At 39.7% G+C, this 69,305-nt stretch overlaps 5 protein-coding genes and 2 pseudogenes across 5 annotated transcripts; all 7 read right to left on the bottom strand.

Annotated features, from left to right (window-relative positions):
- Nucleotides 1-6,803: 6,803 nt before the first annotated feature.
- LOC122440986 lies at nucleotides 6,804-7,741 on the bottom strand (annotated as a pseudogene).
- A 6,318-nt stretch (nucleotides 7,742-14,059) lies between these two features.
- Nucleotides 14,060-15,002, bottom strand: LOC122439423 (annotated as a pseudogene).
- Nucleotides 15,003-22,057: 7,055 nt separating this feature from the next.
- Nucleotides 22,058-22,942, bottom strand: LOC122439340 (olfactory receptor 7A10-like). The gene has a single exon (XM_043464413.1). The coding sequence runs from the start codon at nucleotides 22,940-22,942 to the stop codon at nucleotides 22,058-22,060; it is 885 nt and encodes a 294-aa protein (XP_043320348.1).
- An 8,673-nt stretch (nucleotides 22,943-31,615) lies between these two features.
- On the bottom strand, nucleotides 31,616-32,605 carry LOC122440987 (olfactory receptor 7A17-like). Its single transcript, XM_043467627.1, has one exon. The coding sequence runs from the start codon at nucleotides 32,588-32,590 to the stop codon at nucleotides 31,616-31,618; it is 975 nt and encodes a 324-aa protein (XP_043323562.1). The 5' UTR covers nucleotides 32,591-32,605.
- An 8,042-nt stretch (nucleotides 32,606-40,647) lies between these two features.
- LOC122440630 (olfactory receptor-like protein OLF4) lies at nucleotides 40,648-41,595 on the bottom strand. Its single transcript, XM_043467110.1, has one exon. The coding sequence runs from the start codon at nucleotides 41,593-41,595 to the stop codon at nucleotides 40,648-40,650; it is 948 nt and encodes a 315-aa protein (XP_043323045.1).
- Nucleotides 41,596-48,147: 6,552 nt separating this feature from the next.
- Nucleotides 48,148-49,095, bottom strand: LOC122440629 (olfactory receptor 7A5-like). The gene has a single exon (XM_043467109.1). It carries the CDS (start codon nucleotides 49,093-49,095, stop codon nucleotides 48,148-48,150), a length of 948 nt encoding a protein of 315 aa, XP_043323044.1.
- Nucleotides 49,096-53,273: 4,178 nt separating this feature from the next.
- LOC122440988 (olfactory receptor 7A17-like) lies at nucleotides 53,274-59,417 on the bottom strand. Its single transcript, XM_043467628.1, has 3 exons — nucleotides 59,063-59,417; nucleotides 58,592-58,777; nucleotides 53,274-53,353 (listed from the first exon to the last, which is right to left on the bottom strand). The coding sequence occupies exons 1-3, from the start codon at nucleotides 59,415-59,417 to the stop codon at nucleotides 53,274-53,276; spliced, it is 621 nt and encodes a 206-aa protein (XP_043323563.1).
- Nucleotides 59,418-69,305: the final 9,888 nt, after the last annotated feature.

Consider the following 69,305-nt stretch of genomic DNA (forward strand, 5'->3'; position numbering starts at 1 on the left):
AAAGGGAGAAGAATCAAATTAACATAATTAGAAATGAAAATGGAGAAATCACAACAGACAACACAGAAATACAAAGGATCACAAGAGACTAGTATCAGAAACTATAAGCCAATAGAATGGAAAACTTGGATGAAATGGATAAATACCTAGAAAAGTATAACTTTCCAAAACTGAACCCGGAAGAAATGGAAAATCTTAAGAGACCCATCACAAGCACAGAAATTGAAACTGTAACCAGAAATCTTCCAGCAAACAAAAGCTCAGGACCAGACAGCTTCACAGCTGAATTCTGACAAAAAATTTAGAGAAGAGCTAACACCTATCCTACTCAAACTCTTCCAGAAAATTGCAGAGGAAGGTAAACTTCCAAACTCATTCTATGAGGCCACTATCACCCTAATACCAAAACCAGACAAAGATGCCACAAAAAAGAAAACTACAGGCCAATATCACTGATGAACATAGATGTAAAAATTCTTAACAAAATCCTAGCAAACAGAATCCAACAACATATGAAAAGGATCATACATCATGACCAACTGGGTTTTATCCCAAGGATGCAATGATTCTTTAATATCCACAAATCAATCAATATGACACACCACATTAACAAAATTAAAGATAAAAACCATATGATTATTTCAATAGATGCAGAGAAAACCTTTGAAAAAAATTCAACATCCGTTTATGATATACACCCTCCAGAAAGCAGAAATTGAAGGAATATACCACAACATAATAAAAGCTATATATGACAAATCCACAGCAAACATTATCCTCAATGGTGAAAATTTGAAAGCATTTCCCCTAAAGTCAGGAACAAGACAATGGTGCCCACTCACCACTGCTATTCAACATAGTTTTGGAAGTTTGGGCCACAGCAATCAGAGCAGGAAAATAAATAAAAGGAATCCAGATTGGAAAAGATGAAGTAAAACTCTCACCGTTTGCAGATGACATGATCCTCTACGTAGAAAACCCTTAAGACTCCACCAGAAAATTACTAGAGCTAATTGATGAATATAGTAAAGTTACAGGATATAAAATTAGCACACAGAAATTCCTTGCATTCCTATACACTAATGATGAGAAAACAGAAAGAGAAATTAAGGAAACAATTCCATTCATCATTGCAATGAAAAGAATAAAATATATATTAATAAATCTACCTAAAGAAACAAAAGACCTATATATATATATATATATATAAAACTATAAAACACTGATGAAAGAAATCAGAGAGGACACAAATAGATGAAGAAATATACCATGTTCATGGATTGGGAGAATCAATACAATGAAAATGAGTATACGACCCAAAGCAATCTATAGATTCAATGCATTCCCTATCAAGCTACCAACAGTATTTTTCAGAAAAATAGAACAAATAACTTCACAATTTGTATGGAAACACACACACAATAAAAATCAACCTAGAATACTCAAAGCAATCTTGAGAAAGAAGACTGGAACAGGAGGAATCAACCTGCCTGATTCAGGCTATACTACAAAGCTACAGTCATCAAGAGAGTATGGTACTAGCACAAAGACAGAAATATAGATCAATGGAACAAAATAGAAAGCCCAGAGATAGATCCATGCACCTATGGACACCTTATCTTTGACAAAGGAGGCAAGAATATACAATGGAAAAAAGATAACCTCTTTAACAAGTGGTGCTGGGAAAACTGGTCAAACACTTGTAAAAGAATGAAGCTAGAACACTTTGTAACACCATACACAAAAATAAACTCAAAATGGATTAAAGATCTCAACGTATGACCAGAAACTATAAAACTCCTAGAGGAAAACATAAATCACAGCAGGATCCTCTATGACCCACCTCCCAGAGTAATGGAAATAAATAAAAAATAAACAAATGGGACCTAATTAAACTTAAAAACTTTTATACAACTAAGGAAACTGTAAGCAAGGTGAAAGATAGCCTTCAGGATGGGAGAAAATAATAGCAAACAAAGCAACAGACAAAGAATTAATCTTAAAAATATACAAGCAACTCCTGCAGCTCAATTCCAGAAAAATAAATGACCCAATCAAAAAATGGGCCAAAGAACTAAACAGATATTTGTCCAAAGAAGACATACAGATGGCTAACAAGCACATGAAAAGATGCTCAACATCACTCATTATCAGAGAAATGCAAATCAAAACCACAATGAGGTACCATCTCAAGTTGGTCAGAATGGCTGCTATCCAAAATTCTACAAGCAATAAATGCTGGAAAGGGTGTGGAGAAAAGGGAACCCGCTTACACTGTTGATGGGAATGCAAACTAGTACAGCTGCTATGGAGAACAGTGTGGAGATTCCTTAAAAAACTGGAAATAGAACTGCCATATAACCCAGCAATCCTGCTGCTTGGCATACACACCAAGGAATCCAGAATTGAAAGAGACACGTGTACCCCAATGTTCATCACAGCACTGTTTATAATAGCCAGGACATGGAAGCAACCTAGATGCCCATCAGCAGATGAATGGATAAGAAAGCTATGGTCATATACACAATGGAATATTACTCAGCCATTAAAATGAATTCATTTGAATCAGTTCAATGAGGTGAATGAAACTGGAGCCTATTATGCAGAGTGAAGTAAGCCAGAAATAAAAATACCAATACAGTATACTAATGCATATATATGGAATTTGAAAGATGGTAATGATAACCCTATATGCAAGAGAGCAAAAGAGACACAGATGTTTACAATAGTCTACTGGACTCTGTGGGAGAAGGTGAGGGTGGGATGATCTGAGAGAATAACATTGAAACATGTATATTGCCCTATATGAAACAGATCACCAGTCCGGATTTGATGCATGAGACAGGGTGCTTAGGGATGGTGCACTGGGATGGCCCTGAGGGATGGGATGGGGAGAGAGGGGGGTTCAGGATGGGGAACACAAGTACATCCATGGCTGATTCATGTCAATGTATGGTAAAAACCACTACAGTATTGTAAAGTAATTAGCCTCCAATTAAAATAAAAAGAAAAAAATAAAGAAAGCAATAGGAATCTAATATAGATATTTGTCCAGTCATATGCTGTTCCTGCTAACATATTATATCTCAGATGGTAAAGGATCTGCCTGTAATGCGGGAGACCCGGGTCCATTCCTAGGTGGGGGTAACCCCCTGAAGAAAGGAATGGCAACCCTCTCCTATATACTTGCCTGGCGAATTCCAAGGAAAGAATGTGCATGGAGTTCCAAAGATTGGACATGACTGAGTGATTCACACACATTAATTTTAACACATACTCTTCCTAGGAGCTGAGTTTAAGCTTTTGATTCAATCACTGAGCTTCCTTATAAAGTTGTTATATGTTAAACTCATATCTTAAACAGGAGAAAATTTCAGTCACTCTGGAGAGATTTACCCCATTAGCTGGTACAGAGAATTTCACTTTGTCTAAATGTAAATATGATTCTGACTATGAGCAATTTGGAATTTAAGATAGGACAAGTAAATCATTATCAAAATTAAGATCACACATTCTACTTTAAATCTTTGTGTTAACATTTCTATATTTTTTCTAAATCATGTTTATTCCAGCATCGATTTTCTTTTACTTCTAACCTTCCAACTTTCTCTCATGTTTTCATTCAGCACAATGGGTGCGATTACAAGTGAAATGGTGCATGCACATCTATGTGCATGTATGTGCTTATTTCAGAGAGGTATATACAGACATATATACACATATACATATTCCTAAACTTGAACAATGCTTGTTGATTCAGCAAAGTATTTCTACACATTTCTTTAATTCCTCACAACATCCAAGTGAAGTTAAAATTGATCATCTTGCATTCCCTTCTGAAAGATAAAACTGAGGCTCAGGGCATTTCCATTATTAACAATAACATTACAAAGAAATTAGAATTTATTGTGGACCTTTTAAAATTATACGCAAATGGAACCATATAATATACTTATGTTTTTTGAAATTTAGAAAATTGCATATTTAAAAAAATGTGTAGTTTATTATATGTGATTACACTCTAATGAATTAGTTAAGAATTAAAATTTTCTGGCTGTGCATTGTTATGGGTAGTATGTCAAGCACAGGTAGGTGAATCACACTAAAATTAATGAGAGAGAGCTCCTTGAACTTGGAAGAAAGCAAAGTGACATATATGGAGTTAGGAATAGTGAAATTTAAATATAGCAATTAACATTTGAGAAATCCAGGGTTTTTTTTTTTTAACTTATAAACTAAAGATTGTTGTTCAGTAGCTAAGTGATGTTCGACCCTTTGTGACCCTACGGACTGCAGCACGCCAGGATTCCCTGTCCACCATCTCCCAGATCTTGCTCAAGTTCATGTCCAATGAGTCAGTGATGAAATCCAACCATCTCATCCTCTTCCACCTCCTTCTCCTTTTACCTTTAATCTTTCCCAACATCAGGGTCTTTTCCAATGAGTTGGCTCTTTGTGTCAGGTGGCCAAAGTATTAGCACTTCAGCCTCAGCATCAGTCCTTCCAGTGAATATTTGGGGTTGATTTCCTGTAGGACAGACTGGTTTGATCTTTCAGACCAAGGGACTCTCAAGAGTCTTCTCCAGAACCACAGTTGGATAGCCTCAATTCTTTGGCGCTCAGCCTTCTTTATGGTCCAACTCTCATCCAGTCACTGTACATGATAAACTAAAGACTAACCTACTTACATGGGACTCCCCTCATAGCTCAGTCAGTAAAGAATCTGCCTGCAGTGCAGGAGACCCAGGTTCAATCCTGCAGGAAGATCTCCTGCAGAAGGAAATGGTGACCCATTCCAGTATCCTTGCCTGGGAAATCTCATGAACAGAGGAGCCTGGTGGGCTGAAGTCCATGGCATCACAAAGAGTCAGGCACGACTGAGCGACTAACACTTACTTACTTAACCTACTTACATAAAATGAAGGAATTGACATAAAGTTGTTCAAGACAGAAGACCACTACAACTGCACACACCATCTTGGAGAAGCCTTTAAAACACAAAATAGAGTCTGACAGCTGACAGTAGACCCATGAAGAAACAATCATAACTCAGATCAACTCCCTGTAATAGAAACTCATTAGGTAAAAAATACATTATACTAAATCATTGCTTTTAGAATGACTTGTTATGTAGCAACAGCTGGCTGATAGAATAATCCAAGTGAACAGAACTGAGGGGAATTATAATAATGTGTTGCTTTTTTTCTAGGCAATTGTGGTGTTGCTATTTTCTACACAATAGCATTTATGATTTCTCTATTATTCAAGTTTATGTCATACAATTTTATTAAAAAGGGATTCCAATTAGATTTCCTTGTAGGTAAACAAGAAAGTTTAAACCTATTTGTGAGAAATTTGTACCTTTATTACAGGAAAGTGAAAAAGTGAAAGTCGCTCAGTCATATCTGAATCTTTGTGACCCCTAGGACTGTATAGTCCATGGAATTCTCCAGGCCAGAGTACTGGAGTTAGTAGCCTTCCCCTTCTCCTGGAGATCTTCCCAAGCCAGGGATTGAACTCAGGTCTCCTGCATTGCAGGAGGATTTTTTACCAGCTGAGCCACCAGGGAAGCCCAAGAACACTGCAGTGGGTAGCTTATCTCTTCTCCAGAGGATCTTCCTGACCCAGGAATCAAACAAGAGTCTCCTGCACTGCAGGCAGATTCTTTACCAACTGAGCTAATCAGGGAAGCCCATTTATCACAGGACTAAATGGGAATTTAAGATCTAGTGAGTCATAATTTGGAGATATATATATATGTATATGCATATGCATATACATATATATATATAATATTAGCTATATATATACCATGCATATCATATAAATATGATATTCATGTTATTCATTCACTATTCTGTTATTGGTTATAGCAGAAATGTAAGGGGTAAATATTTCATCTATAGCAATGGAAGGAGTCATTTATTTGTAAGCAACAATGGAAGTTTTCAAGCAGAAAGATATAATTACACCAAAAAATCCTTCACCCCAATGATGAACCCCTTTACACAGAGATACTAAATCATGTACATCAATAAATAAGCGGACACCATGAAAAAATCAATTGCAAATATATAATCTGACAAAACTTTTTGCTGCATCATACTTAAGGTCTTCTCTGACTCTAGGTCTTATTATGGCAAAGTCTTTATTGAAATTTCTGTTTCACATAGATGTCAATTAGAGACATGCATCTGATGCTCAGCTTTACCAGTAACTCCTATAGAGAATGTAGACACTAGGCTAAATAGAGAATAATAAGCTGTGAGGGAGTAAAACCAGATGATGGTTTATGAAATACACTATCTGTTAACATCCACAGTTTCTGAAAGAGCAATTATGGTAGTGATGCTCCAAGATATGAAGAACTAAACAGTGATAAACTGTAGCTTCATATTTTACTCTTCTATGAATTTATGTGATTGGCTTGCTTACCTAGTGTTTTTCCATAGAATTAACACAATTCATGGTTATTCTTTTAGCAAAAAGAATGAAAAATTATTCAGTATAAATTATATCATTTCAGAAGAATTTATTCTTAAGAAATGTGTGAAGCCTCATAAGATAAATGGGAATTTACATATGTTTCACACACGGTTTTGAATCAGTTTGACAGAGTAGAAAAATAACAAGAGAAAAAACTTAGAGAAGAGCAAAGTTAATCAAGGATGTTTTTAAAATTGTATAGAGGATTTGAAATCAAATAAATGGAAATACTAGGCTATAAATTGAAGAAGCAATGTCTATTATCACAATCTGATCAAAGAATCACATATCCAGCTATGAGGCTTTGAGCCTTCCTATCATGGGCAGTTCTTCAGCCCAAGGGAAAATGGCCCTTTTATAAACATTTCCACTACAAAGAATCTTTTCAGAGCCCCTTTTATGTCTTTATTTCTCAGACTGTAAATGAAGGGGTTCAGCAAGGGTGTGACCACAGTGTACATCACTGAGGTGATTGTACTTGAATGTGAGCTGTGGGTAGCAGCAGAGCTAAGGTAAATTCCTAAGGCTGTAAAATAAAATAAGGAGACAACCAAAAGGTGGGACACACAGGTAGAAAATGCTTTATATTTCCCTTGAGCTGATGAGATCTTACATGTGCAGGAAACTATTTTCGAGTAGGAGGAAAGGATGCCAGCAAAAGGACAGACACCCATCAGGAAAGCTGCAAAATACATCACTATGTTATTAAGAAAGTTGTCAGAACTGGCAAGTTGTACACCTGGCTGAGTTCACAGAAAAAGTTGGGGATTTGCATTTCTGGACAGAAGGACAATCGCAGCACCATTAAGCTGTGTAGCAAGGAATGCAAGGCAATCAGCACCCAGGATATGAGAACCAGCAGTCCACAGAGGTGGGGGCTCATGATGACCATGTAGTGCAGAGGATGGCAGATGGCCACATACTGATCATAGGCCATCACACTCGGAGAATGTCATCTAATTCTGCAAAGAGAAGGTGAAAATACACCTGGGTGATGCAGCCTTCATAGGTGATGCCTTTGCTCTGTCTGGATGTTCCACAGTATCTTTGGGATGGTGGTGGAAGTGATGTCTACAAAGGACAGGTTGGAGAGGAAGAAGTGCATGGTGACAGCCAAGATGATGAGCAGGTTTCCAAATACAATGATCAGGTACATGGTGAGGAAAAGTCCAAATATGAGGGGCTGTGGTTCTACTTCCTTTGAAAGTACCAGAAGAGGGAATCATGAAATTTGTGTATTGTTACTTGGTTCCATGGGGTGGAGATGACTACCAGGAAAAAGGAAAATAGTGACAATTTTCACTCATACTAATTCACATAACAAAAATACTGCAATTTCTATTTAGCCCTCAAGTTGGTGTTAATATTTTATTTACAGATAAGTTCTCTTTTAGCATATGTTTGTATATTTATCTGCTTCAGTTGTGTCCGACTCTGTGCAACACCAATGACCATAGCAAGCCAGCCTCCATTGTCTTTGGGATTTCCCAAGAAAGAATTCTAGTGTGGGTTTCCATGCCCTCCTCCAGGGGTTCTTTCCAACCCAGGGATTGACCCCACATCTTTTGAATGGCTACTGCCATTGCAGGTGGATTCTAAACTGATGAGTCACCGTGGAAGCCCCTGGAAGGTATACTTCATTTCATTTCTGACAAGGAATTTTTGTCTCATTCTCATCACATTTGCTAAGAGTTCATATATTCTGGAGTTTTAATGTGATATTCCTTCATTCATTTCAGGAATACATATTTAGTGCTAACCACATTCCAAGCACATGGAGGCAGAGTGTTCAGGAAAGTATAGGAAACTAGATGCCAATCAAACAGATTCCTAAAGAAAGAGAGACAAGGAGCTAGTGTGATGTCAGAATTGTGTGCCTAGAAGAGGGAGCTGCCACTGCTAAGGACCTGAGGAAGATGCTTGTCCCACATGTTCAAGTGCAAACAAGGAAACCAGTGGGGCAGAGGGAAAAGCAGCAGGGGGAGTGATTAGAGATGGTGTCAGGGATGCTGAGGAACAAGGTGGCCTTCCTGCCATAGCTGAACCTTCAGTCCACAGAGAATCCCTCCTTCCATGAGGTTCCTTACACTTTATCAATTTAGCTATAAAACCATCCTGTGAATTATATCAGATTCGCTTATTGATTCAATCTGTTGCTGTGATCTGTGTATATAAGTCATTTAGCATATGGGTCCAGGTGCCTCTGCTGTGAGAACTGTCCTCCCTTTCAAAACAAAAGCACACACACACACACAACACACACATCACACACATACACACACACACAGAGACACACATACAACACACACACACAGAGCGCACACATACACAGCACACACACACACACAGAGCACACACACACAGCACACACACACACACACGGAGCACACACACACACACGGAGCACATACACACACACAGCACACACACACACAGAACACACACACACAGCACACACACACACACACAGCACACACACACACACAGCACACACACACACAGAACACACACAGCAGACACACACAGCACACACACACAGCAGACACACACAGCACACACACACACACAGAACACACACACAGCACACACAAATAGCACACATACACACACAGAACACACATACAGCACACACAGCACACAGAACACACACACACACACACACAGCACACACACAGCCACTTGTTCTTTGTTGTGTCACTACCATACATTGGTCACCCAGATTCACCCTCTTTAGGCTGTGAGTGGTTACAGCTCAGCTGGTCAGGTCAAATAATTATTTTCCAAAAGAATATATAAATTTTACTGTGAAATTCCAGTTTATAAACTTCTCATGGAATAATTAATGTGGGGTTCATTTTTGGTATAGTCAATTTCTGCTTGGTATTTAGTGAAGAATAAAATGTATGAGAGTGAAAGAAACAGAGAGAAATGAAATGGATATATGGACATTAAGGGAAAATAATATGCAATATACTCAATGACCCCTGAGACAATGCAATAAAAAGGGTTTCCTTGCTTCATCAACATTCCAACTCCAGTGACATCTCCTTGATGTCTGGAAAAATAATAAAGAAAAATATCTTTTGTCCAAGAATATAAAAAAATGATATGTCATGGAACATCTGACAGTTTGAATATCCCAAGAGGAAAAGAAAAAATTGGAATATAAGCTACCAATTCAATATCAGAAATAGACAAAATACAACAGAAGTTGGATGTGTTTTACATGAAGCATATAAAGCACTAGAATATTTCTTTTTCTTAAGGACTTCACTTATTTGTTTCCTCTTGCTCATAAATAAGATCCTTATACTTATTTTTTTTAATTTTACTGGAAGTATTTTATGCCTCCTATTCCTTCTAAAGGGATTTTCTTGGTGGCTCAGAAAGTAAAGAATCTGCTTGTCACTGCAGGACACATAGGTTCTATCTCTGGGTAGACAAGATCCCCTGGAGAAGGAAATGGCAACTCACTCCAGCATTCTTGCCTGGGAAATCCCATGGACAGAGGAGCCAGGTGGGTTACACTCCATGGGGACACAGAAGTTGGAGCAACTCAGTGACTAAACCACTAACATCATTCCTTCTGGGCTTCCACTATTACCATTTAATTGTCAAGATTGACACTTGCAATTTCAAGTGCAATGTTCATTTTATTTTTAGACCATAAATAAGTACATTGCTGCTGCTACTGCTGCTAAGTTGCTTCAGTCATGTCTGACTCTGTGTGACCCCATAGATGGCAGCCCACCAGGCTCCCCCATCCCTGGGATTCTCCAGGCAAGAATACTGGAGTGGGTTGACATTTCCTTCTCCAAAATAAGTACATTAATATTAGGAAAACCAGAAAACAACCACAATGACCTCTGGTCTCTGGCCTATGCAAGATTGGTCCTCAGGTGACCTCAGGTACACATTCCGGGCTTCCATCATTACTGACACTCTCCTGCAGGGTCTGTGGAGGTCTCAGACTCACGTGCCTGCAGATTGAGAGAGAAGGCTTTCCCTGTAGAAGTCAAAATTCCTCCCTAAATGACTACTGATGCAGAGAGAATTTTTGTCCCCAAATAAGAAAACAGGAACTGATAAAAAGCAAGCATTGTTTCCCAGACAGACGTAGAACTTCAAAAGCAAGAACCAGGTCCTCCCCAATCAAAGTGGCAGAGACTGAGGGACTGCAGCAGGGGAGATATTAGAGCCTCCTGTGTCAGCTCATTCGGCATGTTTCCTCCGGTTACTCCAACCTCTAAATACATGATTTCCCCTGGGGACACTTTTCTGGACAGAATGGATTTTTTCCCCTGTTAATTCTCTGTTCCTAAGACACTGCATTAGAAGTTAGATGAATTTATTTTTTTTATTACTCCTTCCTCTTAGTTCTCTTGATTCTAAATCCCTAAGGTTCTCATCCCTGAGTACAAAATTTTCTTTAAATTGTAACATTCAGGATTTGTCTTGACTAGGTCCCTCGGGGCTTTAACCCTTTGATTTGGGACAGGGACAAAACCACTGAAATCTCTAAACATTATTATTCTTCTCTTCAAAAAGGGGGGTGGCTTTGTTACTTTAAAATAAAACCTCGGTCAATATACTCCTTGGATGCATGATAGTTTCTCCCAGTCAATTAGAAATTTCCCAGTTATCTCAGAAGTTAAGAGCTATCCTTTATCCCCTCACTACTAAATGTTTGCACTGACAAGAGAGACACTTATATGTTGATATGTACCATGAACTATCTTAGCGTATTATATGTGTGTGTGCTGTGCTCAGTCACATCTGAGTCTTTGTGACCCCAGGGGCTGTAGCCTGCCAAGTTTCCTCTGTCTGTATGATTTGCTGATTAAGAATACTGGAGTGGGTTGCCTTTCCATTCCCCTGGGATCTTCCCAATGCAGAGGTCAAACCCACATGTTCTGCATTGAAGGCAGATCCACTATGTAGATCAGACAGTAAAGAATCTGCCTGCATACAGGAGATGCAGTATATATAGATATAGATATACAGATATATAGACACAGATATAGATATTGTGTGTGTGTGTCTGTGTGTGTGTGGGTGTGTGCCACAACCTGAGATGAGTGGATGCTTGGGAACCTGGCTGTGAATCACAACAGAGGCTCAGACATGAAGCAATGTCTAAGCAGAGCCATGACCTCTATTACTGGAGCTTACATGGGCTTCACATCAGAAGCAACCCCAATCAGTGACTCCAGCTGTGTTCCCCACACTCATATCCATACCAGAAGTCCATGCAAGTCCCTGCTCCCTGGATGTGAAGCCCATACCATAATGAGAACAGCAGCTCTACTGTAGTGACAAAAGAGCTTCAGACCCAAAGATGCTTCTGAGCAGGGGAGGGCCAACTCTTGGTGGTGCTTATAGAGACAGTGCCTCAGATGCAGTCTGCATCTCAAGCTCTGCCCAGGCCAACAAGTCCAAGCCCACCACACATTGAGTGCCTCACACTAGCACTTCTTGCTCCAGCACTGCTCCCCTCTGGGTCAACCAAGCTGGTGCAGGAGTTGGGGAGCACACACTTGGGGGGACAAGGTCAGCTCAGACCTGACCCTCAGGGCTTCTGCTGTAGCTTCTTGGTACCTGTCTCCCTCCCTTTAGGCCAGTATTGGCCACACATCAAAGAGGAAGCCATATCTCATACCTGATTCAAGCCCTAAAAACATGCCTAAAAAACAGCTAATGAAAGAGAAACAAACAGTTTACCAGATTTGGAATCAATGCATTAGTAAAGAGGATATAAAACTCCATTTTCTCAAACTAAAATGATTCAAGGAATCGTCCAAAAGAAGTTTTATTTCCAGCATTCACCCTGTGCATTTTGTTAATAAAGGGAAGGCCATAAAATATTTAATTCTCTGAAAAAAAGGACTGATGAAGCCGTGATCATGTTAACAGGGAACTATAAAATAAAAACTAGTTAGAACTGAACACTACAATAAAGGAAATGACAAACAGCTAGAAGTAGTTAATAGTATACCAGGTAATACAGAAGAATGCATATGTTAACTGAAACATAGAATCATGGAAATGACTCTGTCAGAAAAGAAAGAAGCAAATTAAAAATGAGAATATTTTGAAGGATGTTTGACTACATTAAGAACACCAACACTGGCATAACTGGAGTGTCCAGGAAGTAAAAGACAGAAGGAGAGATAGTCAAAAGGTATTTGAGAAAATTATGGCTGAAAACCTTCTCGAACATGAATAAAAAACCAGAATCAGGTACCAGAAGATAAAAGTGTCCCCCAAAAATGACAGCAACAAGAACCACACCAAAATCCATCCATGAAAACTGCAATATTAAAGATATGGATTTCTAAAGGAAGCAAAAGAAAAGCAGCATTGTATAGAAAGGTGCCCTATAAGTCTATCAAATGATTTCCCCTGCCCCTTTGTTTTGTAGAAACATTACCTGTCAGATGGGAGAAATCTGATATATATAAAGGGATGAGTGGGAAAAATCTGCAAACTAGGGCATATTACCCAGCAAGACTATCATTTAGAATCAAAGGAGAGATAAGGAACTTTTCAGACAACCAAAGACTGTAACCATTTATCAATTCTAAGCCTACTCAACAAGGAATGATGTAGAATCTTCTCTAAGAAGGAAAGAAAAAGGCATGCCAAGTGGGAAGAAACTACACAAAAGGCAAACCCCCACGAGTAAAGGCAAACATGTAGAAAGGCTGAGGATCACATCACTTAAGCTAGAATGAAAATTTCATAGACAAAAAGAATTTCTAAAGTCAAGTACAGCTACAATAAGAATTAAAGGGATAAATAGTGAGGTGTTAATTAAACATGACAACAAACACAAATGTAGCTCAGGAAGTGAAAATGTAGTGAATGTTTGAAAGTGCAGGAACTTAAAAGACAGCCTGTTTTAAAAATAAAATACAGCTGTAGGTCATCATATAAAAACCCATTCTTTAACATACATCAAAAACACTACACTGGATACACAAAAACTAGAGAGAAAGAAACACAGCCATTATTACTTTTCTGTCTAGTCACTCGGTCATGTCTGACTTGCTCCTTCACATGGACTACAGCATGCTAGACTTCCCTGTCCTTCAACATCTCCCAGAGCTTGCTCAAAGCATACCACTAAATAAAACATCAAACCTAAAGAAACACATAGAAGGAAAAAAATAAGAACTACAACAGCAAGAAACAGAGAACTCACTGGCAATAAGAAATACCTGTGGATAATCTCTATCAGTGTCACAAACTAAATGTTCTAATTAAAAAGACATAATGCTTACCAATTTTTCATAAATCTGTGATAGTCCACCAAAGAAATGAAATTTCCAAACATTTTTCTTCAAAGGTACATAAATTGTGGAGTAGGAAAAAATAAAAATTGCTGTGTATAACACAGAGAATAAAGCTTAATAAAGAAAGTGCCAAAATTGTATAAAGATGCTGAATCCAAAGAAGGAAAGAAAAACAGAAATTCCAGATTATACGTACAAGGAGAAAATGTCATTCCACAGTCATGAAAGAATCACAATTTCTGGTTCTGAGGCTTTGACTTATGCAATCCAGGGAAATACTATAATTTGTCTTTTATACTTGGTGTCAAACATAAACTCTTCACAGCCCCCTTTATATCTAGATTTCTCAGACTGTCGATGAAAGGGTTCAGTATGGGTGTGACCACAGAGTACATCACCGAGGCAATTGTACTTGAATGTGAGGTGTGGGTAGCAGCAGAGCTAAGGAACACTCCAAAGGCTATAAAATAAAACAGGGAGACAACCAAGAGGTGGGACACACAGGTGGAAAATGCTTTATACTTCCCCTGAGCTGATGAGATTTTACACACGCAGGAAACTATTTTAGAGTAAGAGTAAAGGATGCCGGCAAAAGGACCGACACCCATCAGGACAGCTGCAAAATACATCACTATGTTATTAAGAAAGTTGTCAGAACTGGCAAGTTGTACCACCTGACTGAGTTCACAGAAAAAGTGGGGGATTTGCATTTCTGGACAGAAGGACAATCGCAGCATCATTAAACTGTGTAGCAAGGAATGCAAGGCAATCAACACCCAGGATATCAGAACCAGCAGTCCACAGAGGCGGGGGCTGCAGATGACCATGTAGTGCAGGGGGTGGCAGATGGCCACATACAGATCATAAGACATCTCACTCAGGAAAATGTCATCTATTCCTGCACACAGTATGCAAAAGTACATCTGAGTGATGCAGCCTTCATAGGTGATACCTTTGCTCTGTGTCTGGATGTTCCAGAGCATCTTTGGGATGCTGTTGGAAATGAAACAGATGTCTACAAAGGACAGGTTGGGGAGGAAGAAGTCATGGGGGTGTGTATGTGGAAGTTTGAGCTGACAGTCAAGATGATGAGTAGGTTCCCAAGCACAGTGACCTGGTACTTGGAGAGGGAAAGCCCAAATATGAGGGGCTGTAGTTGGCTTCTTTTGAAATTCCCAAAAGAAGAAATCCTGAAATCTGTATATTGTTACTTGGTTCCATGGGGTGTAGTTGACTACCAGGAAAAAGGAAATAATGACAATTTTCACTCCTACTGGTATAATTCACAAAGCTGAAATACTGAAATTTCTATTTAGCCCTCAAGAAGTCGGTGTACTATTTTATTTTCAGATAAATTCTCTTTGAGCGTATGTGTGTATGTTTAGCAGCTTCAGTCTTGTCCAACTCTGTGCGACCCCAAGAAACACAGCACGCCAGCCTCCACTGTCCATAGGATTTCCCAAGAAAGAGTTCTAGAGTGGGTTGCTTTGCTCTCCTCCAGGGGTTCTTCCCAAACCTGGGATTGAACCTATGTCTATTAATGGCTGCTGCATTGAAGGCAGATTCTAAACTGCTGAGTCAAGAAGCCCCTTTGAGGGTATACGTCATTTCATTTCCAACTAGGGATTTTTGTCCCATTCTCATCACATTTGCTAAGAGGTCATATATTCTAGAGTTTTAATGTGCTATTCCTCATTCCTTTGAGAAATATTTAGTGGCAAGCATGATCAAAGCACATGAAGGGAAGAAATATAAAGAGCTGTAAAGCAAATCTCTCTCAATCCAAGGATAGTGAATGTGGATATTCAAATGAAATATCATAGAATATGTCAGAAAGTAACAATTGCTAAGAAGAAAACAAAAGCAGATATAAAGGAGAGTGGTAGGAGGTGTTATTTTGTCCTGAGTGTTTAGGAAAGTCCAGCAAACTAGGTGATATTTGAACAGATTCCTAATGAAAGAGAGACAAGGAGCTAGTGTGGTGTCAGAATTGTGTGCCTGGAAAAGGGAACTACCACTGCTAAGGACCTGAGGAAGATGCTTGTTCCACATGTTCGATAGTAAACACGGAAGCCAGTGGGGCAGAGGGAAAAGCAGGACAGGGAGTGATTAGAGATGGTGTCAGGGATGCTGAGGAACAAGGTGGCCTCCTTTCTACAGCTGAACCTTCGGTCCAAGAGAATCCCTCCTTCCATGTGCTTCCTGGCACATTATCAAATTAGCTATAAATCAGTATTGTGAATTATATCAGATTCCGTTCTTAGTTCCATCTGTTGACTGAATTCTGACCTGTGTGTATATGTCATTTAGCATATGAGTCCAGATGCCTCTGCGCTAAGAACTGTTCTCACTTTCAAGGCACAAGCACACGCATGCACACACACACACACAAGCACACACACACACACATGCACACACACACAGACACACCATGTTCTTTTGGGTTGTGTCACTGCCGTGTTTGGTCACACAGATGCACACTCTTTACACTGTGAGTGGTTACAGCTCAGCTGCTCAGGTCAAATTATTATTCTCCCAAAGAATATATCATTTTTACCATGAAATTCCAGGTTATAAACTTCTCATGGAACAATAAATGTGGGGTTCATTTTTGGTATAGCCAAATTCTGCTTGGTATTTAGAGAATAAAGGAAGAGAGTGAAAGAAACAGAGAGAAATGAAATGACCCCATGGACATTAAGGGAAAATAATATCCAATATGCTAAAATGACCCCTGTTCAGTTCAGTTCAGTTGTTCAGTCATGTCTAACTCTTTATGACCCCATGAATCTCAGCAAGCCAGGCCTCCCCGTCCATCACCAACTCCCAGAGTCCACCCAAACCCATGTCCATTGAGTCGGTGATGCCATCCAACCATCTCATCCTCTGTTGTCCCCTTCTCCTCCTGCCCTCAATCTTTCCCAGCTTCAGGGTCTTTTCCAAAGAATCAGCTCTTCGCTTCAGGTGGCCAAATACTGGAGTTTCAGCTTCAACATCAGTCCTTCCAATTAACACCCAGGACTGATCTCCTTTAGGATGGACTGGTTGGATCTCCTTGCAGTCCAAGGGACTCTCAAGAATCTTCTCCAACACCATAGTTCAAAAGAATCAATTCTTCAGTGCTCAGCTTCCTTTATAGTCCAACTCTCACATCCATACATGGCTACTGGAAAAACCACAGCCTTGACTAGACGGACCTTTGTTGACAAAGTAATGTCTATGCTTTTTAATATGCTGTCTAGGTTGGTCATAACTTTCCTTCCAAGGAGTAAGTGTCTTTTAATTTCATGGCTGCAATCACCATCTACAGTGATTTTGGAGCCGAGAATAACAAAGTCAGCCACTGTTTCCACTGTTTCCCCATCTATTTGCCATGAAGTGATGGGACTGGATGCCATGACCTTAGCTTTCTGAATTTTGAGCTTTAAGCCAACTATTCCACTCTCCTTTTTCACTCTCATCAAGAGGCTTTTCAGATCTTTTTCACTTTCTGTCATAAGGGTAGTGTCATCCACATATATGAGGTTATTGATATTTCTCCCAGCAATCGTGATTCCAGCTTGTGCTTCCACCAGCCCAGCGTTTCTCATGATGTACTCGGCATATAAGTTAAATAAGCAGGGTGACAACATACAGCCTTGACGTACTCCTTTTCCTATTTGGAACCAGTCTGTTGTTCCATGTCCAGTTCTAACTGTTACTTCCTGACCTGCATATAGGTTTCTCTGGAGGCAGGCCAGGTGGTCTGGTATTCCCATCTCTTGAAGAATTTTCCACACTTTGTTGTTATCCACATAGTCAAAGGCTTTGACATAGTCAATAAAGCAGAAATAGATGTTTTTCTGGAACTCTCTTGCTTTTTCGATGCTCCAGCAGATGTTGGCAATTTGATCTCTGGTTCCTCTGCCTTTTCTAAAACCAGCTTGAACACCTGAAGTTCACAGTTCACGTATGGCTGAAGCCTGGCTTGGATAATTTTAAGCATTACTTTATTAGCATGTGAGATGAGTGCAATTGTGTGGTAGTTTGAGCATTCTTTGGGATTGCTTTTCTTTGGGAATGGAATGAAAACTGACCTTTTCCAGCCCTGTGGCCACTGCTGAGTTTTCCAAATTTGCTGGCATATTGTGTGCAGCACTTTCACAGCATCATCTATCAGGATTTGAAACAGCTCAACTGGAGTTCCATCACCTCCACTGGTTTTGTTCGTAGTCATGCTTTCTAAGGGCCACTTGACTTCACTTTCCAGGATGTCTGGCTCTAGCTGATTGATCATGCCATCATGATTATCTGGGTCTTGAAGATCTTTTTTGTACAGTTCTTCTGTGTATTCTTGCCATCTCTTCTAATATATTCTGCTTCTGTTAGGTCCCTACCATTTATGTCCTGTATTGAGCCCATCTTTGCATAAAATGTTCCTTGGTATCTCTAATTTTCTTGAAGAGATCTCTAGTCTTGTCCATGCTATTGTTTTCCTCTATTTCTTTGCATTGATCGCTAAGGAAGTCTTTCTTATCTCTCCTTGCTATTCTTTGGAATTCTACATTCAAATGGGTATATCTTTCCTTTTCTCCTTTGCTTTTTGTTTCTTTTCTTTTCACAGCTATTTGCAAGGCTTCCTCAGACAGCCATTTTGCTTTTTTGCATTTCTTTTTCTTGAGGATGGTCTTGATTCCTGTCTCCTGTACAATATCAGGAATCTCCATCTATAGTTGATCAGGCACTCTGTCTATAAGATCTAGTCCCTTAAATCTATTTCTTACTTCCACTCTATAGTCATAAGGAATTTGATTTAGGTCACACCTGAATGGTCTAGTGGTTTTCCCTACTTTCCTCGATTTAAGTTTGAACTTGGCAATAAGGAGTTCATGATCTGAGCCACAGTCAGCACAAGCTCGGGTGGCTGTGACGTCGCACAAGTGTGGCTGAGAGGTGCTACCCCAGGTCCGAGGTCAGGGGCAGCGGCCAAGCGGAGCTACCCCATGTCAAATGTAAGGAACAGCGGGTGCGCTTTGCTGGAGAAGCCGTGAAGAGATGCTCCAGATCCAAGGTAAGAGAAAACCAAGTAAGAGGTAGGCACTGAGAGAGGGCATCAGAGGGCAGGCAGACTGAAACCACAATCACAGACAACTAGCCAATCTGATCACACGGACCACAGCCTTGTCTATCTCAGTGAAACTAAGCCATGTTGTGGGGGACCTCTCAAGATGGATGGGTCATGGTGGAGAGGTTTGACAGAATGTGGTCCACTGGAGAAGGGAATTGCAAACCCCTTCAGTACTCTTGCCTTGAGAACTCCATGAACAGTGTGAAAAGGCAGAAAGATAGGACACTGAAAGAAGAACTCCCCAGGTCGGTAGGTGCCCAGTATGCTACTGGAGATCAGTGGAGAAATAACTCCAGAAAGAATGAAGGGATGGAGCCAAAGCAAAAACAACACCCAGGTGTGGATGGGACTGGTGATACAAGCAAGGTTCAATGCTGTAAAGAGCAATATTGCATAGGAATCTGGAATGTTAGGTCCATGAATCAAGTCAAATTGGAAATGACCCCTGAGACAATGCACTATAGAGATATCCTTGCTTCATCATCATTCCAACTCCAGTGACATCTCCTTGACGTCTGGAAAAATAATAAAGAAAAATACCTTTTGTCCAAGTATGTAAAAAATGATATGACATGGAACATCTTACAGTTTGCATATCCTTATAGGAAAATAAGCAATTGGAATAGGAATTACTAATTCAATATCAGAAATAGGCAAAATGCAACAGAAATTGGATATGTTGTATATGAAGCATATGAAGCAGTAGAAGGCTTCTTTTCCTTAAGGACTTACCCTATTTGTTTCCTCCTGTTTATTTAAAAAAAAAAATTCCTATACTTACCTTATACTTTTACTGGCAGCATTTTATGCCTCCCATTACATCTAACAGGATTTCCCTGGTAGCCAGAAAGTAAAAAATCTGCCCGTTAATGCAGGAGAGGTGGGTTTGATTCTGGGTCGAGAAGACCCCTTGGAGAAGGAAATGGCAACCTGATCCAGAATTCTTGCCTAGGAAACCCTCCGGACAGTGAAGCTGGGTGGGCTGCAGCCCATTCGATTGTTATGGAGATGGAAACACGTAAGTCTATCCGCTGAGTTTTTCTTTCTTCTTCTTTCAGAAGCTTTGTACGATATAATGGGGAGGCATGGCACGTTTAAAGTGTTGAAAGGGGAAAACACGCAAACTCGGGCATTCTACCCAGAAAGACTAACATTTAGAATTGAAGGAGAGATAAGGAGCTTTTCAGACAATCAAAGACTAATTGATTTCATCAATTCTAAATGCACTCTACACGGTACATCATAGGACCCTCTCTAAGAAGGAAAGAAAATGGCATAAATTGTAGGAAGAAACTATAAGAAGAGGACTCCCTGCGAGAGTAAAGGCAGACTCAGAGAGAAGCTGAGGGTCAGATCACTGAGCTAGTGTGAGAAGTCAATAGACAAAGTAATCGGAATATCAAGTATAGCTGCAATAAGAATGAAAGGGATAACTAGGGAGGTATCAAATGTGACTTCAAAGACAAAATGTAGGGCAGGGAGGCAAAATGAAGTGCTATTAATATGTGTATGAACTATTCATGTCAAAGTATGACAAAATCCACTACAATAATTTAAAGTAATTAGCCTCCAACTAATAAAAACAAATGAAAAAAAATGAAAAAACAAAAGACCACTTGTTTTTAAAAGTAGACATCATTGTAGGTCATCATATGAAGACCCTTTGTTTATCATACATCAAAAATCTATACAAGATAAAATCTAGAGAGACAGGAATACAAGCATATCACTAAATAAAATCATCAAATCATAATAAAGAAACACAGGTTTGTGGATTTATCTCTGGGCTTTCTATTCTGTTCCATTGATCTATATTTCTGTCTTTGTGCCAGTACCATACTGTCTTGTTGGGATGGGGAATACATGTAAATCCATGGCTGTTTCATGTCAATGTATGACAAAAACCACTACAATATTGTAAAGTAATTAGCCTCCAACTAATAAAAATAAATGGAAAAAAAAGGAAACACAAAGAAAAAAGAAAAACAAAGAACTACACTAACAAACAGAAAACAAGTTAACAAATTGGCAATAGGTAACACCTACCAAAAATCTCTATAACTGCCAGTAGATTAAAAATCTCCTAAAGAACCAACTTAAGACTAAATATTAAAACAACTAAGATCATAGCATCTGGCCCCATTACTGCATGGCAGATAGAAGGGGAAAATGTGGAAGCAGTGACAGATTCCTCTTCTTGGGCTCCAAAATCACTGTGGACGATGACTGCAGCCATGGAATCAGAAGATGGTCCCTTCTTGGCAGGAAACCGATGATAAACCTAGACAGTGTGCTCAAAAATAGAGACATTACTCTGCCAACAAAGGTCCATATAGTCAAGGCTATGGTCTTCCCAGTGGTCACCTATGGTTGTGAGAACTGGACCATAAAGAAGGCGGAATATGGAATAGTTGAGGCCTTTGAATTATGCTGCTTGAGAAGACTCCTGATAGTCCCTTGGAAAGCAAGGAGATCAAACCAGTCAGTCTTAAGGGAGATCAACCCTGAATATTTGCTGAAAGGACTGACGCTGAAGCTGGAGTTCCAGAATTTTGGACACCTGATGCAAACAGATGACTCATTGGAAAAGTCCCTGCTGCTGGGAAAGACCAAGGACAGAAGGAGAAGAGCGCATCAGAGGATGAGATGGCTGGATGGCATCACCGATGCAGTGAACATGAACGTTGGCAAGCTCTGGGAGATGCGGAGGGACAGGCAGGCCGGCCGTGCTGCAATCCGTGGGGTCACAAAGCAGTGGGCACAACTTTGTAACTGACCAACAACAGACTAAATGCTCTGATGAAAAGACGTCACTCCTAATAAAGTCTCCATGATTCTATGATACTCCATCAAAGAAATGGAATTTCCAAACATTTTGGATCCAAAGATAGGAAAACAGTGGGTAGGAAAAAATAAAAACTGTCTCTAGAGAAGACTGAGAATAATGCTTAAAAAGAGAGTTCCTAAAATTCTATAAAGATACTGAATTCAAAGATGGAAAGAAATATAGAAATCCCAGGAAATAAGGGCAAAGAGCAAAATTTCTTTCACAATGATCAAAGAACAATTTCTGGTTTTGATACTTTGAGTTATGCAATCCAGAGCACTAGCGTAATCCGTCTTTTATACTTGGCATCAAATACAATCTCTTTAGACCCTCTTTTATATCTCAGTTTCTCAGACTATAAATGAAAGGGTTCAGCATGGGTGTGACCACAGTGTACATCACAGAGGCAACTGTACTTGAATGTGAGGTGTAGGTAGTCCCAGAGCTAAGGAACACTCCTAAGGCTGTAAAATAAAATAGGGAGACAACTGAGAGGTGGGACACACAGGTGGAAAATGCTTTATATTTCCCCTGAGCTGATGTGATTTTACATATGCAGGAAACTATTTTAGAATATGAGTAAAGGATACCAGCAAAAGGGCCACCACCAACCAGGACAGTTGCAAAATACATCACTATGTTATTAAGAAAGACGTCAGAACTGGCAAGGTGTACCACCTGACTGAGTTCACAGAAAAAGTGGGGGATTTGCACAAGTGGACAGAAGGACAATCGCAACACCATTAAGCTGTGTAGCAAGGAAATCAAGGCATTCAGCACCCAGGATATCAGAACCAGCAGTCCACAGAGCCCGGGGCTCATGATGACGGTGTAGTGCAGCGGGTGGCAGATGGCCACATACCGATCATAGGCCATCACACTCAGGAGAATGTCATCTAATCCTGCAAACAGTATGTAAAAATATATCTGGGTGATGCAGCCTCCATAGGTGATACCTTTGCTCTTGTTCTGGATGTTCCAGAGCATCTTTGGGATGGTGTTGGAAATGAAACAGATGTCTACAAAGGACAGGTTGGAGAGGAAGAAGTACATGGGGGTGTGGAGATTGGAGTCTGAGCTGATGGCGAGGATGATGAGCAGGTTTCCAAACACAGTGATTAGGTACATGGAGAGGAAGAGCCCAAATATGAGGGGCTGCAGTTCTTCTTCTTCTGAAAGTCCCAGAAGAAGAAATTCTGAAATTCGTGTATTATTCCCTGGTTCCATGGGGTGGAGGTGCCTACCAGGAAAAAGGAAAATAACATGACTGGTTTTCGCACAAACTGGCATAATTCACGTAGCTGAAATACTGCAATTTCTAGTTAGCCCTCAAGTAATTGATCTTAATATCTTATTTACAGAAAAGTTCTCTTCCAAAATATGCTCCATTTCAACTCTGACAAAGAATTTTTGTCCCATTTTCATCACATTGACGAAGAGCTCATGTATTCTAGAGTTCTAATGAGGTATTTCTTCATTTATTTGAGAAATACATATTTAGTGCTGACCCAGTATCAAGTGATGAAAAATAAATATCTCGCAATCCAAGGATGGTGAACGAGGATGTTCAAATAAAATATGATAGAATATGTCAGAATGTCACAGATGCTATGAAGAAAACAAAACCAGGTATAAAGGAGAGAGTGGCAGGAGGTGTTATTTTGTCCTGAGTGATCAAAGAAGAGCTTCAAACTAGGTGATGTTTAAGATCTTGAAGAAAGAGAGAAGAAGCCTTGTGACGTCAGAAGAAGTGTGTGCCTGGCAGAGGGACCTGGCACTGCTAAGGACCTGACAGAGACGCTTGTTCCACATGTTCAAGTGCAAACAAGGAAGCCAGTGGGGCGAAGGAATAAGTAGGAGGGGAGTGATCAGAGACGGTGTCAAGGATGCTGAGGAACAAGGTGGCCTCCCTGCTACAGCTGAAGCTTCAGCACATAGAGAACCCCTCCTTCCCTGCGGTTCCTTGTGCTTTATGAATTTAGTTTAAAACCATCCCGTGAATTATGTCAGCTTCCCTACTTAGTTCCATCTATTGACCAACTTCTGACCTCTGTGGAATAAGTCATCTTAACATAAGAGTACAGATGCCTCTTCTTTAAGGTTTGGTCTCTTCTTCATAAGGAACAGGCAAACACACACACACACGCACACACGATGCTTCTGGCTTGTATTACTATCATAAACTGGTCACCCAGATATACCCTCGTTAGGCCATGAGTGGTTACACATCAAGCTGGTCAGATCAAATTATAATTCTCCAAAAGAATATATTATTTTTACCCAGAGGCTCCAGGATTTTTTTTTATGTGTCTAGTTGAAGGATATTAACTTTAAAGAATTTTCTCATTTTCTGTCACACCTCACGATGAATCAGCCATAGGTATACACATATCTCCTTCTTTCAGAATCCCCCTCTTGTCTCCCACCCATCCCACCATGAAATTCCAGTTTGTAAACTTCCCATAGAATAATAATAATTTTGGGGTTCAATGTTGGTATGGCCAATATCTTCTCGGTATTTAGAGAAGAATGAAAAGCATGAGACAGAAAGAAAAAAAAAAAAAGAGAAATGAAGTGGACATAGGCAAATTAAGAGGGAAAATATCCAATAAACTCAAATGAGCCTTGAGACAATGCAACAAAGAAAAGTTACTTTCCTTCATCAATATTACAACTCCAGTGGCATCTCCTTGATGCCCAGAAAAAGTAATAAAGAAAAATATATTTTTCCAAGGACATAAACAGGGATATACTCATGATGTGATATATCTTACAGTTTAAATATCCCAAGAGAATAAGCAAATGGAATATAAACTACCAATTCAAAATCAGAAATAAATGAAATACAACAAAAGTTGGATATATTTTTTATCAAGATGCAGAATACTTCCTTTTCTTGAGGCGTTTTCCTACAGGCTTACTTCAGTTCATAAATAAGATTATTAGGCTTATTGTCTACTTTTACTGGAAGCCTTTTACACCTCCCATTCCTTCTAACAGGGCTTCCTTAGTGGCTCATTGGCAAAGAATCCGCCTGCAATCCAGGAGGCCAAGGTTCAATCCCTGGGTCAGGAAGATCACCTGGAAAAGGAAACTGCAACCCATTCCAGTACTCTAGCCTGGAAAATTCCATGGACAGAGGACCCCGGTGGGCTACAGTCCATGGAGTCAAAAATTGGTCAGACACAACTTAGAGACTAAACCACCACCACCTGTGCCTTCTAACTGAACTTCCTCTGTTACCATTTGTCAACATTGAGGAGTGGAGGGTTCACTTTATTTTTACACCTAAATAGATACACTAACATTAGGAAAGCCAGAAATAACCACAGTGACCTCTGGCCTCTGGATATGCTAGATTGGCCCTCAGGTGACCTCAGGCACATGCTCCTGGCTTCCGTCCTCTCTGAACCTCCCCTGAAATGTGTGCAGAGCTCTCACCTGCCTGCAGACTGAGAGAGAAGGCTCTCCCTGTAGAAGTCCAAGTTCCTTTCTAAATGATTAATGATGCAGACTGAATTTTTGGCCCTAAACAAGACAACAGGAAGGGATAAAATCAAGCATTGGCTCCCAGACGGATTCAGGAATCTAAATCAAGAACTAGGTCCTCACCAACCAAAGTGGCACAGGCGGAGGGGCTGCAGTAGAGGAGATATTTGCAGCTTCTTGTGTCAGCTCACAGGGCTTCTCTGGCAGCTCAGTGATAAAGAATCCACCTGCAATGCAGGAGTCTCAGGAGAAGGGGGCTTGATCCCTGAGTCAGGAAAATCCCCTGGGGGACTGCATGGAAACCCACTCCAGTATTCTTGCCTGGAGAATCCCATGGACAGAGTTGCCTAAAGTGCTACAGTCCATGGGTCACACAGAGTTTGACAGGACTGAAGGGACTTAGCAAGCATGCACACATGTCAGGCTTAATTAGGCATATTTTCCTTTTGTTACTTCAGCCTCCAAGTACATGACTTCCCTTGGGGACACTGGGCTGGACACAATGCAATTATTTTTCTGTTGATTCCCTGTTACTAGGTGATTACATTATAAGTTGGGTGATTCCATTTTTATCACTCCTTCCCCTTTAATTCTCCTGCTTTCAAAGCACTAAGTCTCCCAGAACCTCATCATATCCCTGAGGTCTAATTCTTCTTTAAACTATCACACTGAGGATTTGTCTTGACAAGTTCCCTTGGGTCTTCCAAGTTTTGATTTGTGGTAGAGAACAAAAAAAACAAAGAACTCCTATTTCCCTCTTGAGAACTGGGGATAACATTGCTCCTTCAGTATAAAAGTGTGGGTATTATACTCCCTGGATTTATGCTAGTTTTTCCAAGCCAATTACAAGTTTCTCAGTTATTTCAGAAGTCAACAGCTTCCCTTTAGGCTCTCATTATAAAATGCTTATAACTATAAGACAAATATTTGTATGTTGATATGATATGTGAAAATTGCCCAGTCCTGTCTGACTCTTTGCCTCACATGGACTATGCAGGCCATGGAATTCTCCAGGCCAGAATCCTGGAGTGGGTAGTGATTCCCTTCTCCAGGGGATCTTCCCAACCCAGGCATTAAAGAGAGTCTCCCACATTGCAGGCAGATTATTTACCTACTGAGCCACAAGGGAAGTCCAGGAATCCTGAAGTGGGTAGCCTATCCCTTCTCCAACGCATCTTCCCGACACAGGAAATGAACCAAGGTCTCCTAAATTACAGGCAGAGTCTTTACTAACTGAGTTATCAGAGAAGCCTGATATGATATTAACATGACCATAAACCAGGTTTCCCAGGTAACTCAGTGGTAAAGAATATGCCTGCCAATGCAGGAGATGTTAGAGATGCAGGTTTGATCCCTGGGTCGGGAAGATTACCCAGAGCAGGAAATGGCAACCCACTCCAGTATTCTTCCCTGGAGCATCCCATGGACAGAAGAGACTGGCAGGCTACAGTTCATGGGGTTGCAACCAGTTGGACACAACTGAGTGACTAACACATGACCATTAAACTATCTTAGCATGTTATAGTGATTGTCAGATTTAATTTTTTAAATAGTGCAATTTTTGAGGTAACACTTTTAAGAACTCCATTCTCCATTGTCAGATTGGAACTCAGAAGGATTTTATGTTCTGCTTAGAAGTACAAACCAAGCAAGGACTGGAGTCTGGATTGAGGTCTTTTAGTTCTGGAACTCTGGCCCAGTGATTCTCAACCAGACGCAATTTTGACACTGGAGATACTTGTCAATATCAGAAGGGATGCTACTAATCTCCTATAAACCACAGAACAGCACCCAATACAAATAATTCTCCTGCCCAAAGCAGTGTAAGAATGTGAGAAATCCTGTCCAGACAAGAATATCTATAATTAACTGTTCATACAAATCACCAAGTTCTGTGGTTCCAATGCAGATTTGGATTCCTCAGGTCTCTAGTGGTCTAGGAACTGTGTTTCTGTTAACTTGAGCCGTAATATCAGATTCCAGTTCAAATTCTTTACACCCTGAAATAAAGGGAACTTCTTTAACACGACCACTGGTGGTCCTTTGATACTTGCCACTCCAAATAATCTTTTCAGAGCCCTGTGTATGTCTTCATACTTAGACTATAGATGAAGGGGCTCAGCATGGGTGTGATCACAGTGTACATCACCGAGGTGATTGCACTTGACTCTAAGCAGAAGGGCATGAGTAGCCACAGGGCTGAGGTCCACTCAAAGCCCGTCCAATGAAACAAGGATACAAGTGAGAGGTGAGATGCACAGGTGGAAAGCACTTTGTACTTCCCCTAAGCTGATGGTGTTCCTGATAGAGAGGAACCTATCTTAGAGAAAAGGATCCCAGGTAAGACATTTGTTGTTCAGTCACTCAGTTGTATCTGACTCTTTGTGAACTCATGGACTGCAGCATACCAGGCTTCCCTGTCCCTCACCATATCCTGGAGCTTGCTCAAACTCATGTTCATCGAGTCGGTGATGTCATCCAACCATCTCATCCTCTGTTGTCCCATTTGCCTCCTACATTCAATCTTTCCCAGCATCAAAGTCTTTTTTAACAAGTCAGCTCCTTGCATCAGGTGGCCAAAATATTGGAGCTTGAGCTTCAGCATCAATACTTCCAGTGAAAATTCAGGATTGGGTTCCTTTAGTATTGACTTTTTCGACTTCCTTTCAGTCCAAGGGACTCTCAAGAGTCTTCTCCAAAACCACAGTTCAGAAGTATCAAATCTTTAGTGCACAGACTTCTTTATGTTCCAGGTCTCACATCCATACATGACTACTGGAAAAACCATAGCTTTGACTAGATGGACTTTTTTCAGCAAAGTCCCTGCTTTTTAATATACTGTCAAGGTTTGTCAAAGCTTTTCTTCCAAAAAGCAAGTGTCTTTTAATTCCGTGACTGCAGTCACCATCTGCAGTGATCTTCTAGCTTAAGAAAATAAAGTCTCTTACTGTTTCCATTGTTTCCCCATCTCTTTCCCTTGAAGTGATGGAACCAGATGCCATGATCTTAGTTTTTTGAATGTTGAGTTCTAAGAATGCTTTTTCACTCTCCTCTTTCACTTTCATCAAGAGGCTCTTTAGCTCCTCTTCACTTTCTGCCATAAGGGTGGTGTCATCTGCACTTCTGAGGTTATTGCTATTTCGCCTGGCAAACTTGATTCTAGCTTGTGCTTCATCCAACCTAGCATTTCTCATGATATACTCTGCATAATAGTTAAATAAGAAGAGTGACCATATACAGCCTTGACATACTCCTTTCCCAATTAGGAACCAGTCCATTAAACCTGAAATATACCAGTTTCAAATTACATCATGTCATTAAGAAAGGTGTCACAATTGACTAGTTGGACCTATTATTTGCTTTTACAGGAAATGTACAGAATTCCAAGAAGGTACAGAAGGACATTTGCAACACTCTTAATCTTTGTAACAAAGAATGTAGGGCCCTCATGCACCAAACACCAGAACCAGCAATCCACAAAGTGTGTGTGGGGGGGCGGGGGGAATGGGGGATGTTCATGGGGACAGGGTAGTGCAGAGTTTGACAGACGGCCATGAAGTGGTCATAGGTCTTTGTGGTCAATACAATGCTGCCCAAATCTACAAAGAGTAGGTAACAGTATATTCACAGGTTATGGCTTTGCTTTCTTTGGGATGGTGGTGAATGTGAAACATATCTTAAAAGAACAGATTGGAAAAGAAGAATTACATGAGTGTGTGGAGGTGGGAGTCAGAGATGGTGGCCAGGATAATGGGCAGGTTTCTAAGCACAGTGATCTGGTCCATGGAGAGGAAATGTGCAAGTATAAGGTGCTGCAGTTCTGATTTCTCTGATAACTGCAGAAGAAGAAATTTTGAAATCCGTGTATCATTTCCTGGTCTCATGTGGCCCTCATCAACTTGTTGATTTTTTCTCTTTGTTAATAGCTGTTCTTCCTGTGGAAGATGTACCTCATTGCGATTTTGGTTTCTGTTTCTTTGAAGATTAATGATGTTAAGCCTCTTTTCATGTGTCTGTTGGCCATTTGTATGTCTTCCTCGGGAGAAAATGTCTGTTGAGGGTCATCTACCCATTTTTTATGGTTCTTTATTTGTTTTTGAATTGAAGTGACTTAGCCTGATATATAGTTTAAGTTTTCTGTTTCTGCCTATCAACTTAATGTTTTGGGTACTTTCGCCTTCTCATTTCAAGTAGAAGAAAAGACTTCAACTTTGCTTATAAGACAGTTCTGGGTGCTGAACTCCCTCAGGTTTTATATATTAGTATATAAAAGCAGCATTCTTTCACTGACTTTAAAAAATATTCTTTATTTATTTGCTGTATTTCTGGCTGCCCCGAGTCTCCCTTGCTCTGCGGAGGCTTTCTCTGGTTGCGGAGGTGGGGGCGCTACTCCTCACGGCGGTAGGAGGACGTCTCACCGCGCTGACCTCTCCTGCCGCAGAGCGCGGGCTCCACACTGCAGGCTCAGCAGTGGCGCTGCCCCGGCTTCGTGACTCTGTGGCGTGTGGAAACTTGCCAGACCAGGAATCAACCCAACGCCTGTTCCCGCCTTAGCGGGCAGATTCTTACCTACTGACCCACCAGGGAAGTCTTTTCTTTCATTGACTTTTGACAGTTTTAATACGTGTGTGTTGGAGAAGGTCTTTTGCATTGAAACATTCATGTGTCCTATGATAATACCTCTGTGGATGTGTGCATTCGATTCCTTCCGCAGACTTGGAAACTTCTCAGCTGTTATTTCTGTACATAATCTCTCTGTTCCTGTCTCCCTCTCTTCTGCTTTTGAGACACCCAGTATCCTTCTTACGTCTTCTAATAGAGTCAGAATTTGATTCTGTATTTTCACACTTCTGTGATTAAATCTGCTCTTTGGATCTCAGGGAAGACCTAACAGGCTAAACTTTTCAACACACTAGATGAAGGAGACACAAGAGGGTCTCTCTCTAGGAAGACCCCCACAAGGTCCTGCTCAGTTTCACAACAACTAAGTAATAGAATAATAAAATTGAATTGAACTGAACGTAATTGTAATAATCTCATTCTGCTTGTCTGAAGCATTTATTTTGATACATGAAGATAACTGTCATAACTACATGGCTATTCACCTTTATTTTATATAAAATATGAAATAAAAAATGAAACAGTGACTTTATTGGTATCCCTTTGAGGTCATGTGTAGAGGGTGGAAGAATATGCTTGCACAACAGAATTCCAAGCTTTCCAGGGACTCATCCTTTAATTATGAGGATGATATATAGTGGTTGATATGAATGCCATTCATTTTCTACCCTTTAGTGGTTTTGAGAACATTCTGAGGAGTGGAAGAGATTTCATTTTGAGGAATGGCAGGAATCATATTTTGTGGAGGCAGTGGAAATTTCAAACAGACACAAGACAATAATTTATTAAAAACCAAAACATTCCTACAGTCCTTCAGCTCAATGAATACACCTTATAAATGAACACTGACAGTCCACATGTTAATGAGTACATGAGCTGCCTGAAACATGCATCTTTCTCACAGATTTAATATCTGTCTCACCACACTTAGGTTTAACCCTACTCTAGGGCCTGTGTGCTCAGTTCCTAAGTCACGTCCTGCTCTTTGTGACCCTATGGACCTAATCCGCAGGCTCCTATATCGATGGGATTTTCCAGGTAAGAATATTGCAGTGTTTTGCCATTTTCTTCTCCAGAGGATATTCCAGACCCAGGAATCAAACCTGCATCTCATCTCCTGCATTGGCAGGTGGGTTCTTTATAACTAGCATCACCTGGAAAGTCCACTCTAAAGCCATACTAAATCTATTTATTTCTTTATAGGTGACTTCAGAGTAGATTCCACTTGGAGCTGTATTTTATTGCCAATGACTAATTGCTAATGACTGTGGTAGACCAAGTGGACACAAGGCTGTACAGAAGACCAAAAGCCTAGTGAGAAAAATACCCTTGACTAGTGACAACAAGCAGTGTGTTAAGTTTGAATTACCAAAGAGAGCATTAAGGGAGTGATATGTAAAGAATGATTTTCACAAAAGTGAGAAACCGTGGTCTCAGATTTTCTTGCCAGGAAGTATTTTCCCAACTTATGGGAATGGTATATCTCATGACTATTTCTTTTAGTCAAACAAAATGAAAAAATACTTAGGATGGCCTATTTTATTTTACAGGAAATAATTATTAAGAGATCCATGTAGACTCCTGAAATGAATGTGTGTATTTTCAAATATTTCACCTCCAAGATTGGAAATGTAATTGCGAGAGTAGGAAAATGAAAAAGGGAAAAATCAAGGATATCAGAAATATCACAAAATACATAAAATGTATAAATTCAAAATCAAAATAGAAATGCCAAATAGAAGAGAGAAAGCTCTACTTCCACAATTTGATCAAAGACTAACAACACTGACCTCAGGCTTTGAGTTCTGCTCTCATGGACCCTAGGACAATAGGGCATTTTACAGACACCTTTTCAAAGAGTGTTTTCAGACCCCTCTTTAAGTCTTTATTTCTCAGGCTGTAGATGAAGGGGTTCAGCATGGGTGTGACCACAGTGTACATCACCGAGGCTCTTGCACTTGAGTGTGAGCTGTGGGTGACAGCAGAGCTAAGGTACACTCCTAAACCCGTACAATAAAATAAGGAGACAACTGAGAGGTGAGATGCACAGGTGGAGAATACTTTATACTTCCCCCGAGCTGATGACATTCCTTGTATGGAGGAAAGTATCTTAGAGTAAGAGTAAAAGATACCAGTGAGGGGACCACCAGCCAGCAGTAGAGCTACAGAATACATCACCATGTTATTGAGAAAGGTGTCAGAACAGGCAAGTTGGATCATCGGATTGAGTTCACAGAAAAAGTGGGGGATTTCTAAGACTGTGCAGAAAGCCAGATGCAACACCATTAAGCTTTCTAACAAGGAATGCAGGACGCTGATGACCCAGGACACCAGCATCAACAGTCCACAGAGCTGAGGATTCATTATGACCGTGTAGTGCAGGGGGTGACAGATGGCCACGAAGCGGTCATAGGCCATCACAGTCAGCAGTAAAATGTCTAGTACTACAAACAGTGTGAAAAAATACACCTGGGTGATGCAGCCTTCAAATGTTATAACTTTGCTCTGAGTCTTGATATTCCACAGCATCTTTGGGATGGTGGTGGAGGTGAAGCAGATGTCTACAAAGGACAGGTTGGAGAGGAAGAAGTACATGGGGGTGCAGAGTTTGGAGTCTGAGCTGACAGCCAGGATGATGAGCAGGTTTCCAAACACAGCGATCAAGTACATGGTGAGGAAAAACCCAAATATGAGAGGCTGCCGTTCTGGTTCCTCTGAAAATTCCAGATGAAATTCGGAAACCCTCCTTAGGTTTTTTGGTTCCATTTGGTGAAGGTGACTACCAGGAAGGGGGCAAAATGACATGACTAATTTTCTCACAAATGTGCAGTACTCACATGGGTGAATTGCTGTCTTTTATATTTTGCCATCCTAAAATGTTTTGAGAAAGCAAGTGTTTTAGAAATTATGACTGCTATTTATGCTCACCAATCTATCAAAAGACTTCCCCAGTGGCTCAGATGGTAAAGTGTCTGCCTACAAAGCGGGAGACCTGGGTTCAATCCCTGGGTCAGAAAGATCTCCTAGAGAAGGAAATGGCAACCCTCTGCAGTACTCTTGCCTGGAAAATCCTATGGACAGAGGAGCCTGGTAGGCTACAGTCCATGGGGTCACAAAGAGTTGGACAAGACGGAGTAACTTCACTTTCACTATAAAGATATTAACTTCAAAATTTTGTTCATAGATTTTGTGCACTTTGGGGAACTGCTTGAGTCATCTCTAACTGGCAAAACTGGGTAACTATCAGTGTTTCCACCAAGATGTCATGTATTCGAGTTTTAATGAAAAATTCTTTCATGCATCTTAAAAATATAAATTCAATAGTGACAAAGCCTCAATATTGTCATTGCAGGGGATGCAGGGTGCTGGAAACAGAAGCTCCTAAGATCCCATTTTGGTGACAGAATATAAGCCAACAAAAATTATATAGCCTTTCAGATGGTGGCAAGTGGTATGAAGAAAAAAAAAAAGAGGTATGATGTAGAAAGTCAAAAGGGAGTATGATTTTTCACGTATATTTAGGTAAGGCCTGTGAACAAGGTGATATTTGAACAGAGACCTTAAGGATGACAGAACTAGGGCCATGGGCATACCTGGGGCAGTGCATCTTGGCAAGGCAGCAGATAATTTGAAGGTCCTGAGGAAGGTGCTTGATTAAGATGCTCCAGTCCAGAAAAGGAAGCCAGTCTGGTGAGGGACAAGAGCCGGAGGGAGAGTGAGGAGAGATGATGTCAGAGGATGTTGAGGAACAAGGCGGTCTCCTTCCTGCTGCTGAAAATTCAAGTCACAAGGGGTCCTTCATCCATGCTTTTTACCTTCTTCACTTTGTGAAATTCAATATTAATAAAGCCATATGAGAGACAAATGATGGAAAATCCAAAACCAATTTCTAAAGAAAAGGTTATGATAGTTATAACTTATATCACTAATTCAATTTTTTATTTTTATAACAAAAGACATTGAAGGAGATAATATGACAGCAAGTTGTTATAATATGAAATGGAAGCACTGTCTGAGTTAGAATTTCCTCTTACTTAGAAACATATGGATTCCAATATGCATGTGGAAGATAAGGGTGACATTTATTCAAATGCAAAGAAGAAAAGTTTTCAAATAAAGGCTGAACATGATGCAACTTTTAGAATAGGTTTAGAATGAAAGGGCCATGAGGAGTAAGAGATGTGGAAGTAGTTCAAAATATGCAAAAGTGTGATGTATTTGCACCATGTATGAAGAAGCACATCCCTTTCCATGTTTGTTCAAGGTAAGTATTTGCAAGTGAAGAATATTTGAGTGATGGCTCAATTCCTTCAGTTAAAAAAATATTGGAGAGAGCATAAGATGACTGACACAGATTTTACCACACGAAATTTAAAATTCTCAGAAATTCTGCACAAATAATTTTATACATTATAACATATCTAAGGGAAACAACAATCTTGATAATAAAAATCCAATTCTTATTTTGAAAGCATATAATAATTGAAAAATAAAACAGGAGCAAAAATATGCTGAATTTCCTATATGAAAGCAAAGAACTTGACTGGTCAGTTTTTAAAGGTGTCAGTGATGGGTTAATGATTCTACCAGATCAAGCCAGTGAATGAAAGGAAATCAGTCCTGAATATTCATTGGAAAGACTGATGCTGAAGCTGGAGCTCCACTACTTTGACCACCTGATGCAAAGAGCTGACTCACTGGAAAAGACCCCTATGCTGGGAAAGATTGACGGCAAGAGAAGGGAACGACAGAGGATGAGATGGTTGGATGGCATCACCGACTTGATGGACATGATTTTGAACAAGCTCTGGGAGTTGGTGATGGACGGGGAAGCCTGGCGTGCTTCAGTCCATGTGGTCACAAAGAGTCAGACACGACTGAGCAACTGAACTGAACTGAATGATTCAACACATATATTTAATATTATACATAATGAAATAACTGCAGGGTAAACTCTTTGGCATACAATTTTGATGTAATATTTTTTTAAATTTAATATTAGAGGGATGGGATGGGGAGGGGGGATCGGAATGGGAGACACATGTAAATCCATGGCTGATTCATATCAATATATGGCAAAAACCACTACAATATTGTAAAGTAATTAGCCTCCAACTAATAAAAATAAATGAAAAAATAAATAAATAAAAAGTCACAAAAAAAAAAAGAGAGAGAGAGTGGAGACACTGAAATGCATGCCCCATCAAAGGCTGTTTCATGGGAAAAGTTTGCCAACATTCTAGATCTTATTCATCATAGTTAAATATGCTTCTGTTAGAAAAACAAGCTACATCACTGTCCATCCCTCCACAGCTAATACCCTATAACTCTTCTTCAGTTAATGACAGATGTACTTGGACTTAGGTTCTACTTTGACTGCAAACACTTTGCACATCCCACTCCCTCTTCCAACTGGGCTTCTATGGCCATCCTTTAATGGTCAACATCGACCCTTGCATTGTCAAGCTCAGTACTCACTTCTTTTTTCAGCATCATGAAATAATACATGATTAATTAATCATGTATTAATTGATTAATTAATCATTAATTAGTTTATCTGTCAAGACAACAAACCAACTCAGTGTTCATGGCTCTGGTTTAGTCTGCATTGGCTCTCATATGAACTGAGGTAAATATTCTTGGCTGCCATTCCCTTTGACCATATCTTGCAGTATTTACTGGGCTCCTGGACTCACCTGGATGGAGTTTCTGAGAGGAAAGTCTCAACATAGATGCCCCAATTCCTCTTGGATGGTTGATGATGGAGATAGAAACTCTATCTACAGATAGGACAGTGGGATGGACTCAAGCACTGGTCCCCCACCTAGAGTTTTGACTCTGCAAGCATCAACCATTCCCCCATCTAGTCCAAGGCTGCACAGGCAGAGGGACTGCAGCACAGGAAATATTGATGGCTCTTTATGTCTGCTCATTAGCATGATTCCCTTTTGTAACTACCACCTCTAATGACTGATTTCCCTGAGGGACACTGGTCTGGCCAGATAGGAAAAGTTTCCTGCTCATATTCTGTGTTTAGGATACAGAGTATATAGTTTTACAATTTCTGCACACCAAATTGTCTTCACTTGAACTTTTGAATGAAAGTATATGCATTCATTCCAGATGTGTGATCAGTTTTAATATTTTTATGCAAGGACCCATGAATCACACCAAATAATATATATCTGAAAAAGTTTGAATTGGCATTTTCAAAGAAAATTGGTATTTTCAAATACTTAAAATCAATTTTTTTAAAGTTTAAAATCAAGGCAAATTAAAATGTATTAATAAATTAAACAGTATTATTGTCTTTAGTTGTTTTCTGACTCTTTGCAACCCCATGGACTGTAGCCTGCTAGATTCCTCTGTTCATGGGATTTCCCAGGCAAGAATACTGGAGAGGGTTACTTCTATATTGTACATTAATTGTCCATTTATTCCCATAATCTTGATAGGAATATAAATTGGTGCAGCTACTATGTAAAAGAGTAGGGAGACTGCTCAAAAATTAAGTATAAAATTACCTTATGATCCAGGTATCCCAATTTGAGTATTTATCCTAAAAATACAAAACACAAATGTGAAAAGATACATGCAACCCTCAGTCCATCACAACATTATTTTCAACAGCCAAATATGGAAGCAACCTAAGTGGCCATCAATGAATGAATGGATAAAGAAGAAGGCATATATGTATGTAAAACGTAATGTTACACAGCTATACAAAAATGATGGAATCTTGGAGGGGGAGACTGAGATGGCAGAGTAAGAGGATGGGGAGCCCACCTTGCCCACAAACACATCAAAAGTAATCTACACGTGACATATGCACACAACTGAGTTTAAAATAGATAACTAACAAGGACCTACTGTACAGCAGAGGGAACTCTATCCAATACTCTGTAATAGCTTACGTGGGAAAAGAAGCTAAAAAGAGAGGATATACCTACATGTATTACAGATTCACTTCTCTGTACCCCTGAAACTCACCCAGCAATGGAAATAAGTTATACCACAGTAAAATGTTTAAAACATAGTTGCAGAAATAAAAACATGTGACAAAGTTCAACATCCATTCATGATATAACAATCCTCATCAAAGTGGGTATAGAGGGCACATATCTCAACAAAATAATGGCACTTATGACATAAACACAACCAACCTCACATTCTACAGTGAAAAGTTGAAAGCACTTCCTATACATTTAGGAACAAGACAAGGATGTCTACTCTCTCTACTTCCAGTATTCACTGCTAATACTTCAGAATACTTACAACATTGCCCACAGAAATAGAATTAATATTCCTAAAATTCAGGGCTTCCCTGGTGGCGCAGATGGTAAAGAATCAGCCTGCAATCGTGACTGCAGGCTGGTGTTGCAGGTCCATCAACCCCTGGGTCAGGAAGATCCTCTGGGGAAGGGAATGGCTACCCACTCCAGTGTTCATGTCTAGGGAGCCCCATGCATAGAGGAGCCCTGGCAGGCTACCATCCATGGGGTCGCAAAACGATGGACACAACTGAGGGACGGACACACATGCACACCTAAAATTCATATGGAACTACAAAAGAACCTGAATAGCCAAAGCAATTGCAAAACAAAATCAACCAACTAACCAAACAACCGCCCCCCCATGAAAACAAAGCTGGGCTTATCATTCTCCTAAACTTCAGACTATACTAAAAAGCTACAGTCATCAAAATGGCATGGTACAGGCACAATCAATGGAGCAGAATAGAGAACAAAGAAATAAACCACACGCTTATTGCCAATAAACCCATGACAAAGAAGGTAAGAACAATAACGAAAAACAAAAAGAGTCTTTCAGCAAGTGTGCTAGTAAAACTGGACAGCTATGTACAGAGAATTAGATTAAAATATTTCTCACACCATATGCAAAAATAAACACAAATGGATTAAAGGCTTAAATGTAAGACTGGAAACCATAAAAATCATAAAAGATAACTAGGTAGAACAGTCTTTGAGCTAAATAATAGCAATATTTTTTGGATCAGTCTCCTAAAGCAAATGAAATAAAAGCAAAAATAAACAAATGTGACCTAATTAGACTTGAAAGCTTTTGCAAAGCACAGAAAGCCATTGAGAGCTTATTAATATAACAAGCAAAATAAACAAATGTGAAGGCAATTGTAAAAAATCTGCTACTACTTATTTTGGGCATTTACATCAATATTTGAGACAGCATTCATGCTCAGTCTACTTTTCAAGTAACTTCAAAAAACAGTATTAAAATGTGATCCTGTTGAGGTTACTTTCCAGGAAACCAGGGGAAATTGCAATAAAATAAATACTTGTGGAGAAAAATAGGTAAGCCTGAATTACAGGCTGGGCAAGAATTCAACCTCTCTTGTCAGTTGCCCTTTGATCATAAGAATGGAAGAGATCTCTGATTATGAGGAGGATTTATAATGGATGATATTCAAATGTACATTCATTGATTCTTTTATTATTATGGCTAACTAGAAAAAAGTGAGATATTTAATTTAGAGCTATGGAAAGATGCATGAGTGTGAAGCACTGTAAATTTTCAAGGGGAAACAGGAATATAATACAGTACGTCTCCTAGATAGAAACGAGTTCCTTTGCAAGAGTGTATTCTTCAGTCCAATTTGTTCATAAGTCCAACAAAGTTGGCCTAGGTACCCAGCTAGCACATAGTTACATAGTACTATAATCAGTTTCCCTGGAGAAGTGGCAACCCATTCGAGTATTCTTGCCTGGGAAATCCCGTGGAGAGAAGAGCCTGGTAGGCTACAGTCCACTGGGTCACCAGAGTCGAGCATGACTGAGCGACTAAACCACAGACATCACTGCAATAGGTTTATACTATTTTTCACACAAATAACACATAAAAAACAAGTGCAAAACATAAAGAAAACCTTCTCAATCTTACCGGACAGTGCCTTGAAAAGTACAGTGGTAGAGTACAGCAGCTGGCATATAGGGGTTGGCGTTGAGTGAACAGACAGAATTATTGGCTGGAGGAGGGAGAGGAGATGGACGAGGGCAGAGATGAAGGACCATTAGCAGTAGGAGATGGAAGTTGAATTTCACTCATGCCTGATGTTGATGGCACAGGTTCTGGTTCCTTGCTGGATTCATTTGATCTACCCTCTTGGAAAAACTTCCCATTAGCTCCAGGGCTACTCTGGTAGCTCAGTTGGTAAACAATCCACCTGCAATGCAGGAGGCCCTGGTTCAATTCCTGGGCCAAGAAGTTCCCCAGGAGACAGGATAGGCTACCCATTCCAGTATTCTCTGCCTTCCCTGGTGGCTCAGATGGTAAAAAAAAAAAAAAAAAAAAAATCCACCTGCAATGCAGGAGACCTGGATTCGATCCCTGGGTTGGGAAGATTCCCTGGAGGAGGGCATGGCGACTCATTCCAGTATTCTTGCCTGGAGAATTTCATGGACAGAGGAGCCTGGTGGCTACAGTCCATGCAGTCACAAAGAGCTGGACACAGCTGCATGACTAAACACTTGAAAAAACAATCTACTGATGTCTTGATGTAGCTTTTTCTCCTATCAGAGGTGACACGGCAGCACTGGATTGCATTCTGAACAGCTGCTGCAGCCTTCGTGTACCATTCTGCAATCCTAGGTCCCATGCCTCAAAAGCTCATTTGTTCTTGTTGTTCAGTTGCTCAGTCATGTCCAACTCTGTGAGACCCCATGGATGGCAGCACACCAGACTTTCCCATCCATCACCATCTCCCAGTTTGCTCAGACTCATGTCTATTGAGTCAGTGATGCCATCCAATCATCTCATCCTCTGTCGTCCCTTCTCCTGCCCTCAATCTTTCCCAGCATCAGGATCTTTTCCAATGAGTTGACTCTTCTCATGAAGTGCCCTCTCAAATAAAGAAATTCCCTGACTATTTCCTGTGTCCTGGATCTCCCCTGTTCTTCAGTTGCATCTTCTTCCTCTTGTCTCTCTTATTAGTTTTGCTGGCCCTCCAATTCCTCCTTTTCACCTCGCTCCACTGTCTCAGTTATTTTCGTTTCCATCATTATTACTTGGAGATTTTTAGCTGTACCAGCAATATCACCACTGCTTTTATGCTTGCTTCTGGATGTCCTGGGCTTGAAATAAAGATAGAGTACTACTGTACCCTATATAATACTCTACACACACACACACAATATGTCACCTAAAAGGTCTTTTGGTCAAAAAGAGCATGTGTGAATATATATATATTCACATTTATATATATGAATGTGTATAAATGTGTATAATGTGTATACACATTTATACATGTATCTATATATAGAGAGAGACAGTCACAAGTTGACACTTGAACAAGAGAGTTAAGGGTTCTAACTTTTCACAGTCAGAAATCCTCCTGTAACCTGACAGTTATTTTTCTATATCACTGATTCGTCCAACTGTAATAAAAATAATATAAATTCTCCTGGTTGTTAAGTGTATATTTAAATGATTAATGCTACTCATAACTATTACTTCAGGGAAATAGGAGAAAAATTGCTTTGAATGGTATGTGTCATTTAAGAAGTAATTATTGTTAAAAAATCTATGATGCCCATCAAATAATAGAATCTCCAAATGTTTTGACCCAAAGGTAGGAAAATTTTGAAGTAGGAAAAAATAAAAACTACCTATAGAAAAGAAAAGGAAAAAACCTTAATAAGGAGAGTTCCTAAAATTGCATAAAGATGCTGAGTTCAAAGATGAAAAGACAAATGGAAATCCCAGGAAACAAATAGGAAAAATTTTATTCCACAATGATCAAAAAACCACAGTTTCTGGTTCTGAGGCTCTGAGTTATGCAATCCAGGGGACTAGGGTATTTGGTCTTTTAAACTTGGCATAAAGTAGAATCTCTTCAGAGCCCCTTTTATATCTTGATTTCTCAGGCTGTAGACGAAGGGGTTCAGCAGGGGTGTGACCACAGAGTACATCACAGAAGCAATGGTACTTGAATGTGAGCTGTGGGTAGCAGCAGAGCTAAGGTAAACTCCTAAGGCTGTAAAATAAAATAGGGAGACAACCAAGAGGTGGGACACACAGGTGGAAAATGCTTTATACCTCCCCCGAGCTGATGAGATTTTACACACGCAGGAAACTATTTTAGAGTAGGAGTAAAGGATACCAGCAAAAAGACCGACACCCATCAGGAAAGCTGCAAAATGCATCACTATGTTATTAAGAAAGTTGTCAGAACTGGCAAGTTGTACCAGCTGACTGAGTTCACAAAAAAAGTGGGGGATTTGTATTTCTGGACAGAAGGACAATCGCAGCACCATTAAGCTGTGTAGCAAGGAATGCAAGGCAATCAGCACCCACCATATTAGAACCAGCAGTCCACAGAGGTGGGGGCTCATGATGACCGTGTAGTGCAGGGGATGGCAGATGGCCACATACCGATCATAAGCCATCACACTCAGGAGAATGTCATCTAAATCTGCAAAGAGAATGTAAAAATATACCTGGGTGATGCAGCCTTCATATGTGATACCTTTGCACTGTGTCTGGATGTTCCACAGCATCTTTGGGATGGCAGTGGAGGTGAAACAGATGTCTACAAAGGACAGGTTGGAGAGGAAGAAGTACATGGGGGTGTGGAGGTGGGAGTCCGAGCTGACAGCCAAGATGATGAGCAGGTTTCCAAACACAGTGATCAGGTACATGGAGAGAAAAAGCCCAAATATGAGGGGTTGTAGTTCTGCTTCCTTTGCAAGTCCCAGAAGAAGAAATCGTGAAATTTGTGTATTGTTACTTGGTTCCATGGTGTGGAGGTGACTACCAGGAAAAAGGAAAATAATGACAATTTTTACACCTACTAATTAACATAACTGAAATACTGTAATTTCTGTTTAGCCCTCAAGAAGTTGATGTTGATATTTTATTTGCAGATGAGTTCTCTTTTAGAGTATGTGTGTATGTTGAGCCACTTCAGTTGTGTCTGACTCTGTGCGACCCAAGGACCATAGCACATCAGCCTCCACTGTCTATGGGATTTCCCAAGAAAGAATTCTGGTGTGTGTTGCCATGCCCTCCTCCAGTGGTTATTTCCAACACATGGATTGATCCTGTATCTCTTGAATGGGTACTGCTTTGCAGGCAGATTCTAAACCACTGAGTCACTGCGGAAGCCCCTTGAAGCTATACTTCATTTCATTTCTGACTAGGAATTTTTGTCCCATTCTCATCACATTTGCTAAGAGGTTTTAATATTCTAGAGTTTTAATGTGATATTCCTTCATTCTTTTGAGAAACACGTATTTAGTGCTAACCATGTTCCAAGATACTTTGGCCACCTCATGCAAAGAGTTGACTCATTGGAAAAATACCCTGATGTTGGGAGGGATTGGGGGCAGGAGGAGAAGGGGGGAACAGAGGATGAGATGGCTGGATGGCATCACCGACTCGATGGACAAGAGCTTGGGTAAACTCCGGAAGCTGGTGATGGACAGGGAGGCCTGGTGTGCTATGATTCATGGAGTCCCAAGGAGTCGGACATGACTGAGTGACTGAGCTGAACTGATATTCCAAGAACATGGAGACAAGTAGAAAATGCTGAAAAGTAAACCTCTAGCAATCCAAGGATGGGGAATGAGGTTATGTGCATAAAATATGATAGAATATGTCAGAATGTGATAGATGCTATGACAAAACAAAGCCAGATATAAAAGAAAGAGGTAGGAGCTGTTATTTTGTCCTGAGTGTTAAGGAAAGTCCAGCAAACTAGGTAATGGTTGAACAGATTCTTAATGAAAGAGAGACAAGGAGATAGTGTGATGGCAGAATAGTGTGCCTGGAAGAGGGACCTGCCACTGCTAAGGACCTGAGGAAGATGCTTGTTCCACAGGTTCAAGTGCAAACAAGGAAGCCAGTGGGCCAGAGGGAAAAGCAGGAGGGGGAGTGATTAGAGATGGTGTCAGGGATGCTGAGGAACAAGGTGGCCTTCCTGCTACAGCTGAACCTTCAGTCCACAGAGAATCCCTCCTTCCATGAGGTTCCTTACACATTATCAATTTAGTTATAAAACCATCCTATGAGTTATATCAGATTCGCTTATTGATTCTATCTGCTGCTGTGATCTGTGTATATAAGTCACTTAGCATATGGGTCCAGGTGCCTCTGCTGTAAGAACTGTCCTCCCTTTCAAGACAAAAACACACACACACACATACACACACACACAGAGCACACACACACACACAGAGTGCACACACACACACATACACACACACAGCACACACAGAGCACACACACACACACACACACCACACACACACACAGAGCACACACAAAGCACACACAGAGCACACACACACACCACGCACACAACACACACACACACAGAGCACACACACACATACACACACACACAGAGCACACACACAGCACACACACACACACACAGCACACACACACACATACACACACACACACAGCACACACACGCACCACACATGTTCTGTGTTGTGTCACCATCATACACTGGTCACCCAAATTCACCCTTTTTAGGCTGTGAGAGGTTACAGCTCAGCTGGTCAGGTCAAATAATTATTCTTCAAAAGAATATATAATTTTTACCATGAAATTCCAGTTTATAAACTTCTCATGGAACAATTAATGTCGGGTTCATTTTTGGTAGAGCCAATGTCTGCTTGGTATTTTGAGAATAATTAAAAGGTTGAGAGTGAAAGAAACAGGGAGAAATGAAATGGATATATGGACATTAAGGGAGAACTATATCCAATATACTCAATGACACCTGAGACAATGCAATAAAGAAAGGTTTCCTTGCTTCATCAACATTCCAACTCCAGTGACATCTCCTTGATGTCTGGAAAAATAATAAAAAAAAATCTTTTGTCCAAAATCATAAAAAATGATATACTTATGACATGGAACATCTTACAGTTTGAATATCCCAAGAGGAAAAGAAAAAAATGGAATATAAGCTACCAATTCAATATCAGAAATAGACAAAATACAGCAGAAGTTGGATATGTCTTATATGAAACATATAAGGCAGTAGAAGATTTTTTTTCTTAAGGACTTCCCCTATTTGTTTCCTCTTGTTCATAAATGAGGTCTGTATACTAGTTTTCTTTTACTGGAAGCATTTTATGCCTCCTATTCCTTCTAAAGGGATTATCTTGGTGGCTCAGAAAGTAAAGACTCTGTTTGTCAATGCAGCATACATAGGTTCAATCCCTGAGTCGAGAAGTTCCCCTGCAGAAGGAAATGGCAACTCACTCCAGCATTCTTGCCTGGGAAATCCTAGGGACAGAGGAGCCAGGTGGGTTACAGTCCACGGGGTCACAAGAGTTGGAGCAACTTAGCGACTAAACCACTAACATTGTTCCTTCTGAGTTTCCCCTATTACAGTTTAATTGTCAAGATTGACACTTGCAATTTCAAGTGCAATGTTCACTTTATTTTTAGACCGTAAATAAGTACATTAATATTAGGAAAACCAGAAAACAACCACAATGACCTCTGGCCTCTGGGCTATGCAAGATTGGTCCTCAGGAGACCTCAGGTACACATTCCGGGCTTCCATCATCACTGACACTCTCCTGCAGGGTCTGTGGAGCTGTCAGACTCACCTGCCTGCAGATTGAGAGAGAAGGCTTTCCCTGTAGAAGTCAAAATTCCTCCTAAATGATTACTGACACAGAAAGAAATTTTGTCCCCAAATAAGAAAACAGGAACTGATACAAATCAAGCATTGGTTCCCAGAGAGATGTAGAACTTCAAAAGCAAGAACCAGGTCCTCCCCAACCAAAGTGACAGAGGCTGAGCGACTGCAGCAGAGGAGATATTTAGAGCTTCCTGTGTGAGCTCATTAGGCATGTTTCCTCTGGCTACTCCAATCTGTAACTACATGATTTCCCTTGGGGACACTTTTCGGGACAGAATGGATTTTTTTCACCTGCTGATTCTCTGTTCCTAAGACACTGCATTATAAGTTAGGTGAATTCAGTTTTTATTACTCCTTCTTCTAAATTTTCTTGCTTCCAAAGCCCTGAGGTTCCCAGCATGTCATCATGTCCCTGAGAACAAAATTTCCATTAAATTGTACCATTCAGGATTTGTCTTGACTAGGTCCCTTGGGTCTTTAATGCTTTGATTTGGGGCAAGGACAGAACCACCAAAATCTCTAAACATTACTATTTTCCTCTTCAAATTGGGGGATGACTTTGCTACTTTAGAATAAAACCACAGTTAATATACTCCTTGGATGCATGATAGTCTCTCCAAGTCAATTAGAAATTTCCCAGTTATATCAGAAGTTAGGAGCTATCCTTTAATCCCTCATTACTAATGTTTGTACTTATAAGAGAGATATTTGTATGTTGATATGCACCATAAACTATCTTAGCATATTATATGTGTGTGTGTGCTGTGCTCAGTCACATCTGAGTCTTTGTGACCTCATGGACTGTAGCCTGCCAGGCTCCTCCATCCATGGAATTTTCCAGGCAAGAATACTGGAGTGGGATGCCATTTCCTTTTGGCTTCTAAACAAAGAGGAAGCCATATCTCATACCTGACTCAAGCCCAAGCCCTCCATACCTCTTAGCAAGTTGACTGCAATCAGTACACCCCAAAGAAAGGCCTGAATTGTGACAACATCAGATCTAGCTCTTCCAGTAAAGCCACTGGGCACACATCAACTCTATATGGCTGTTCCCACAGAAAGACACCACTCTAAGAAAGTGAGAGTTAACTGTGGCACAAAATTTCAGAAGACACACAAAGGTAAGTGAAATGAAAATACAGAGGAATTTGTCCCAACTTAAATAACAAGATATCATGCCTAAAAAGAGTTAGTGAAAGAGAAACAAACAGTTCACCAGATTTGGAATCAATACATTAGTAAAGATATAAAACTCCATTTTCTCAACCTAAAATTATTCAAGAAATCTTCCAAGAAGTTTTATTTCCAGTATTCACCATGTGCATTTTGTTAACAAGTGGAAGACCATAAAATATTTAATTTTGTGTGAAAAGGACTGCTGAATCAGTTATAATTTAAATAGGGAACTATAAAATAAAAACTAGCTTGAACTGAACATTACATTAAATGAAATGAACAACTAGAAATAATTTATAGTATACCAGGTGATACAGAAGAATGCATAAGCTAACTGAAATATAGAATCATGGAAATGATTCAGTCAGAAAAGAAAAAAAAAAAAAAAATTAAAAATGGGAATAATTTGAGAGATGTTTGACTACATTAAGAACACCAACACTAGCACAATTGCAGTGTCCAAGAAGGCAACGACAGATAGGAAAGGTAGTCAAAACATATCTGATAAACTTATGTCTGAAAAGTTCCCAGACCTGAGGGAAAAAGAAAATTCAGGTACCAGAAACAAAAAGAGTCCCCCCAAAATGATAACAACAAAACCTTCACAAAGATACAGCAATTAAAACCACAGAGTTAAAGATATGGTTTTCTTTACCAGTTGAGCCACAGGGGAAGCCCGAGCCACCAAAAATAAAAGTGTCATGTAAGATGGAAGCATATAAATCTATCAGCTGATTTCTTTCTTTTTTGCAGAAACTTTGTACGATATAATGGGGAAGCATGATGTATTTAAAGTGTTGAGAGGGAAAAACGTGCAAACTAGGGCATTCTACCCAGAAAGACTAACATTTAGAATTGAAGGAGAGATACGGGATTTTTCAGGCAATCAAAGACTAATGCAATTTATCAATTCTAAACATACTCTACACGGAATATTATAGGACCTTCACAAAGAAGGAAAGAAAAAAGGCATAGCAAGTGGGAAGAAACTATGAGAAGAGAAAACCCTGTGAGTAAAGGTAGACACGGAGAGAGGCTGAGGATCAAATCACTTAAGCTGGTATGAAAACTTAATAGACAAAATAATTCTAAAATCAAGTATAGCTGCAATAAGAATTAAAGGGATAAATAGGGGGGTATCAAATGTGACTTCAAAGACACAAAATGTAGGGCCGGGAGTGAAAATGCAGTGCTATTAATATGTGTATGAACTTAAAAGACAACTTGTTTCTATAAGTAGACATCATTGTAGGTCATCATATAAAGACCCTTTGTTTATCATACATCAAAAATCTACACAAGATACAATCTAGAGAGAAAGGACCACAAGCATATCACTAAATCAGTCATCAAATCATAAGAAGAGAAACATAAAAAGAAAAGAAAAAGAATGACACTAACAGAAAACAAGTTAACAAATTGGCAATAAGTAATACCTATGAAAAACCTCTTTAACTGCCAGTAAATTAAATGATCTCCTAAAGAGCCATCTTAAGACTAAATATTAAAACAACTAAGATCATAGCATCTGGCCCCATTACTGCATGGCAGATAGAAGGCGGAAAGGTGGAAGCAGTGACAGATTCCTCTTCTTGGGCTCCAAAATCACTGTAGATGATGACCGCAGCCATGGAATCAGAAGATGATTGCTTCTTGGAAGTAAACTGATGACAAACCTAGACAGTGTTTTGAAAAGTAGAGACATTACTCTGCCAACAAAGGTCCACATAGTCAAGGCTATGGTCTTCCCAGTGGTCACATATGGTTGTGAGAACTGGGCCATAAAGAAGGCAGAAGGTGGAATGATTGATGCCTTTGAACTATGCTGCTTGAGAAGACTCCTGATAGTCCCTTGGACAGCAAGGAAATCAAACCAGTCAGTCTAAAGGGAGAGCAACCCTGAATATTCACTGAAAGGACTGATGCTGAAGGTGAAGTTCCAGTATTTTGGTCATTTGATGCAAACAGATGACTCACTGGAAAAGTCCCTGCTGCTGGGAAAGATCCAGGACAGAAGGAGAAGGAGAAGAGGTCATCAGAGGATGAGATGGCTAGGTGGCATCACCAGTGCAATGAACATGAACTTTGGCAAGCTCTGGGAGATGGGGAGGGACAGGCAGGCCTGCCGTGCTGCAATCCGTGGGGTCACAAAGAGGTGGGCACAACTGTGTGACTGACCAACAACAGACTAAATGCTCTGATGAAAATATATTCCTCCTGATGAAGTCTCCATGATTCTATGATACTCCATCAAAGAAATGGAATTTCCAAACATTTTTGATCCAAAGATAGGAAAACAGTGTGTAGGAAAAATAAAAACTGTCTATATATAAGACTGAGAATAATGCTTAAAAAGAGAGTACCTAAAATTCTATAATGATACGGAATTCAAAGATGGAAAGAAAAAGGGAAATCCCAGGAAATAAGGGCAAGGAGCAAAATTTCTTTCACAATGATCAAAGAACAATTTCTGGTTTTGATACTTTGAGTTATGCAATCCAGAGCACTAGTATAGTTGGTCTTTTATACTTGGCATCAAATACAATCTCTTTAGACTCTGTTTTATATCTCGGTTTCTCATACTGTAGATGAAAGGGTTCAGCAGGGGTGTGACCACAGTGTACATCACTGATGAAATTGTTCTTGAATGTGAGCTGTGGGTATCCCCAGAGCTAAGGTACACTCCTAAGGCTGTAAAATAAAATAGGAAGACAACCACGAGGTGGGACACACAGGTGGAAAATGCTTTATACTTCCCCTGAGATGATGTGATTTTACATATGCAGGAAACTATTTTAGAATATGAGTAAAGGATGCCAGCAAAAGGGCCACCACCCACCAGGACAGCTGCAAAATACATCACTATGTTATTAAGAAAGTTGTCAGAACTGGCAAGTTGTACCAGCTGACTGAGTTCACAGAAAAAGTGGGGGATTTGCATTTCTGGACAGAAGGACAATCGCAACACCATTAAGCTGAGTAGCAAGGAATAGAAGGCAAAGAGCACCCAGGATACAAGAACCAGCAGTCCACAGAGCCGGGGGCTCATGATGACTGTGTAGTGCAGGGGGTGGCAGATGGCCACATACCGATCATAGGCCATCACACTCAGGAGAATGTCATCTAATCCTGCAAAGAGAATGTGAAAATACATCTGGGTGATGCAGCCTTCATAGGTGATACCTTTGCGCTGTGTCTGGATGTTCCACAGCATCTTTGGGATGGTGGTGGAGGTGAAACAGATGTCTACAAAGGACAGGTTGGAGAGGAAGAAGTACATGGGGGTGTGGAGGTGGGAGTCCGAACTGATGGCCAGGATGATGAGCAGGTTTCCAAACACAGTGATTAGGTACATGGAGAGGAAGAGCCCAAAGATGAGGGGCTGCAGTTCTTCTTCTTCTGAAAGTCCCAGAAGAAGAAATAGTGAAATTTGTGTATCATTCCCTGGTTCCATGGGGTGGAGGTGCCTACCAGGAAAAAGGAAAATAACATGACTCGTTTGCACACAAGCTGGCATAATTCACATAGCTGAAATACTGCAATTTCTATTTAGCACTCAAGTAACTGATCTTAATAGCTTATTTATAGAAAAGTTCTCTTCCAAAGTATACTCCATTTCATCCCTCACAAAGAATTTTTGTCCCATTTTCATCACATTGGCAAAAAGCTCATCTATTCTAGAATCCTAATGAGGTATTTCTTCATTTATTTGAGAATTACATATTTAGTGCTGACCCAGTAGCAATGCTGAAAAATAAATCTCTTGCAATCCAAGGATGGTGAATGAGGATGTTCAAATAAAATATGATAGAATATGTCTGAATGTCACAGATGCTATGAAGAAAACAAAACCAGGTATAAAGGACAGAGTGGCAGGAAGTGTTGCTTTCTCCTGAGTGTTCAAGGAAGAGCTTCAAACTAGGTGATGTTTGAAGATTCCTGAAGAAAGAGAGAAGAAGCCTTTGTGATGTCAGAAGAAGTGTGTGCCTGGCAGAGGAAGCTGGCACTGGTAAGGACCTGACAAAGACGATTGTTTCACGTGTTCAAGTGCAAACAAGGAAGCCAGTGAGGTGAAGGAATAAGTAGGAGGGGGAGTGATCAGAGACGGTGTCAAGGATGCTGAGGAACAAGGTGGCCTCCCTGCTACAGCTGAAGCTTCAGCACATAGAGAACCCCTCCTTCCCTGCGGTTCCTTGCACTTTATGAATTTAGTTTAAAACCATCCTGTGAATTATGTCAGTTTCCCTACTTAGTTCCATCTATTGACCAACTTCTGACCTCTGTAGTATAAGTCATCTTAACATAAGAGGACAGATGCCTCTTCTTTAAGAACTGGTCTCTCTTCACAAGAAACAGGCAAACATACACACACACAATGTCCTCTGGCTTGTGTTACTATCATAAACTGGTCACCCATATCCACCCTCATTAGGCCATGAATGGTTACACATCAAGCTGGTCAGATCAAATTATTATTCTCCAAAAGAATGTATTATTTTTACCCAGAGGTTCCAGGATTTTTTTTTAATTTGTGTTTCTTTTATTTAAAGGATAATAACTTTACAGAATTTTGTTGTTTTCTGTCACACCTCAACATGTATCAGCCATGGGGATACATATATCCCCTCCCTTCTGAACCCCCCTCCCGTTCCCTCCCCATCCCACCACCAAATTCCAGTTTATAAACTTCCCTAGAACAATAAATATCAGGTTTAACATTGGTATGGCCAATTTATTCTCAGTATTTAGAGAAGAATGAAAAGCATGAGAGAGAAAGAAAAAAAAAAGACAAATGGAATGGACATAGGCAAATTCAGAGGAAAATAGCCAATAAACTCAAATGAGCCCTGAGACAATGAAGCAAAGAAAAATTTCCTTCCTTCATCAATATTCCAACTCCAGTGACATTTCCTTGATGCCCAGAAAAAAATAATAAAGAAAAATATATTTTTCCAAGGACATAAACAGGGATATGTTCATGACGTGATATATCTTACAGTTTAAATATCCCAAGAGAATAAGCAAATAGAATATAAACTACCAATTCAAAATCAGAAATAAATGAAATACAGCAAAAGTTGGATATATTTTATATGAAGATGCAGAATACTTCTTTTTCTTGAGGCATTTTCCTACTTGCTTACTTCAATTCATAAATAAGATGATTAGACTTATTGTCTACTTTTACTGGAAGCCTTTTATGCCTCCCATTCCTTTAAACGGGACTTCCTTAGTGGCTCATTGGCAAAGAATCTGCCTGCAATCCAGGAGGCCAAGGTTCAATCCCTGGGTCAGGAAGAACCCCTGGAGAAGGAAATTGAAACCCGCTCCAGTATTCTAGCCTGGGAAATTCCACAGACAGAGGAGCCAGGTGGGCAACAGTCCATGGGGTCAAAAAAGGGTCAGACACAACCTAGCGACTAAACCATTCCTTCTAACTGAACTTCCTCTGTTACCATTTATCAACATTGAAGAGTGAAGGGTTCACTTTATTTTTAGACCTAAATAGATACACTAATATTAGGAAAGCCAGAAATAACCACAGTGACCTCTGGCCTCTGGATACGCTAGATTGGCCCTCAGGTGACCTCAGGCACATGCTCCTGGCTTCCGTCCTCTCTGAACCTCCCCTGAAATCTGTGCAGAGCTCTCACCTGCCTGCAGACTGAGAGAGAAGGCTCTCCCTGTAGAAGTCCAAGTTCCTTTCTGAATGATTAATGATGCAGACTGAATTTTTGTGCCTAAATAAGACAACAGGAAGGGATAAAATCAAGCATTGCCTCCCAGACAGATTCAGGGATCTAAATTAAGAACTAGGTCCTCACCAACCAAAGTGGCACAGGTGGAGGTGCTGCAGCAGAGGAGATATTTGCAGCTTCTTGTGTCAGCTCACGGGGCTTCTCCGGTGTCTCAGTGATAAAGAATCCACCTGCAATGCAGGAGTCGTAGGAGATGGGGGCTTGATCCCTGGGTCAGGAAAATCCCCTGGAGGACTGCATGGCAACCCACTCCAGTATTCTTGCCTGGCGAATCCCATGGACAGAATGGCCTAGAGGGCTACAGTCCATGGGTCTCAAAGAGTTGGACAGGACTGAAGGGACTTAGCAAGCATGCACATATGTCAGCTAATTAGGCATATTTGCCTTTTGTTACTCCAGCCTCCAAGTACATGACTTCCCTTGGGGACACTGGGCTGGACACAATGCAATTATTTTTCTGTTGATTCTCTGCTACTAAGTGATTGCATTATAAGTTGGGTGACTCAGTTTTTATCACTCCTTCCCCTTTAATTCTCCTGCTTTGAAAGCACTAAAGATCCCAGAATCTCATCACATCCCTGAGATCTAATTCTCCTTTAAACTATAACACTGAGGATTTGTCTTGACAAGTTCCCTTGGGTCTTCAAAGTTTTGATTTGTGGTAGAGAAAAAAAAAGAAAAAACTTCTGAAATCTTTAAAACTATGTTTTCCCTCTTGAGAACTGAGGACAACATTTCTCCTTCAGTATAAAATTGTGGGTATTATACTCCATGGATTTTTGCTAATTTTTCCAAGCAAATTGCAAGTTTCTCAGTTATATCAGAAGTCAACAGCTGCCCTTTAGTCTCTCATTATAAAATGTTTATAAATATAAGAAAAATATTTATATGTTGATATGATAAGTGAAAATTGCTCAGTCATGTCTGACTGTTTGCCCCACATGGCCTATACAATCCATGGAATTCTCCAGGCCAGAATCCTGGAGTTGGTATCCATTCCCTTCTCCAGAGCATCTTCCCAACCCAGGGATCAAACACAGGTGTCCCGCATTGCAGGCAAATTCTTTACCGGCTGAGCCACAGGGAAGCCCAGAAATCCTGGAGTGGGTAGCCTATCCCTTCTCCAACAGATCTTCCTGACACAGAAATTGAACCAGGGTCTCCTGCATTGCAGGTGGATTCTATACTAACTGAGTTATCAGAGAAACCTGATATGATATTAACATGACCATAAACCAGGCTTCCCAAGTAGCTCAATGTTAAAGAATATGGCTGCCAATGCAGGAGACATTAGAGATACAGGTTTGATCCCTGGGTCAGGAAGATTCCCTGGAGGAGGAAATGGCAACCCACTGCAGTATTCTTCTCTGGAGTATCCCATGGACAGAAGAGCCTGGCAGGCTACAGTTCATAGGGTTGCAACCAGTTGGACACAACTGAGTGACTAACACATGACCATTAAACAATCTTAACATGTTATAGTGATTGTCAAATTTAATTGTTCATATAGTGTGTTTTTTGAGGGAACACTTTTACGGACTCCATTCTCTGTTGTCAGATTGGAACTCAGAAGGATTTAATGTTTCACTTAAAAGTACAAACCAAGCAAAGGCTGGAGTGGATTGAGATTTCTTAGTCCTGGAACTCTGTCCCAGTGATTCTCAACCAGACATGATTTTGACACTGGGGATACTTGGCAATATCTGAAGAGATGCTGCTAATCTCCTATAAACCACAGAAAAGCAGTGCAAACATTTCTCTTGCCCAAGGCAGCGTAAGAATGTGAGAAATCCTATTCCAGGCTAGAGTATCTATAAATTCACTGTTCAAACAAATCACCAAGGTCTGTAGTTCAAATGCAGATTTGGATTCCTCAGGTCTCTAGTGGTCCAGGGACTGTGTTTCTGGTCATTTGAGCCAGAGAATCTGATTCCAGTTCAAATTCTTTACACCCTGAAAAAAAAAAAAAAAAAAACGGAATGCCTGTAACACTACCACTGGTGGTCCTTTTATAGTTGCCACTCCAAATAATCTTTTCAGAGCCTTGTGTATGTCTTCGTGCCTTAGACTATAGATGAAGGGGCTCAGCATGGGTGTGATCTCAGTGTACATCACGAGGTGATTGCACTTGACTCTGAGCAGAAGGGCATGAGTAGCCACAGGGCTGAGGTCCACTCAAAGCCTGTCCAATGAAAGATAGATACAAGTGAGAGATGAGTTGCACAGCTGGAAAGCACTTTGTACTTCCCTCAAGCTGATGGTATTCCAGATAGAGAGGAAACTATCTTAAAGGATCCCAGGTAAGACACTTGTTGTTCAGTCACTCAGTTGTATCTGACTCTTTGTGACCCCATGGCTGGCAGCACGCCAGGCCTCCCTATCCATCACCAACTCCCAGAGCTTGCTCAAACTCATATCCATCGAGTTGGTGATGCAATCCAGCATTCTCATCTTCGGTTGTCCCCTTCTCCCCCTGCCTTTGATCTTTCCCAGCATCAAGGTCTTTTTTAACAAGTTAGCTCTTAGCATCAGATGGCCAAAATATTGGAGCTTGAACTTCAACATCAGTACTTCCAGTGAATATTCAGGATTGGTTTCCTTTAGGATTGACTCGTTTGATCTCCTTGCTGTCCAAGGGACTCTCAAGAGTCTTCTCCAACACCACAGTTCAGAAGCATCAAATCTTCAGTGCACAGACTTCTTTATGTTCCAACTCTCACATCCATACATGACTACTGGAGAAACCATAGCTTTGACTAGATGGACTTCTTTTAGCAAAATCCCTGCTTTTTAATATACTGTCAAGGTTTGTCAAAGCTTTTCTTCCAAAGAGCAAATGTCTTTTAATTCCGTGACTGCAGTAACCATCTGCAGTGATTTTGGAGCCTAAGAAAATAAAGTCTCTTACCGTTTCCATTGTTGCCCCGTCTCTTTCCCTTGAAGTGATGGGACCAGATGCCCTGATCTTAGTGTTTTGAATGTTGAGTTTTTTTTTTTTTTTTTTTAATTTTTTTATTAGTTGGAGGCTAATTACTTCACAACATTTCAGTGGGTTTTGTCATACATTGATATGAATCAACCATAGATTTACACGTATTCCCCATCCCGATCCCCGCTCCCACCTCCCTCTCCACCCGATTCCCCCGGGTCCTCCCAGTGCACCAGGCCGGAGCACTTGTCTCATGCATCCCACCTGGGCTGGTGATCTGTTTCACCATAGAGTATACATGCTGTTCTTTTGAAACACAACCCCCTCACCACAGAGTTCAAAAGTTCTGTGTCTCTGTATTATTTTGCATATATCTTTTCTTTCTAAATTCCATATAATTGTTTAGTATGCTGTAATGTTCTTTATCTTCTGCTTACTTCACTCTGTATAAGGGGCTCCAGTTTCATCCATCTCATTAGGACTGGTTCAAATGAATTCTTTTTACGGCTGAGTAAATTCCATGGTGTATATGTACCACAGCTTCCTTATCCATTCATCTGCTGATGGGCATCTAGGTTGCTTCCATGTCCTGGCTATTATAAACAGTGCTGCGATGAACATTGGGGTGCACGTGTCTCTTTCAGATCTGGTTTCCTCAGTGTGTATGCCCAGAAGTGGGATTGCTGGGTCATATGGCAGTTCTATTTCCAGTTTTTTAAGAATCTCCACACTGTTTCCATAGCGGCTGTACTAGTTTGCATTCCCACCAACAGTGTAAGAGGGTTCCCTTTTCTCCACACCCTCTCCAGCATTTATTGCTTGTAGACTTTTGGATAGCAGCCATCCTGACTGGCGTGTAATGGTACCTCATTGTGGTTTTGATTTGCATTTCTCTGATAATGAGTGATGTTGAGCATCTTTTCATGTGTTTGTTAGCCATCTGTATGTCTTCTTTGGAGAAATGTCTGTTTAGTTCTTTGGCCCATTTTTTGATTGGGTCATTTATTTTTCTGGAATTGAGCTGCAGGAGTTGCTTGTATATTTTTGAGATTAATCCTTTGTCTGTTTCTTCATTTGCTATTATTTTCTCCCAATCTGACGGCTGTCTTTTCACCTTACTTATAGTTTCTTTTGTAGTGCAAAAGCTTTTAAGTTTCATTAGATCCCATTTGTTTAGTTTTGCTTTTATTTCCAATATTCTGGGAGGTGGGTCATAGAGGATCTTGCTGTGATTTATGTCGGAGAGTGTTTTGCCTATGTTCTCCTCTAGGAGTTTTATAGTTTCTGGTCTTACATTTAGATTTTTAATCCATTTTGAATTTATTTTTGTATATGGTGTTAGAAAGTGTTCTAGTTTCATTCTTTTACAAGTGCTTGACCAGCTTTCCCAGCACCACTTGTGAAAGAGATTGTCTTTTTTCCATTGTATATCCTTGCCTCATTTGTCGAAGATAAGGTGTCCATAAGTAAGTGGATTTATCTCTGGGCTTTCAATTTTGTTCCATTGATCTATATTTCTGTCTTTGTGCCAGTACCATACTGTCCTGATGACTGTGGCTTTGTAGTAGAGTCTGAAGCCAGGCAGGTTGATTCCTCCAGTTCCATTCTTCTTTCTCAAGATTGCATTGACTATTTGAGGTTTTTTGTATTTCCATACAAATTGTGAAATTATTTGTTCTAGTACTCTGAAAAATACCATTGGTAGCTTAATAGGGCTTGCATTGAATCTATAGATTGCTTTGGGTAGTATACTCATTTTCACTACATTGATTCTTCTGATGCATGAGCATGGTATATTTCTCCATCTATTTGTGTCCTCTTTGATTTCTTTCATCATTGTTTTATAGTTTTCTATATATAGGTCTTTTTTTTATTTAGGTAGATTTATTCCTAAGTATTTTATTCTTTTCGTTTCAATGGTCAATGTAATTGTTACCTCTATTTCTCTTTCTGTTCTCTCATTGTTAGTGTATAGGAATGCAAGGAATTTCTGTGTATTAATTTTATATCCTGCAACTTTACTATATTCATTGATTAGCCCTAGTAATTTTCTGGTAGATTCTTTAGGGTTTTCTCTGTAGAGGGTCATGTCATATGCAAACCGTGAGAGTTTTACTTCTTTTCCCATCTGGATTCATTTTATTTCTTTTTCTGCTCTGATTGCAGTGGACATAACTTCCAAAACTCTGTTGAATAGTAGTAGCAAGAGTGGGCAGCCTTGTCCCTTGTCTTGTTCCTGACTTTAGGGGAAATGCTTTCAATTTTTTACCATTGAGAATACTGTTTGCTGAGGTTTTGTCATATGTAGCTTTTATTATGTTGAGGTATGGTCCTTCTAGTCCTGCTTTCTGGAGAGTTTTTTTTTTTAATCATAAATGGATTAAAAGCCTTTGAATTTTGTCAAAGGCTTTCTCTACATCTATTGAGATAATCATATGGTTTTTATCTTTCAATTTGCTAATATGGTGTATTACATTGATTGATTTGCGTATATTGTAGAATCTTTGCATCTCTGGGATAAAGCCTACTTGGTCATGATGTATGATGTTTTTCATATATTGTTGGATTCTGTTTGCTAGTATTTTGTTAAGGATTTTTGCATCTATGTTCATCAGTGATATTGGCCTATAATTTTCTTTTTTTGTGACATCTTTGTCAGGTTTTGGTATTAAGGTGATGCTGACATCATAGAATGTGTTTGGAAGTTTACCTTTTTCTGCAATTTTCTGGAAGAGTTTCGGTAGGATAGGTTTTAGCTCTTCTCTAAATTTTTGGTAGAATTCAGCTGTGAAGCCGTCTGGTCCTGGGCTTTTGTTTGTTGGAAATTTTCCTACTGCAGTTTCAATTCCCATGCTTGTGATGGGTCTGTTGAGATTTTCTATTTCTTCCTGGTTCAATTTTGGAAAGTTGTACTTTTCTAAGAATGTGTCCATTTCTTCCAAGTTGTCCATTTTATTTGCATTTAGATGCTGATAATAGTCACTTATGATTCTTTGTATTTATGTGTTGTCTCTTGTGATCTCTCCATTTTCATTTCTAATTTTGTTGATTTGATTTTTCTCACTTTGTTTCTTGATGAGTCTGGCTAATGGTTTTTCAATTTTATTTACCTTCTCAAAGAACCAGCTTTTGGTTTTGTTAATTTTTGCTATGGTATCTTTTGCTTCTTTTGCATTTATTTCTGCCCCAATTTTTAATATTTCTTTCCTTCTACTAACCCTCAGATTTTTCATTTCTTCTTTTTCAAGTTGTTTTAGGTGTAGAATTAGGTTATTTATTTGGCTTTTTTCTTGTTTCTTGAGGTATGCCTGTATTGCTATGAACCTTCCCCTTATCACTGCTTTTACAGTGTCCCATAGGTTTTGGGTTGTTCTGTTTTCATTTTCATTCATTTCTATGCATATTTTGATTTCTTTTTTGATTTATTCTGTGATTTGTGTGTTTTTCAGGCTCTATATGTTGTAATTTTTAATAGTTTTTCTCCTGTAATTGACATCTAATCTTACTGCATTGTGGTCAGAACAGATGCTTGGAATGATTTCAATTTTTTTTTTTTTTAATTTCCCAATGCTAGATTTATGGCCCAGGATGTGATCTATCCTGGAGATGGTTCTAGTGTGTGCTTGAGAAAGAGGTGAAATTCATTGTTTTGGGGTGAAATGTCCTATAGATATCAATTAGGTCTAACTGGTCGATTATATCATTTGAAGTTTGTGTTTCCTTGTTAATTTTCTGTTTAGCTGATCTATCCATAGGTGTGAGTGGAGTATTAAAACCTCCCACTATTATTGTGTTATTGTTAATTTCCCCTTTCATACTTATTAGCACTTGACTTACATAATGTGTGTACAATTTTTTATATGAGTAATATATCTCATGACAGATTTTTTTCCAGAAAGCAAGGCAAAAATTACTCGGGATGACATTTGTCATATAAGAAAGTATTATTCCTCAAGTCACTCCACAAAAAATAGAAATGTCCAAATATTTCATATGCAGAGTTTGGAAAATTTTGAAGTAGAAAAAAGCAGAACTTAAAAAAAAATACCTAAATGACAGAATGAAAAGAAAGTCTAATAAAGTGAGTAACTGAGATTGTATAGAAATGCTGAATTTTTATAAAAATGGACATCCAAGGAAATAAGTAGAAGGAGCAAATTTTACTCCACAATGAGAAGAGTGTCACAATTACTGATCCCCAGGCTTTGAACAATGCAATCAAGGGCACTTCATCTGCCCCAGGACAGTTGGCCTTTTTATACCTACTATTCCACAGACTCTCTTCAGAGCCCCCTTTATGTCTTTGTTCCTCAGACTGTAGATGAATGGGTTCAGCATGGGTGTGACTACAGTGTACATCACAGAGGCTGTTGCACTTGAGTGTGAGCTGTGTGTAGCAGCAGAGCTAAGGTACACCCCTAGGCTCGTACAATAAAATAATAAGACAACTGAGAGATGAGATGCACAAGTGGAAAATGCTTTAAACTTTCCCTGAGTTGATGAGATTCTTCGTATGGAAGAGACTATCTTAGAGTAAGAGTAAAGGATACCAGCAAGCGGCCCCCCAGCTAGAAGCACTGATTCCGAACACATCACCATGTCATTCAGAAAGGTGTCAGAACAGGCAAGTTGGACCATCTGATTGAGTTCACAAAAAAAGTGGGGAATTTCCACCTCTCTACAGAAGGTCAGTCGCAAAACCATTAAGCTTTGTAACAAGGAATACATAGCACTCATCATCCAGGATACCAATACCAGCAGTCCACAGAGCCGAGGGTTCATGATGACTGTGTAGTGCAGGGGGTGGCAGATGGCCACAAAGCGGTCATAGGCCATCACTGTCAGGAGGAAGTCATCTAATCCTGCAAAGAATATGTAAAAATACACCTGGATGATACAGCCTTCATAGGTTATGACTTTGCTCTGGGTCTGGATATTCTGCAGCATCTTTGGGATGGTGGTGGAGGTGAAGCAGATGTCTACAAAGGACAGGTTGGAGAGGAAGAAGTACATGGGGGTGTGAAGGTGGGAGTCAGAGATGGTGACCAGGATAATGAGCAGGTTTCCAAACACAGCGATCAGGTACATGGAGAGGAAAAGCCCAAAGATGAGGGGCTGCAATTCTGGATCCTCTGAGAATCCCAGAAGAAAAAATTCAGAAAATTGTGTATTGTTACCTGGTTCCATGTGGTGGAGGTGACTACCAAGAAAAAAGAAAATAACATGAGTAATTTTCACACAAATTGGCATAACTCACATAGTGCAATTTCTATTTTCCTCTCAATCAATTTACTTTAATATCTTGTGTTTAGAAAAGTTCTATTTCATCTCTACTTGGGCATTTTTGATCCATTCTCAGCATATTCCCCCAAAAATCATGCATTCTACAGCTGTAATGAGAAATAATTTCATACATTTGAAGAATATATATTGACTGTCAACAATGTTCAAAGCACATATTGTTTAGTTGCTAAGCCGGCTCTCTCACTTTTGAGACCACCTGAACTGTATGTAGCCTGCCGGGCTCCTCTGTCCACGGGATTTCTCAGGCAAGAATACTGGAATGGGGTGCCATTTCCTTCTCCAGGTGATCTTCTCAACCCAGGGATTGAACCTGCCTCTCCTGCATTACCAGGTAGATTCTCTACCACTGAGCCACCTGTCAAGTCCCTCCAAACAAACATAGGTAACACATACATGGTGCTGAAAAACGGAACGTTTCACAATCTTGTGATGGTGAAAAATGATGTGCAAATATAATATAATATGTCAAGTAATAACAGTTGCTCTGAAGAAAACAAAACTATATATAAAAGAGACCGTAGGAGGTATTTTCAGGTACTGAGTGTTCAGGTAAGGCTAGCAAGCAAGGTGATAATTGGACAGATAGCTCAAGAAAGGGAGAGAAGGATCTAGTATGATATGAAGAGAAATATGTGCCTGGAGAGGGAATGGCCACTTCAAAAGACCTAAGGAAAATACTTGTTTCTTGTACTTTATGAATTTGGTTGCAAAAGCATCCTGTGAATTAAAACTTCTCCCATCCTTAGTACCTTCTGCTGACTGAGGTCTGGGCTCTGTGCGAAGGCACCTTAATATATGAGTCCAAGAGCCTCTGCTTTAAGAACTGCTCTCAATGCACAAGCACGCATGCACACACACACACACACACACACACACACTCACACCATGTCCTCCTGGGCTATGTTCCTACCACACATTTCTTACCCATAACCACCCTTCTCACAGTATATACCATTATAACTCAAGCTGATCATGTCAGATCACCTTTCTCCTACAGAATATATAAATGTTACCCAGAAATTCTAGTTCTTAGACTGCCCATGGGCCAATACGCTTGGGGTTCATTTTTATGATCACTTTCAACTTTGTATTTAGAGAAATATAAAACGTGTGTGTGTGCATGTGAAAGAGAGGTGGAGGGAGAGAAAGAGGGTAATGAAACAGACATTAGAGGGTAAAAGATTTAATAAACTCTAATGGTCCCTGAGACTATGTGATGAATTAAAGCTTTCTTTGTTTGGCAGCATTCCAATTCCAGTTATCTCTACTTGATGTCCAGGAAAAATAATTTTTTAAAAGAAAAATACATGTTTTCCTCAAAAGAAACAGTTATACTTTTATAATGAAAGAAACCTGAAATATGTGACTACCCCAAAAGAAAAATGGGCAAAGTAAATAAACCAACTAAAATGAATACACAAATGAAAACAGCAAAAGCTAAACAAGTTTTATATAAAGCAACAGAAGATGTTTTCCCCAAATCTTTTCCACTTCTTTGACCAATTTTTTTACTGTTCTATAGGGAATGAGGCAGGCTGTTTCCCAGTGTCCTTATGGGGCATCATGTGTTTGTTATTCTTGGAGTTTAAGCACTATCGTATTTTTAAAGTAAATCTGATGAGCATACCCCAATGCTATTCTGGTCTTTGCTCAACACGAAAAGACTTTTCAAACTATAGACTGTAAATGCTACAGACACCATGTCAATCCATCCTTTTGTCCTGAATAAATTTTTTCATAGGATTCATGCCTGAAGATGTTTTATTATATTGTAATAGATGTTCATTGTACTATTATCTCACCATGGCAATGCAAAATCCTAATCATCAGAGACTTCAACTGCTATGGTCACTATTGTACTTTCAGAAAGATATGTGAATACATGTGCACTTATATAGAATCAGGGGCTTTCCAGGTGGCGCTAGTGGTAAAGAACCTGCCTGACAATGCAGGAGGCATAAAGGAGGCAGGTTCAATTCCTGGGTCAGGAAGATCCCCTGGAGGAGGGAATGCAAGCCACTCCAGTATTCTTGTCTGGAGAATCCCATGGACAGAGGAGACTTGTGGGCTACAGTCCATACCGTCACAAAGATATACGACAGAAGACATTTAGCACGCACGCAGGCAAACAGAAACGTATTTAAATATATGTGAAGTTACAAAATAAACGGAATTGCAGGAAAAATAACTGAATAAATTAATTCCAAAGCAATTGTATTTTTAAAAAATGAATAGAGTTTCACAAATACTAACTCAAACAATATTAAAATAGTAATGATTTACTGATATCCAATAGAATAATAATTAAATTGGGAAATGTGTAAACATGAATATAAGATATAATGTTCCTGAAAATTATGGCACATATTATATTCTAGTTATTACATACTGAATGAATCAGGATTTACTTCTCAATTATAGATTTCATTAAATACATATAAGATTGTACTTCAATTTGGGCAGTTTAGATTATCAAATAAATCAGAGGGATTACCTATCCAATATAAAAACCAGTACTTTTTGGTGACTACCTAGAAAGCTACACACTAAAATCCACAAGTGTGCTGAACTGTCTTAAAGCAAGAAATCCAGCATAAGACAGATGTATTTAACTAAGTAAAATGGAAAGCATTTTTGTGGCAAAACAGTCCCCAAAAGGTCAACTGAGAAACAACAATTCATAAAAATCATTTCAAAAGCTAATAGTGGTAGAATAAGAGGTTTATATTATGTGGGCATATAATAATAAAATGAACACATCAAAATGACAATTCAAGGTATTAATTTTTTATCAATCTCAGTAACAGTTAAGAAAAGAACACTTTTCCACACCCATCCATGTGGGGAAATCCTTACAGAGTTGTCACACAGTTTACAGTGGTACTTTGAAAGAGGGAGCAAAGGTGCACTATCTGTATTTGCAGACAGAAATTTAAAATGTTGCACTGTTGGGAAAACCATCTGAACAACGGCACAGATAGTAAAAGTACAGAAGCTCTTTACCTGGAGGCGTCTCAGTCTCAGCACTGGTGACATTCTCAGACAAGCTGTTCTCTGTGGTAGGGTCTGCCCTGGGTCCTCAGGATGCCTAGAGCATCCCTGACCTCCACCCAATGTTCCCAGAGTAACAGAAAGATATTTCTACAAGCTTTGTTCAGTGTTCCCAGGGAAACAAAGTTGCTCTTGCTTAGAAACACAGTTTAAATTTAACAATCTCAAATTTTTTTTTAGGAATAATATAATAGCAACCTGAAGAGAAAGATTAGGAAAGACAGTCTGCAGTGTGAGTACCACAGCCCCTTATGAAATACTAAAGAGCTATTGACATATTGAACCCATATTGTATGGAATACTAGTTGATTGGAAGAAAATCCCTGGGGCATTATTAATCAGTAGGGGAAAGGGGAAACAGGTAGGAAAGAAAAAAAAAAAAAAACTGCACTGAATCAAGAGTATCTGTGATGTGCATAGGATTCTATTCAAACATTTGTCAAAAAGTGTATGAATAAGTGTTTGTACCTAATACAGAAAGAAAAGTTTAAAAGAAACCAAGCATATGTGGGACAATGTTACTGAGAATAAAGCTAGGTTGAGTGGTACTGGTTTCAAAATAACTGAATGTAACAAGATTGAATGAATATCTATAACTAAGTTTCATAAAGAACTGAACAGTAATGATTTAATGATACCAACATTGGCCACTAATTTAATGTTAAATTGACAAAGAACTGGAAATAAAATAAGAGGAGGTATTTTAAATGCAAGGAGGAAGCAGTATTCAAGTTAATTTTTTTCTTAAATAAAGATAGATGGATTCAAATATGTTCATGAAAGACAAAGGTGACACTTAATCAAATGGTTAAAAAATTATTTTTACATGATGTCCAAAGGTAATAGAACTTTTAGAAATACATTTAACCACAAAAGATTAAAAGGAGCAATAGGGAAGAAGAGAGTGAAAGTTAGAAATGTGTTTAATAGGTGGTTGTGTGTGTGCGTGTGCGTGTGTGTGTGTGTGTGTGTTAAGTTGCTAGAGTCATGTCCAACTCTTTGCAACCCTATGGACCACAGCCCAGGAGGCTCCTCTGTACACTGGATTCTCCAGGCATGAATACTGGAGAGGGTTGCCATGCCCTCCTCCAAGAGATCTTCTAGACCCAGGGATCCAGCTATTTTTCTTATGTTTCCTGCATTGGAAGGGGGGTTCTTTACCACTAGTGCCACCTAGGAAGCCCATAATAAGTGATTAATTAGCACTATAAAATATGCAGGAAAACAATCACTCTCATGTTTTTAAAACAAGTATCGTCAAGTGAAGAATATTACAGTGACAGCTCAATTCTTTCAATAAAAAAATGTAAAAAGCAATGGAGAGAACACCATATGACTGACTGACTGCATAAATTTTATAAATTACCAAACATTCTCACAAATACACTTATATATACATAAAATAACTAAATGGCAAGCATTTTGTGGAAAGAAAATAAAGCCTCCAATTCATTTTGAATAATGTGAGCAAAGACAGGAATAAAAACACTCCAACTGCAACATACAAAGTGTTCTCACAGACAGTTTTTGATCAACATAGTAAATGTGTAACAGAGATAAATATATATGTGTATGTGTGTGTTTGTGTGTGCTCAGTCGGTTCCAACTCTTTCAATATAAGAATGCATATAAAACTTTTCAGCAAAGGTCTTTCCCAATTGCCCAGGGGGTAAAGAATCTGCCCCCAATGCAGGAGACAAGGGAAATGTGGATTTCATACCTGGATGGGAATGATCCCATGGAGGAGGAAATGGGAACCTACTCTAGTATTCTTGCCTGGAGAATCCCATGGCCAGAGGAGATGGCAGGCTACAGTCCATAGGGTAACAAAGAGTCAGACAAGACTGAGTGACTGAACATTACAACAAAGGGAAGGTACTTTTTTAAAATATTTTTTTAATTTATTTATTTTTAACTGGAGGATGATTACTTTACAATATTGTATTGGTATCTGCCCTACGTCAACATGAATAAGCGATCACATACATGTGTTTGCAGGGATATATTTTCATGAAGCCCTTGGTTCAGATCTTACTCATTAATATGGAAACAGTCAAATATGACCCATCTTAAAAAAAAAAAATCCTTACTTCAATGTACATTTGTCCATATCTAATAACTTAATTCTCTACTCTTGTTACTTCGTATTGTCATTAGGCTTATGTTCAAATTTTACTGGAACTACTTGATGCCTCCCATTCTCTCTTCTACCTGGACTTCCATTTTTATCATTTAATTGGCAACACTGAGCCTTACCTTACTGAGGTCAGTTTTTGCTTCTCTTTTGTGCGCCTGCTCAGTCGCTCGGTTGTGTCCGACTCTTTGCGAGCCTGTAAACTGTAGCCCACCAGGCTCCTCTGTCCATGGAATTCTCCAGGCAAGAATCCTGAAGTGGGTTGCCATGCCCTCCTCCAGGGGACCTTCCTAGCCCAGGGATCGAATCCGTGTGTCTTATGTCTCCTGCATTGCCAAGCAGGTTCTTTACCACTAGCACCATCTGCAAAGGCCTTGCTCCTCTTTTAGTCCTAAGTAAATGCATTTATTTATGAATTAGGGTTTCCTGAGTGGTGCTAGTGATAAAGAATCCACTGCCAACGCAGGAGATGCAAGATACTCAGGTTCAATTCCTGCGTTGGGAAGATCCCCTGAAGGGGGAAATGGCAACCCACTCCAGTATTCTTGCCTGAAAAATTCCATGGACAGAGGAGCCTAGCAAGCTACAGTCCATGGGGTTGCAGAGTTGAACATGACTGAGTGGATGAGCATGCACACCCAATAATCAGGAGTGCAAACTGCCAGACTAATCTCTGGTGTCTGAGCTGGGCTGGACTCAGTCACAGGTGACCTCAGACAAGTGTTCAAGGTTTGCACTGTATTTCTCTCCCACAGTGTCTACTGGGCTCTCAGACTCACCTAGATGGGAACTGAAAGAAAGGTCTTTGTGTGGAAGTTCAAATGCCTCCTGGAGGGTTAATAATAGAGACAGAAGCTCTGTCCCCACAAGACAGCTGGAGGAAGTAAAGGACTGATGTCCAAGCCAAACTCTGATTTTCAAAGGAAACATGTTCTGTGGCATCCAAGATTTCTCAGGCTGAGGGGACAGCAGCAGAGATTTTGTAGCTCACCTGGCTTCTCATTAGGCATCTTCCTCCTGTAACACCCATACTCTGTACCTGATTTCCCTGGGGGTCGAGGGTCTGGACAGAAAGGAAAATTTTCCAGTTCATTCTTTGTTCTTAAGAGACTAGTTTATAAGGTAGGTGAATTCTGTTTTTATTACTCCTCATTAGTTGTCCTGTGTCCAGAGGTCTAAACCATGCCATCAACTTATCCCAGTCTAAGCTAAAGTTTCCTCAAAGTCTAAGGTTAAGAATTCTCACTTAATTAAGTCCCTCAAATCTTTCAAGCTATGACTAGTGGTGAACACATAACTCCTGATAGTTCTAAAAAATATTTTAGGAGTATGACAACTTTGTCCTTTCTTATAAAAAGGCACTTACCTTAGGCACTACACTCCTTGGCTCCCTGACATTATTGCCAATGCAGTTAAGATTTTATGCTTATATCAGACGTTAAGAACTTTCCTTTAGTACTTCATTATGTTTTTAATTATGAGACAAATATAGATATTTTTATATACTATAATCTAACAGCACACTGTATGGGCTGCCTGCTTTAATTTTTATAGAAGTTCATGCTGTGATATAGTCTTCTTGTATATTATGAATTCATTCTGCATTATAGAAATGAGACACAGAGGGGTTTAATGTTCTGCTCCAAGGTATGACCAAAAAAGGGATGGAGTCTGGATTGGGGGTCTTGATTGTCAGAATGCTTTTATTTCATAAATTCTATGGCAGTGATTTGCAATCAGAGATGACTTTGCAGCAGCTCATATTTTTCAGGGTCTAAAGGGATGCTACACATGTAATGAACAAGACAGTATCCAATACTTGTAATTATACTGCCTCAAATACCATCAGTGAAAAGGTATAAAATTTATTCTAGTCCAGCATTTTTCAAAATTGACTGTTCTTAAACATTACCAGGAACTATAGTTGAAATGAAAACTTTGATTCAGAAGGTCTGATTCAAGGTACCAGGGACTCTGCATTTCTAACAATATCCTACATGTTCTTAACGTTGCATATCCTTGTCTAGGTAGCAAGAAAATGTTTCTGTTACTGAATTCTGCAAATTTAGATATTTTTGTACACCTAGTGGCTCAGACAGTAAAGAATCTGCCTTCTGTGAGACCTGGGTTTGATCCCTTCGGTTGGGAAGATCCCCTGGAAGAGGACATGGCAACCCACTCCAGTATACACTTGCCTGGAGAATCCCCATGGACAGAGGACCCTAGGGACTGTCTGCTTTAATTTTTATACTTTTTCCTTCTGTGATGTAGTCTCTTTATGTTCTTCATTCTCCATTATAGACATGAGACACAGGGAGGTTTAATGTTCTGCTCAAAAGTATAAACCAAGAAAGTCTTGATTGGAAGTCTCGACTATCAGAACACTTTTAGTTCACAAGTTCTGTGGCAGTGATTCTCAATCAGAGATGACTTTGAAGCTGGTCATGTGTTAGGGTGTCAAAGGGATCCTATACATGGAATGCATAGGACAGCATCCAATACAAATAATTATACTGCCTCAAATACCATCAGTGAAAAAGAATAAAACTTATTCTAGTCTAACACTTTCCTAAGTTGACTATTCTTAAAAATGACCAAAGACTACAATGCAAATGCAAATTATGATTCAGCAGGTCTGATTCAAGGTACCAGGCATTCTGTATTTTTGACAATGTCCTACATGTTCTTGACATTGCAGGTCTTTGTCTGGGTAGCAAGAAAATGATTCTGTTATTTTGATTGATTATTATGATTGATTATCTGTTAGACTCAGATAAAAACAGCTTTAGGTCTTCATCAAGAATCTTTCATATATGTAATATTGAACACCTCACTCACTTTGTAAACAGTGGTAAATTCTGTTTGATTTTTTTAGTGGGAGAAGTCAAGGGTGGGATGGTTTGAGAGACTAGCTTTGAAATATGTACTTTACCATATGTGAAACAGATGACCAGTGCAAGATCAATTCATGAAGCAGGGCACCCAAAGCTAGGGCTCTGGGACAACCCAGAGGGATAGAGTGGGAGGCAGGTGGGAGGGGTTTCAGGATGGGGGGGGACACGTGTATACTTATGGCCGATTCATGTTGATATATGGTGAAAAACCATCGAAAATGTCGTATGGTAGTTATCCTCCTGTTAAAGTAATCTTTTTAGAAAGAACTTTTGAGTGACATCAAATGCTATATATCTAAGAAAAGACACTTTAGTACTTTAGTACAGAATAAGATACTCAAAAGATAACCATACCCCATTCTCAAGACCTTTTGAATATCTAATCTAGGTAGCAAGGGAGATACTGGAATGGGTAGCCTATCCCTTCTCCAGAGGATCTTCCCAACCCAGGAATTGAACCAGGGTTTCCTGCATTGCAGGCAGATTCTTTACCAGCTGAGCTACCAGGAAAGCCTGAGATATATTAGCAAATGGAATAAAGTGGATAATCATTGATCTTGATGTCAGATTAGCATGGATATTCAGCTTGGAATAATATAATCACAGTGATCCTTTAAATGTGGAAGAGAAAGGAAGAAGAATTAGAGTCAGATATATATTTTTAAATGCTCTGCACCTGGGTTTGAAGATGGAGGAAAGACCATGAACCAAGGAACGCTGGTGGCCTCTAGAAGTAAAAAAGCAGAAAGGGAACGCATTGTCCTCTGGAGTGTTCAGGAGGATCAGGGATCCACAGGCATCATAATTTTAGCTCAGTGAGACTTCAGACTTCTGAAGAAATTTGAGACACATATATGTTTTAAGCCACTAGCGTGGTAATTTCCTATGGAACTTTAAGACAGGTATTTGTTTTAAGCCACTAGTGTGGTAATTTGTTACAAGAGCATGCATGCATGCTAAGTCACTTCAGTGGTGTCTGACTCTTTGTGACCTCATGGACTGTAGCCCTCCAGGGTCCTCTGTCCATGATGATTCTTGAGGCAAGAAAACTGGAGTTGCCATGCCCTTCTCCAGGGAGTCTTCCTAAACCAGTGATGGAACCTGTGTCTCTTGTGGGGGCAATAGGAATCTAATACAGATATGTGTCCAATCAGATATTGCTCTTGGAGCTGGGTTTAAACCTTTCAATTCAATCTGTGAGTTTCCCTTATCTAAAGGTATTTTGTGGTTAAATCCTACCTTAAACAGGAGACAACTGAGTCCTTTTTGAGGTTTTCTGACTCATTAGCTGCTAGAGAGAATTTCTCATTGCCTAAAGGTAAATATGGTTCTAAATGTGAGGTATTTGAGGATTTAAGATGAGAAACATAAATCGTTATTAATATTACAGGCACACACTCTGCTTAAAAGCTTTCTGTCAATATTTCTAAATTCTATTTTCTGTTATTTCAAGCATCTGTTCTTTTCACTTCCATCCCTCTAACTTCCCCTCAAGTTTATTTTCAACTTGGGATGGGATTACAAGTGACTTTAGGCATGTGCATACAAGTATGAGTGTATTTATTTCAGAGAAAGGTGTATACAGATGCAGGC

The sequence above is a fragment of the Cervus canadensis genome, chromosome 4 (assembly GCF_019320065.1).
Source record: "Cervus canadensis isolate Bull #8, Minnesota chromosome 4, ASM1932006v1, whole genome shotgun sequence".
Lineage (NCBI taxonomy): Eukaryota > Metazoa > Chordata > Mammalia > Artiodactyla > Cervidae > Cervus > Cervus canadensis.

Excerpts from the sequence above, each read along its gene's own strand:
- LOC122440629 (XM_043467109.1), bottom strand. The coding sequence starts at position 49,095 with ATGGAACCAGGGAATGATACACAAATTTCACTATTTCTTCTTCTGGGA.
- LOC122440630 (XM_043467110.1), bottom strand. The coding sequence starts at position 41,595 with ATGGAACCAAGTAACAATACACAAATTTCACGATTTCTTCTTCTGGGA.
- LOC122439340 (XM_043464413.1), bottom strand. The coding sequence starts at position 22,942 with ATGGAACCAGGGAATAATACACGAATTTCAGAATTTCTTCTTCTGGGA.
- LOC122440987 (XM_043467627.1), bottom strand. The coding sequence starts at position 32,590 with ATGGAACCAAAAAACCTAAGGAGGGTTTCCGAATTTCATCTGGAATTT.
- LOC122440988 (XM_043467628.1), bottom strand. The coding sequence starts at position 59,417 with ATGTACCTGATCGCTGTGTTTGGAAACCTGCTCATTATCCTGGTCACC. Across the intron at positions 58,778-59,062 it reads ATTGGTATCCTGGATGATGA|TTGTCTTATTATTTTATTGT; the intron begins GTGCTATGTATT and ends CTCATCTCTCAG. Across the intron at positions 53,354-58,591 it reads GAGAGTCTGTGGAATAGTAG|GGTGTAAAGAATTTGAACTG; the intron begins GTATAAAAAGGC and ends TTTTTTTTTCAG.